The 51,582-nt window shown below is 38.0% G+C and overlaps 6 protein-coding genes and 4 non-coding genes across 13 annotated transcripts; 7 read left to right on the top strand and 3 right to left on the bottom strand.

Annotated features, from left to right (window-relative positions):
* Positions 1 to 3,641: 3,641 nt before the first annotated feature.
* LOC110605268 lies at positions 3,642 to 9,741 on the top strand. Of its 3 annotated transcripts, none has more exons than XM_021743706.2 (10): positions 3,642 to 3,853; positions 4,064 to 4,218; positions 4,324 to 4,458; positions 5,114 to 5,224; positions 5,743 to 5,961; positions 6,715 to 6,914; positions 7,373 to 7,670; positions 7,941 to 8,051; positions 8,989 to 9,180; positions 9,257 to 9,741. In XM_021743706.2, the coding sequence occupies exons 1-10, from the start codon at positions 3,685 to 3,687 to the stop codon at positions 9,602 to 9,604; spliced, it is 1,938 nt and encodes a 645-aa protein (XP_021599398.1). In that variant the 5' UTR covers positions 3,642 to 3,684; the 3' UTR covers positions 9,605 to 9,741. The 3 variants fall into 3 exon arrangements, with proteins under 3 accessions (XP_021599398.1, XP_021599396.1, XP_021599397.1); XM_021743704.2 differs by having other exon boundaries at positions 5,677 to 5,961; XM_021743705.2 differs by having other exon boundaries at positions 3,643 to 3,853; positions 4,082 to 4,218; positions 5,677 to 5,961.
* Positions 9,742 to 10,421: 680 nt separating this feature from the next.
* LOC110605680 (60S ribosomal protein L32-1) lies at positions 10,422 to 12,798 on the top strand. Its single transcript, XM_021744326.2, has 4 exons — positions 10,422 to 10,534; positions 10,633 to 10,735; positions 12,222 to 12,403; positions 12,499 to 12,798. The coding sequence occupies exons 2-4, from the start codon at positions 10,646 to 10,648 to the stop codon at positions 12,626 to 12,628; spliced, it is 402 nt and encodes a 133-aa protein (XP_021600018.1). The 5' UTR covers positions 10,422 to 10,534; positions 10,633 to 10,645; the 3' UTR covers positions 12,629 to 12,798.
* Positions 10,841 to 10,921, top strand: LOC122722338. The gene has a single exon (XR_006349306.1). It is a non-coding gene; the product is annotated as a small nucleolar RNA U31b (small nucleolar RNA).
* LOC122722339 lies at positions 11,231 to 11,315 on the top strand. Its single transcript, XR_006349307.1, has one exon. It is a non-coding gene; the product is annotated as a small nucleolar RNA U31b (small nucleolar RNA).
* On the top strand, positions 11,562 to 11,637 carry LOC122722325. The gene has a single exon (XR_006349293.1). It is a non-coding gene; the product is annotated as a small nucleolar RNA Z195/SNORD33/SNORD32 family (small nucleolar RNA).
* Positions 11,725 to 11,808, top strand: LOC122722326. The gene has a single exon (XR_006349294.1). It is a non-coding gene; the product is annotated as a small nucleolar RNA Z196/R39/R59 family (small nucleolar RNA).
* Positions 12,799 to 33,026: 20,228 nt separating the features above from the next.
* Positions 33,027 to 34,537, bottom strand: LOC110604683 (polcalcin Bet v 4). Of its 2 annotated transcripts, XM_043952303.1 has the most exons (2): positions 33,661 to 34,537; positions 33,027 to 33,355 (listed from the first exon to the last, which is right to left on the bottom strand). In XM_043952303.1, exons 1-2 carry the CDS (start codon positions 33,664 to 33,666, stop codon positions 33,119 to 33,121), a joined length of 243 nt encoding a protein of 80 aa, XP_043808238.1. In that variant the 5' UTR covers positions 33,667 to 34,537; the 3' UTR covers positions 33,027 to 33,118. The 2 variants fall into 2 exon arrangements, with proteins under 2 accessions (XP_043808238.1, XP_021598642.1); XM_021742950.2 differs by having other exon boundaries at positions 33,027 to 34,537.
* A 103-nt stretch (positions 34,538 to 34,640) lies between these two features.
* On the bottom strand, positions 34,641 to 37,596 carry LOC110604682 (pentatricopeptide repeat-containing protein At5g46460, mitochondrial). Its single transcript, XM_021742948.2, has one exon. It carries the CDS (start codon positions 37,432 to 37,434, stop codon positions 35,290 to 35,292), a length of 2,145 nt encoding a protein of 714 aa, XP_021598640.1. The 5' UTR covers positions 37,435 to 37,596; the 3' UTR covers positions 34,641 to 35,289.
* A 577-nt stretch (positions 37,597 to 38,173) lies between these two features.
* Positions 38,174 to 39,246, top strand: LOC110605591 (membrane protein PM19L). Its single transcript, XM_021744219.2, has 4 exons — positions 38,174 to 38,400; positions 38,501 to 38,720; positions 38,800 to 38,845; positions 38,941 to 39,246. Exons 1-4 carry the CDS (start codon positions 38,274 to 38,276, stop codon positions 39,028 to 39,030), a joined length of 483 nt encoding a protein of 160 aa, XP_021599911.1. The 5' UTR covers positions 38,174 to 38,273; the 3' UTR covers positions 39,031 to 39,246.
* A 711-nt stretch (positions 39,247 to 39,957) lies between these two features.
* On the bottom strand, positions 39,958 to 43,445 carry LOC110605401 (SNF2 domain-containing protein CLASSY 3). Its single transcript, XM_021743972.2, has 4 exons — positions 43,101 to 43,445; positions 41,143 to 42,122; positions 40,937 to 41,035; positions 39,958 to 40,296 (listed from the first exon to the last, which is right to left on the bottom strand). Exons 1-3 carry the CDS (start codon positions 43,204 to 43,206, stop codon positions 40,943 to 40,945), a joined length of 1,179 nt encoding a protein of 392 aa, XP_021599664.1. The 5' UTR covers positions 43,207 to 43,445; the 3' UTR covers positions 39,958 to 40,296; positions 40,937 to 40,942.
* Between the last annotated feature and the right edge of the window lie 8,137 nt (positions 43,446 to 51,582).

The following is a 51,582-nucleotide window of genomic DNA, read 5'->3' as shown; positions in this document are numbered from 1 at the left end:
CAAACTTAACCTGTGCATACACTATTCATATACATAATCATCAACCCCACACTGGAGTCCTCAACAATGCTCCAATGGGGTAACATAACATGTATTAAGTTTGGTTTACATAAACATTATTAAAAATCATGTACTCAAAAGGGATTAACAACATACTGGGGTCAAGCACAACTCTAATCCTCAATAACATCATTACATTACATAACTGTTTAATACTATTCATTACATTCATTATTCATCATGTCCACCACTAGCTATTACATAACCACGACTTTACTCTAGCTGACCTCCTGATCTATCCCGCACCTGCATACCTGGGGGATTAAGGAAATGGGGTGAGCTACTAGAGCCCAGTGAGCAGAATAATAAAACATTTTAAAACATTTGCTATAATGGAATGCATCACATCACAGACAAATCACATCAAGAATGGACTTGTCACCAGTAGTCCTCTACATAGTCCAACTGTGCCAGGGGCATAGAATGGGCCTCACTGGTCTTTCTCTTACATAACATAACATAACATAACATTCCAACTGTGCCAGGGGCGTAGAATGGGCCTCACTGGTCTTTCTCTTACATTGTGCCAGGGGCGTAGAATGGGCCTCACTGGTCTTCCATACCGTATCATCATCATATTACATCATACGAGGACTAAAGGATCATCCAACATCCATCCACATCAACATCAAATAATGCAATGCAACATATTCGTGAATTCTAATGCAAATAACCTAGAATATCACGTGGCATTCATGATGCGTGAATCATGCTAAAACTTTCATTATTTTACTTTAAACATAAGGAGTCATTCTACTCACCTCTGGCTAGCTCTGACCAGACACTGAAGCAGCTATCTCACTGCTGGGGTCCTCGGTTCCTCGGGTCCGAACCTACACAGGTGGACTCAAATGAGGGACCAAACATACAACATACATGAACATGACTCTAAAATACTCCCCAAAAACCCCCTAAAACACCTTAAAACAATCATAGAAAACATGTAAAGGAAGGCTGGACAGGGCACTTTCGGTGGCAGGTTCGGCGGCCGAAAGGCCCTCAAGAGCCGAAAGTCATGCACCTTCGGCGGCACTTTCGGCGGCCGAAGGTTCCCTCCAGAGACGAAACTCATGCATGTTTGGCGGCACCTTCTGCGGCCGAAAGTCCCTTCCAGAGCCGAAAGTCCTCTTTCGGGGGCAGGGTTCGGCAGCCGATTCATGCTACCACAGGCAGGTTCGGCGGCCGAAAGGGCCTTCGGCTGTCGAACCTGGGTCCTCCTGAAGTGGCAGAACCCAGCCCTTCACAAGCACAAATGCCTCCAACCCATTCAATCATGCATTTACCTATTCTACAACAAGCAAACTCAAGCCAACAAGCATATAGGGGTCCCAAACTATCCTAAACCCCAACTACAACACAACAAACATACAAAAACAACCCACATTGCTCAAAAACTCAACATTAACCCATAAACTCAAAAATAACCTAAACATGCATTTCTACCCCATAAACTTTCACAAAACTAGTTTAAAACATAAAGTGAGCTAAGGATCTACTCTTACCTCTTGGAAAACAAGGGGAGAGGCGATCTAACTCGGAGATGGGGGAGAACTCAACTCTTAGGTCTCCAAGCTCCAAAACTTGCTCTTTTTCTCAAATATCTTCAAATCAAGATAAAACTTGTTAAAACTTAAAAGATTGGAGGAAAAACATCAAAAATCAACCATGAGAGAGCATAGACTCACCGTGGTCGAAAATGGGGAGGAAACTCGCCCGTTTCGGCCATGGAGCCCTTATATAGGGGCTGCCAGACTACCTTTCGGCAGCCTAAAGTGCCTCCAAAACTCATGCAAGTTCAGCAGCCGAACCTTTGCCTCTTTCAGAAGCCTAACTTGCCTACTTAAAACCATAAAATACATTAAAATATTTTATAAAACATGATTTTACCCTTCTAGAGGTTCCCGATATCTGAGATTCCACCGGACGGTAGGAATTCCGATACCAGAGTCTAGCCGGGTATTACACTAACTGTCTCCTCTACCAGGTTTATTGGCTCTGACTTTATGTGAGATTCTGCCTTCTCTAGCATGTCGATGGGCATTGTTGCTTTCCTAAGACTTTTTGCTATGTGTCTGTAATATTCTTGGGCCTACTTTGAATTGTCTAGGACTATGACTATCCCCCTGGAGCTAGTAACTCAAAACACATAGCACTCATGTTAATAACAATATCGTGATAGTTTAGAATTAGGAGGCCGAGTATCACATTATATGCAAATGAGATATCTACCACCGCAAACTCTGCATACAATTCTTGTCTATATCTTTCATCACCCAGCATTAGGAGGAGGTTGATGGTGCCCATACTGCTATGACCTTATCTCCTAATCCTACTAACGGATAAGAAAATTTTACAAGGCTATTTTTATCCAAACCTAACTTGTTAAAAACATTTAAGATGAGAAGGTTAACGAAACTGCCCGTATCCACCAATACTCACCTTACTTCATACCTATTTATGAGGATTTTGACGACCAGTAGATCGTTTTGAAAGAATTCAATTGCCTTATCTACAGGACCGAACCTTACCTGTTCCATTGTCAGGATATCTTCTGCTATGCGCTTATTTTTTCCTTTGCCCTTATGAGGTCCTCCAGCGATGACATGTATGACTCTGGTCATTTCAAGAGATAGAGGATATAGATTTATTTTTAAGAGAAAAGGAGCAATAGATCAATTTTAATCTAAATGAACATGAATGATTCAATGGATTTCCTGGCAACAAAACCAAATGTGCGAACGAAAAACAAAGTTGTGTTGTGATTGGTTAGACCTGCAAGAAAGAGAATGTGAGGTGGTGGGTGTCCACGACAGTTACTCCGATGCTCAAATCAATAAGCTTGAAGAGAAGGGTGAGATAATGAAATTGCTTAGAACTTGAATAGTGTACGAGAATAGCATACCTTTATCTCTTTGACCGTTTTCTTTTTATACTATAAGAAAATAGAGATAAATATAGCATTTCTTGATAATCTAGCGATAATGTGACCGATTGTTTAATAAGAAATATCGCCAGCTAATAGGTTGGTGATCTCACATTTGCATGCATAATAGGGATTCACTAGACTCTGCCTGATAATGGTAACTTTATACTGAGACTCTTCTTATTCAGGAGAAGACGAGTTTTTATGATAAATCAGGTGTTGAGGTATCCGAGTATTTTTTTCCTTAGATGGACCGTGTTTCCCATTTATAAAATTTCTAATTTATTATTAATTTTTTATAATTCTATTTAATACCCTCGTTATAATTGTAATAAATCAATAACTTAAAAATGTTTGAGTTTGTTATTAAAATTTAAATTTTAAAATATAAATATTAATTAATTTAAACATTTAAATTTTTATATCTAATAGTTATTTTAATAATAATCTATGACATATATTAAAAAGGTTTGACAGAAATTAATTAAAATAATGGTTAAAAATAGATAAATATGAAATAATTGATTAAAATTTAAAATATAAATATAAAAATTTAAATTTTTTAATCTAATAGTTTTTTCTAATAAACTATATGTACTCAATTGTAATTTAGCAAAAAAATCTGAGCTGCAAGTACAAAACCCGCTACTATACCTTCGCGCGGTCATAGTAGTTCGTCTCTCTGACGCCGAGCCAAAAGGATGATGCAGAGCTCTACTTCGCTTCACTGTTATTCAACACTCTTACCTTCTCATCACTCTCTTTTCTTTCCTTTACGCCTTCGATTTTCTTCCACGGCCTCACCTTCACAATTGTCCTTCAAGCCTCTACGTAGTTACCTTCATGCCCTTCGTCCTCTTCGCAGCACCGGTACTCTTTCATTTTTCCCTCTTTTGATTGCTCGTGCGTGTTAATATTGTTCACTCTGTGTACATGTTTTCATGAGTGGTCTAGATTTGTAGTTTTTTGTACCTGTTCTGCTTCCGCCAGAGAAATTAATCCTGCTTAAATGAAGCACTTGTAACTTGTTTTAATCGTTCGTATACTGAGCTTGTCTTTGTGATTTGTTTGTGTAATTGGATCTACATACTGGTTTAGCTACCCAAGAGATTGTTGAAACTGCTAAGAGTGGAGCAGGATTCGTTGAAGTTGGGTATATATCCAATGTTCATGGGCTTCAAGGGGAAATTTGCGTTAAACCCAGTACTGAATTTCCCGAGTTACGATTTTCCAAGGTAGTATATGGCTGGAAAACTCTAACAAGTTCTTCAGCCTTTAGTTATGGGTCATTGTTCTCGTTTGTTCCAGTTCAATTCTGTAATTACTTTCTTATTTGTTAGCCTGGAAGAAGATGGTTAAGGCAGACGGTTTCTGGCAAAGATACGATTCAAGAAGTTGAGCTGGTTGAGGGAAGAGGGCACCCTGGACAGAAGAGGTGGATACTTAGATTTGGAGGAATAGACGCAGTGGAACAGGTGAGCCGAGGAAGATGAGTTTATGGGTTTATGGTTTATGTCTTGCCTCACGTTTCTGCTTTTCTTTGTGCTGAGATGATTGTATACCATACCATGGAACATAGGTACTTGTTCATTTATTCAGTGAACCGTTTGATGATGATATGTATCATGGCAGATTAATTTCTCCTTCTCTGAATGCCTGGGAACTTTAGAAATCTGTATAGTGCAAATCATAAGGTTATGGCTGGTAATCTAATCCGTTGAAATGTATTTCATGCTGGGGAAAAGTTTGGTAAAAGTACAAGCTGCCATATGGAGAAATGAGTCCTTATGATATTCCAGCGGGTTCTTTTTGTTTTTGCAAATTAAAATATTAGGGGTGTTTGGTTAAGGGTACAATACCATATACAGGTTTCAAGAAAGATGTTTTCTCTAAGTATCTACCAAAATCTGACCACTATGAAATATTGTTCTTGTATTGTGGGTGGTTCTGGAAAATCTTAGTACAATGACGATGCGTGTCTGTTTACATTAATTAGAAAACATAGCAAGATGAAGTTTGCCGAAGGTATTGACATTAACACAATTTCTCAACTAACCCAACTCAACTAATGAGTTTTACTGCATTATATAATTTCATGTACATATGTTTACAAGTTTATGGTTTGTTCAGGCCAGGCAACTTGTTGGGTCGACTCTACTTGTGAGAGAAGAAGACAGGCCAGAGTTGGAACAAGGAGAATTTTACACTCGTGATCTTGTTGGCATGAGAGTGATTCTTAAGGTTTGAACGTTTTAAGGCATCATATCTTGATTTCAGCTAAGCAAATTTCCTTTACTTTCGTGCTTTTAAATATTCGGAAGTCCTTAAATTTATGATTTATGCTTGCACTCTTTTTTGATTTAGAATTAGAAATCAAACAAGTTGTGCAAGACTGTGTAGCTTTTGAGGACTACTGTCTTTTGCTATTATTATTCTCTAGTTATTTAATAGTTTCTGTTGCCATTTGTCTGCGCAGCTATTAATATATTCTGTTTATCAGTAGTTTACATTTTTATGCACCAGCTATTAATTTATACTGTTTATCATTGGCTTACATTCTGCTTCTTATCTTTTCAATAAAGTGTGGCTATTGCTCAAATATTCTTTTCAGTTGTCATCTTTGTTGGTTCATATAGTTAACCCCATGATTTTCCCCTCATATTCCTGAATTCAATTAAACTTCTCCTTTTCAGGAAACTGGTGACCATGTGGGAACTGTGGTTAATGTTTTTAACAGTGGAGCAAGTGATCTTTTGCAGGTCATGCTCCACCCATCTGCTGATGTGCTTGAGGGAGCTGAAAGATTAATGCCAGAGGAAACAGATTTATCTGGTCCCCTTGTGTGGGTACCATTTGTTGAAGCAATTGTTCCAGATATTGATATGACAAGAAGAAAAATGTGGATTACACCTCCAAAAGGACTTCTTGAGTTAAACATACGCACTGATGAAAGGTCCAAGAAAGAAAGACGCAAGCTTGTGAGGCATACTCCTTTATAACTCAAGATTTCCATTTTCATGTTTTCCCCATTATTGAAGAAATGACAAGAACCTGTTAAAACCCATGTTATTTTGTGTTACTATCCATATTGTTGGTGCTTAATTTATTCGTCAATTTATTTTGTTCTTTATTGGTTTGACACAATTTGTGAAGCTCTCAAGTAATCAATGCTCTTGCACACAATTTGTGAAGCACTCAAGTAATCAATGCTCTTGCAACATGTATGAAGTTGGTTCTTGCTTCCCTGTTGCATCTTCATATATAGCTGGTTACTTCTTGGTAGATTTCAGAATTTGGGTTTTTCTTTTATTCCTCAAAGAAAAGGAACCCATCTTTCCTTTTTACTATATAATGGCATTGGTTAGATTATACATATAGTAGTGTGACTATCATGTTAATTTTTTATATGTATTTCGAGTTGTGAAATGATTTTGGCTCAAATTTTGACTTCTGAAATAAGAGGTGGAGAATGCATATGAAGGGGCAATAGTATAGATAAAAAAATTATTACATATCAGTTGGATATTCGTGTGCAGTGGTCTGTGAATGGCATTGTTTCAATGCATACACATTTTGGGTTGTTGGTTGTTGGCTTTGTACACTGTCTCTCCCTTCCTGAAGTGGAGTGTTGCCTGTTGAAACTGTGCATCTTAGTGGCGGACTCTCTTTCCTTTCTTTTTTCCTTTTAAAGCAAATGTTTAAGCATATGATGCACTTTTGACACATTGCAGGAGTGGAAAGAAAGGAAAAAATTTCAAAGACGCCTTATAGAAGCTAAAAAGAAATTGTGTGAAATGGAACAAAAACACGTGTTTGATGGATTAAGATATGGGGAAAAATCACAAAGAAGCTTGTTGGCAGATCAGATTGTTGGTGTAAATTCTAAATTGCTTCAGCAGGCATTGCAAAATATAGAGATGCCCTCCAAGAGGTATTTTTAGAAAAAAATTAATATATATGTCTTTCTTGACACTTTGATCCTAGAGCAATTGGAGAAAATGTGAATGCAGTTATTTGACCTTCTGATCCATAGCAGGTTTTGAGCCTATTGTGGTCAACTTGTTCTGTAAAGAACTGAACTTAACCTTTATTCGTGATGTTGATATGTAGAAAAATTAATGCGCTAGTTGCAATATGTGTTGCATATATGAATGCTTTTGAGAATTGGGCGCATAAAAGAAAAGGCATTTTCTTAAAGCAGCTGGTCACATCTTTCTATTTTTCTCCATGTTTGCACTTAATTTGTCAACCTTCTTTTGCATTTTCCTGAAAAAAAAAATCCTAGGTTGGTTTATTAATCAGAACTTTCAACGAAAACATCTTATAGCTTCTCTTCTACACTGGCTGGGCCAGATTTGTTGACCTATACTTTTGATCTGCTTGAATCAGATTGAGCATAAGTGAGTTAATCAGTGCTGCAAAGAACAAGCTAACAACAAGTTATCTGAAGCTATCAAAGGAATGCTTCACTCCTTGTGTTGGTGAAGAGAATTTGGCTGCAAATTTGCAAGAAAAAGGTGTCCATCTTTTGTCTAAAGACAAAGTGGCTATTGTGTTAGTGGTGAATGACATTGAGGAGGAGAGGGGAAGGGGTGATAGCCCTGATGTTGTTGGCTCTAAAAGAACCGAGGATGCAACCTTTTCCGTGCTTCAGAAATCACTCTCAGATGATAAGAAATTTCTGAAGGTGTTCATTATTCTTGACTTCACATTTCTAAGGCCCTTCTTACTTACTCTGACATGATGATTAGTGAATGTTTGTCATGTCAGACAGATCAATCTGTTCTTTTCTTGAAAAGTAAAAGTAAAAGGAGAATAAGTGAAGCACATTTTTCTTTTAAGGAAATCTTTCTGGCGTGATACTTTGCTAAATATAGCGACAATTACATATTATCATTTGCGTGCCTTAGAAATAAACACACTGGAACAGTCTAACTAAAACATTTATCTATTGCAGATGGAAGATCGTGCATCTGTGCCTTTGCTTTTGGTTTGCCCAGTGCAAGAAATCCAGTCAGTGAAAAGGCTGTTCTCAAATAATGATTACTTTGGGTTTGACACCGACAAGGTTTGTGCTAATGTTGAATTGTCTTTTGAGAGACTTGCTCTTTTGTGCTTAGCTTACTCATCCAGAAACACTTGAGACTCTTTAAATTTGATTACTATGTTAGTGTTGAATTCTACGTCGGTTTATCGATTTAGGATAGGGTAATATGCCTTTTTTGTAATGGCTTAGACACTCCTTTCGCTTGAGTTAGCTTTTGAGGTGAGTTAGCTCTGATCAAAATTTAATAGTGTGAGAGGATGCGTTGAATTTCACATTAATGTGCCCCTTAATTATGAAGGCCTTAGGTACTAATCAAGTTAGCTTTTGGAGTGAGTTAATCAGAGTCTCCCCATGATGTTGGGCCTTCCATAAAATATTTTGCTCTGTGTAGTCGTGGGCGTGGGGGTTGAGTTGATTGCCACATGTAATGTATCCATCATAAGGGTCTTAGGCTCTTCTCCTTTGAGTTAGCTTTTGGGGTGAGTTATACTTGATCCAAATTTAACGGCTAGCAATATTAATGCTCATTATATAGCTACTTTTTACTTTAAAAAATAGGGAATTTAGAAGATGCCATTATAGTATAGTACTGGTAGTATCATGGTGAGGGAATTGTATTGGTAGCCTTTGGGTCACAACTAGTGTTCCTTGTCTTGATAGAATGGACGGAATGCAATTTTGTTTTAAAATTCAACGTGGACTACTTGCTTTGCAGCCCAAGTCTTTACTCCTCGGTTCTTTTCAACCATAATGTTCATAGCTGAACTTACTGTCATTCAGTATCGACTCCGGAGGAGTTGAAATCCAAAGAAAAGTGGATTGCTGTCTTTGGAGCAAGTTAAACTTTGTTAGTGCAACTTCATGTCCTTTCTAAGCTTAATTGAAAGTAGAAAGAATTGCAACTTCCTTAAATTCGTTTTCCTTTGAACTTGTATTTTAAGGTTTTTGGTCCTTACAGGTGTGGTTTTTAGAAGAAGAGAAGCTTCCCATTGTGAGTATTCCTGTAGAAGAACAGAGCAAGCATAAAATATTGATGAAGTCACCATGGGAAATATTGCAATCACCAATCGGATCTGGAGGCGTTATTAGCTTGCTTTTATCTCACAAGTTTCGAGAGATTCTCAGTGAAATGGGTGTAGAGTACATTGAGGTTAGATCCCTGTGTTTATGCATTTAGATCCCTCTGTAGACAAAATTAGCATAACAGAATTTGAACTTGTTTCCAGGTATGTAGTGTGAGCCAAAATTATGGCCTTGGGGACGCACCACTTCTTGGTTTTGTTAATTCATGCGGAGCAGAAATTGGAATCCAAATCTTTGAAGCCATGGAAATTTCAGACGAAAGTTTTGACATGATATTCTCCATAACATTTATGAAGAAGTTGATGCAACACATGGATAAACTCCAATTCTCTCCAATCTTAAAGCAAAATTCCCATGTCAAGATGATCGATAAAGAGTGGATTGATGTTGTCCCATCATCTCCTAACTCGTACCAATTTCATTGTTCAATTTACAGCGCCTTGAGCACATGTCCACTTGATAATATTTGCCTAATGGAAGTAACTGAATAATTACATGATACTGGTTAGTTGTTCTTGCTTCTTGTCATTCAAAATGTATCAGTTTTAGTCATATTTGTACATTTGTAATAGGAGAATGTAATTTTTCACATATTTTAAGAAGCTAAGTAATCACCACAATTATACAACTCTATTAGTTGATCTCTTTTATAATTTTGGATAACATAATAACATAAGACTTTATATTTCATTCCAAGAAGGTTTAGAGTCGGGCAGTTTTTATTTTTCATTATCTTAAAATAGAGTGATTCGAATTTAATATTTCATATTTTTTTAATTTTTTTAAAAAAAATCAGACCGTAGGGATAATATGAGATTTTAATAAATATGAAGGATATTTATAACATATTATCATGGAATGAAATATACGGTTTCTACTTTCTGCAAACAAATTGAACTTAAATATATTAAAAATCTAATAAATTAAATATATTTAATAGATTAGAGAAATCGGTCAGTTTTTTCTGTTTAATTTGAATCAATTTTAGGAATTTATTTGAGTTTAATAATAATTAATTAAAAAATTAATTATTTCAAGGAATAAACTGAATAAATTGAAATTATTTGAATCAGCTTCAGTCACCTAGTGATCAAATTGTATGATCCAATGGGCTCGACTGCACTGGATCGAAGTTCCGCAGCTTACAGTATTATTACTAGCTTCTAGCTGGCCCAATCCTAATCAGCCTTATGGCGGAGAAAAGACCCGGTGTTTCGTATGGCCATCCTTCTGAATGGACCATCAATCCTCACTCACCGATAATCTGTCTTACCGGTCCGCGTTATTTATTTATTTATTTTTGCTTTATGACTGCGAGTAATTCTAGAAACCCTAATACACGCAGCCCCGTGGCTTATATAAAGCACGAGCTAGACCTCAAATTCGAAGCCTCGGCGGCGTACCAGACCTCTTGGCTTTTTGTAAGCCCGCCTCTCTCTAACTCTCTTTGAGCGTCTCAGCTTAGGGTTTTAAGATCTGTCTTATGTATAGCTAATGTTGGCTTGAATGTTCTTCGCAGGAGGTAAGTAAAAATGGCGGTGCCGTTGCTGTCGAAGAAGATCGTGAAGAAGAGGGTCAAGAAGTTCAAGAGGCCACAGAGTGACCGCAAGATCTCTGTTAAGGTATATATCTGTTTTTTTCGGGGAATAATTATTTGAGAGCTTGGCTTAATCAAACATCGGTGTTCAGTTCTGTTGGTATATAATTGCAAGTATGCTTTTTATTAGGGAAATGATGATATATTTTGTCGCCCCAGTCTTACTTGCATAGATTGATGCAAGTTGGTGATTGACATTTTTATCTGATACCTAAGTCTTAATTATCTTCCCTTATTTGTGTGTTAAGATGCCTCTGATGTTTTTTACATTTTGTTTTTCTTTTTTTTAATTTTGACTTGGTAAAACATCCCATTTGTTTTCCCAATTGGGTTTAGCCTTGATATGATGTTAATCAATTGACACCCAGTCTCACTTGCATCTTTGATGCAGTATGGTGAGCCATTGATCGACTATCTGATCCTCTTCAGGCTAAAAAGAAGTTTTAAATGAATATTTGTTCTACGGATATGTTCATGTGATGTTTTCTGTGTTACTCTTGATTTTACAATCCTTTTTGAGGGACATGATGATGCGATTTGACACCCAGTCTTACTTCCATATCTTTATTGAAGGTGGTGATAAAGATCGACCCTTTATGTGATCCCTACAAGTTGAAATCAGAATTATTTTTATTTTATTTTACTTTATTGTGCATTTCTTTATTTGTTACGGCTTATTTATTCTAATGTGGATATAAAGAATATATTTGACACCCAGTCTTATTTCCTTGTGGAAAGTGGTGAGATATCTTCGTTTATCTGATCTCATATAGCTAATGCTTACTTGCTCTTTTTTTTTTTCTTGGCTGGGTTGCGTGGGAAGTTTTTCACAATCTTTTGATATATGCAACTAGGTGTGATGATGCTTATCCATCATTTCTGCTATTGGATGATGAACTTTATACATGCACTACCATCTGATCTCTGTTGCATATATGCCTAAAAACTTTTGATTTGAGTATCTTATTTTAACTCCGTAAAACATATTTTCTGCTTGATATTTGATTTTTCCATTGCAATCCATGATGCAAATTATTTATTGGTTCTGATTTATCGTGATGATCATTAAAAAATCACCATCTTTCGGCTGAGATTGCAATTTTTGATTCATGATTAATTGGTGTTTTCGTTTAAGCTTTGCTATTTTGGCTTTTCTTTAGAACTGATTTGCCCATGGTATCTAATGTCCAAGCTTAGTTTATTCTCATGGCTGGGCATTTCGTTTAAAGGGCAGAAAAGAATTGTGAACAGATCTTTGCGACACAGTTAGCTGCTCTTCCATGAGCTCTCTGTTACTTTTTCCCTGCTCACATTCTCCTGTTGCTATATTTTGAGTCCTTGTTCATGTTTTGCCTTTCTCTAGACTGTTCTAGTATCATTTGTAAGATTATTGAATCATGGATCTTGTGGACAATTCCGTCTCCTAATGCAAATATTAGATTGTGATCCATAAACTTTTAATGGTGAAACTACTTGGGATTAATAACATTTGTCAAATACTTTTATGACAGACAAACTGGCGTAGACCAAAAGGCATAGATTCTAGAGTCCGAAGGAAGTTCAAGGGATGTACTTTGATGCCAAACATCGGCTATGGTTCAGACAAGAAAACTCGTCATTATCTTCCAAATGGCTTCAAGAAATTTGTGGTTCACAATGTCCAAGAACTTGAACTGTTGATGATGCATAACAGGTGAATGAATTTTAGACACAAGCTCAGGCTTTTGAAACAGAAATTTTATCCTCTGCATGCTTACAAGTGTATATGTTCTTCCTTGTACCATTCAGGATCTATTGTGCTGAAATTGCACATGATGTCTCAACAAGAAAGAGGAAAGAGATTGTGGAGCGAGCTGCCCAGTTAGATGTTGTTGTCACGAACAAGCTAGCTAGGTTGCGAAGCCAGGAGGATGAATGAACTGAACCCAGAAATTTTTGGTGTCTGTTAGGAGTGAGAATATCTAGTTTGCTTACTAGTGTTTGATATTTTACCTTGTATGGAATCGATTCAATTTGGGTAAATTAACATCTTACGATGAAACCTTGTTATTCATTAGGTGTTGTAGAATCTCTTGCTTCTTTTGGTTTGATCTGGATTTCACTAGTAATTTATATTGAAGCATAGTGTTTTATATCAAGTAAAAGCAGATCTTCAATTATTTATTCCAGAGTCAAGTGAATTAACCTACCCCAAACACCGTCGAGAGCTAGATTCTGGGCGAGTTCTTGTGGTCTACAGTATTCTAATTAATTTTAAACTCCATGTTATGAAAAAGAATTCATATTTTTTAATTATTTTATTTTAGATTAGGAAACATTGAATTTTTTTTCCTAAATTTATATTTTTTGGACCAACCTAAATCGTCTTTAATGAAGTAGTGAATCTTATTTTGTCAACACTTGGACTAATGTATGGTTGAAATTTAATTCAATAGTGAAACTTAAGTATAAACAGTGTTAAAAACAAATTAATTATGGAAGATTTACATGAAAAGAAAAGGACAATTACATACTACACAATCAAATTTTGACCAAATGATGAATTGTTTGGCTAGAATAACTTAATTTATGATGACTCTAATTGTCCCTTGAACATACTGAAGCTCTGGCAAAAAATAAAGCTGCCGAGGCGAAGAGTAGATGCTAGGAGTAGGTGCTAAATTGATTTGTTGTAGGGAAGATCAGCTTTAGAGTAACTTCTATTTGCTGTGCGACAATTTTTCCACTTGAAACTGTTGAATCACTAAGGCTAAATTTCGTCCTTACTCAACGAGTGGGTTTTGCTATAAGCTCACTTCCTCCTTTACACTGGAGCTTCAATTTTCGTTTGGCCCGTGAAATTTTTTCCATTTCTTCATTATCTTGTGGGAGGTTTATGCCCCATAAAACTCTCTTAATCCGTAGGTGCTCGAGTCAATGTTAGAATTTTAGCCTTTTCAGAGTCATGACGCTAAGTGTAGTGGATGTAGAAAAGAAGAGATTAGATTAGTGAATGAATCATAAATAATTGCAAAATAAAGGAATAAAATTGAAAATAGTTAGATGTTAGAGATTTAAAAGTAGTTTATTTTAAAATATCTTCAGAAATATGAACATAATGACTTAATTATGTAATAAAAGTAAATTATAGTACTAAATAGTTTAATTTTTAAAATATAAAAATACAAGTGTTTATAACTAAATTTTATGAATTAAATAGTAAATATCTCACTTTTTTTAAAAAAAAAAACACTTGCATTGATTTCCATATTACATTTTAACTGGACTTGTCATCCTTCATATTCTTCTACAAAATTATTAAGGTTTTGTTCTAAACTAGGTGGTAGAAATTAACTTCTTTTTCCTCCATCAAGGGAAAAAATGATTTTTCTTTACTACTTTTTACTATTACCTTATTAAGTGCACGGTGATCGATGCACATTTGGAAGGAGCCATCCTTATTCTTTTGGAAGATCATCGGTGCTCCATACGATGCCTTTGAAGGTTGTATGAAATCAGCCTCAAGCAATTCCTTCCCTTGCTTCCTCAATTCCTCCAACTGTGGAGGAGCAAGTCTATAATAGACTCCCTGATGGTGGCTTGGCTCCAGACTCCAACACTATCACGTGATCTACCTCCCTTCTTGGAGACAATTTCTTTGACAATTCAGGAAACATAACATCACCATATTCATCAAGCACTTGTAACACTTCCTCAGGTACATTAAGGAATTGATCTTTGCCTTCTTCTTTTAGAGCAACAAGATAAGTGTGCTCTCTGCGTCTAACTCCTTTGGCCAATTGCATTTCCAAGAGCACATTGGCATGGTTACCCTTACTCCTTGTCAATGGAATAGTACATACATTTCCTTACTCTATAATACACATAGAATCTGCAAATGGAATAGGAATAGCATACATACCATCTAGAAATTCCATGTCTAACATACAAGCATAATCGTCCATAGGCACAATAGAAAAGTCAAGGTTACCTTGTCACTCACCAATTTTGATGGGCACCTCACGAGCAGTGCCATGAATCATGTTAGGCTTTGAATTCTTAGCCGTCAACCATGCTAAGGTCCTCTCATACTTTATCCCAAACTTATTTGCCTCCTCGAGCCTTATGAAGTTATTGGAAGCCCCGTTATCCATCAATGCCCGTAACTCTTGATCACCAACCTTCACGTTCACAAAGAGTTTCCCTTTCTTTACCTTCCTGGGTTCTTGCTTGCACAAGGCAACTGCAAGTTGCAAGGATCCCATGCTAGCTTCTTCACCTTTCTTGCTACTCCCCTCTTTTTGCTCCATAAGAGCTGAAAGTTTGTTACGTTTTGGACACTTTCAGGCTCGATGTGGGCCTTCACACAAGAAGCACTTGATTGGAGGCCTATCACCATTTTTGCTTTCGGGCTTCTTGAACTTGAAGCCTCCTTCCTTTCTCTTCCTATTCTTAAAGTCTCCAGCCTTCCCTTCCGAAGCTGCCCCGCCTTCTTTGGACTTGTGAGGCTTGGCCTTCCCCTTGTTTGATCTTTTAAACTCCACAAGAGACTCTACTATTGAGATTATCATGGCTATAACTTGTGCACCCTTATGTTGCACCTCCAACTTGAACCAATTTTGGAGCCCATCCATGAAGCCAAAGAGGGCCTCACAATCGGGATACAACACTTTCGAGAATTCTTTTACATATTACAGACACTTCCGCTTTGTGTAAGCCTATTTAATTTAGCTCTAGCCTCGTGGGCAGCATTATTCGGATAAAACTGTTTCTTTAACTCCTTTTTAAATACTCCCCACTAGCAATAGTACAAGTACCCTTCTTAATAGCGACATGACATCTTCTCCACCAAACCAATGTCATGTCCGTAAGAAACAGAGTAGCATTATCTACTTTAAGAGCCTCATCAACTATACGAACAACCCTAAAGCATTATTCCATCCCCCAAATAAAATTATATATTTCCCTTGCATTCCTAGACCCCTTAAATATATTAGGCTTAGGAATTTCAATTTTAGAGGGAGCAACAAGCTTACCTTGTGCTACTGCCCGTTTAAGCACCATAACTTCATCCATGGCTTCCTTCATCTGCGTCAGCACCCTATCCAACTCCTCTCGCAAGTATCTATTCTCCTCTTTTACGATAGCCAACTCTTCCGCCATTGCGTGTCGCGTGCTCTCGCTTTCCTTGGCCAATTTATCAATGGCAGCATTGAGAGCCCCTTGTAACTTATCTTGGAAATCTTCAACATTCTTATCAAGCTCCTCTACGTGCGCCTTGAGCTCCTCCAGCTTCTCATTTCCATCTATGAGCTTTAGCTTAATTTTGGCCAGACGAGTATCAACATCGCCCAACTCGTCCCTTGCGCAAGATGGTTCGCGCGACTTCCCTCTGGCGCTCTTCTTGCGGCCTGTCGCAGCGTGAGAAACCACAACAGCTTGCTCCTTGCAACTTGGCATGATCGCTTGGCCTACCGCTCCATGAATAATGTAAAAGAGAATTACAGATAACTGACTCGGTCCTTTACTTACTACTAATTTATACTAATTTTCCCTAATACTGCTTTTAAAAAATTTCATTGTTGGAGAATTATTGTTTTGGTCCTTAAAAATACCATGATTGTGACACCTGGGGATGCACGCGGGCTAGGGAGCCCTAGGGGAGCGCAGGGAATGTTGGTAGGCCTATGAAAGATCGTTTGGTTGCCAGGTGCGTGCGCATGCCTCCCTGGTAGGCCTACCAGCGCAGCTGCTATGCGCGCATACCTCTATGATAGGCTTGCCATAGCAGCAGTTGTGCCCACCGAGGCAATGGTGGTCAAAATTAGACATTGGTGGTGGACTTAACAATTTTTGCAAGGGAAACAGTCCTATCAAAATTGGGCACTGATGGTAACAGGGGTGCTGGACTTGGCAATTTTTACGATGGAAGCAATTCTACAAAAATCAAGTACCGGTGGTAGCAGGGGTGGTAGACTTAGCAGATTTTTGCGATTGAAGTAATTCTGTTGAGATCGAGCACTGACGGTAGCATGGATGGTGGACTTGGCAATTTTCACGATGGAAGCAATTCTGCCGAAATCGGGCATCAGTAGTAGCAAAGGTCGTGGACTTAGCAATTTTTGTGTGGGAACCAATTCTGCCGAAATCGAGCATCGTTGGTAGCAGTGGTGGTGAACTTTGCAATTTTTGTGATGGAAGAGATTCTATCGACATCGGGCACCGATGGTAGCAACTACGACAGAAGGAGCTGGCTCGGGCAGGCAGGCACTGAGCGTGGTAGGCCTACGGAGAGACCCAAATGAACCTCGTTTGGCAGGTGCGAAACGGAGCACTTAGGGGCATGTGTGCACTATGGTAAGCAGGGGACGCTGGTAGGCCTATGAAAAATAGATTGGCTGCCTAGTGCACGCGCTGGCCTCTGTGGTAGCCCTACTAGTGTAGTAGCTATACTCCAGGTTAATTTTCAGAAAAAATAGATTTTTGACAAATTTTTAAGATTTTTGATAGATTTCCACGTAGAAAATTTTCATTAAACAAACTGTATTAATTTTGTGATATTTTTCATGGATTTTCTTGTAATTCTAATTATGTAAAAAGTATTAACCACATGTAAAGGAGATGATAGTGGCCTATTAATATCTATCACCTCAACATCATTTTCACTACAGCAAAAACATCAAAGTCCCTCTGTAGCCGAGAGCCCCACTCTCCAAAATTTCCTTACCAAATTAAAATTTTATAATTTGGTCCTTGTATTTTTATTAAGTGAATTAAATATTTTCTTTTTGCAACTCTCGTTCACTAAATTTCTTCCTTAGTCCCTTGTGATCGTTTTGCTTCCATTGTTACTACTCTTAGCTTACTTCAACTATTTTTTTGGATTCTTCTGGTGGTTTTAATACCGAATTAGCCCTTGAAAAATAGTGTTGCACCACGGGCCTGTTGGCTAAACAATGTGTTACCCTATGATTTTGAGCTCCTGCAAGTCCAAAAGAGGCAATTTTTGAATTAAACCTTGATCGGGCCAAAAACAGGAAGGTTAGGTCAATCATTGAAATCCATTAGCATTTGGAGTATTGGGTTGGCCAAAATTACATAGAATACATTTTTGCCGAAATTGGGCGTCGGTGGTAGCAGGGATGGTGGAATTGACAATTTTTGCGATGGAAGTAATTCTGACAAAATCAGGCACCGGTGGTGGACTTAGCAGATTTTTGCAATGGAAGCAGTTGTGCCGAAATCTAGCACTAGTGGTAGCACGGGCGGTGAACTTGGCAATTCTTGCGATGGAAGCAATTTTACCAAAATCAGACACCGGTGGTAGACTTGGCAAGTTTTGGTGAGGGAAGCAATTCTACCGAAATCAGGCACTGGTGGTAATATGGGTGGTGGACTTGGCAATTTTTGCGATGTAAACAATTCTGCTAAAATTGGACACCGATTTAGCAGGGATAGTGGACTTGGCAATAATACCCGGCTAGACCTCGACACCGGAATTCCCACTTTCCGGCGGAATCTCCGTTGGAATCCGAAATTTCTCGAATGTCGGAGCCTTCTAGAAGGGTAAAATAAAGGTTTTCTAAAATGTTTTTACATGTTTTATGATTTTAATAAAGAAATAAATTGAGTTTTGAAAAAGAAAAGAGCTTGGAGGCAAACCCAGGTTCGGCCGTCGAACATGGGGCGGATGCGGAGGCACTTTTGACCCCCGAAAGTGGTCTGGTCAGCCACCTATAAAGGGCCCCCTGTCCGAAAATGGGCGAGTTTTCTCTCTCCATTTCCGGGCAAGGTGAGTCTCCGTCACCCCTTGTTGATCTTGTGCTTTTCCTTTAAGTCTCCCACGATTTTTATGAGTTTTCACCTTTGTTTTGAAGTTTTGAGCTAAAGATCAAAGTTTTGAGGCTTGGAGACCCTGGAGCTCGTTTCTCCATATCTCCGAGTTTGGGATCGCATCTCCTCTCGATCTTCAAGAGGTAAGTGTCGATCCACGCCTTTTATGATGTTTTAAGTAAGTTTTGAGAAGGGATTAAGGGTTTGAATGCATGCTTTAGAGTAGATGTAAATATTAGAGTTTATGTTAGTTTTATGCTCAAATGTATGCTATGTTGATGTTTGTTGGGCTTTAGACTAGTTTTATGCCCCTATATGCTTGAAAGTATGTTTATGCATGCTTTTGTGTGTGTTGGTGTGAGTTGAGAGGTTTTGGGGTGGCTGGATATGCTTGTGAGGCTGGGGTTCTGCCCTTTTGAAGAGCCCAGGTTCGGTCGCCGAAGCCAGTTTCGGCCGCCGAACTTGCCCCCGAAAGTGCCTGAGTTTCGGCTCTGGAAGGACTTTCGGCCGCAGAACCCTGCCCCCGAAAGTGCATGACTTTCGGCTCTGGAGGGACCTTCGGCCGCCGAACCTGCCGCCGAAAGTCTCTTGTCCAGCCTTCCTTTGCCTGTTTTGCATGCATGTTTTATGATGTTTTAGGGGGGGTTTTTGGGGAGGTGTTTAGAGTTATGCTAGAGTATGTTTGGTCCCTCATTTGAGTCCACCTGTGTAGGATCGGACCTGAGGAACCGAGGTGATCAGCAGTGAGATAGCTGCTTCAGAGATAGTCCAGAGTCAGCCAGAGGTGAGTGAAACTAACTTAATCCTTTATTTCAAGAAAGCAAATGTTTTAAGCATGTTCATGCATCATGATATGTAATAGGTTGTTGGTATTAGAATTCACGAATATGACGCATTGCATTATTCATTGTGGGTGTGGATGGACAACAGGACGACCCATTAGCCCTCTAGATTTTATGATATGTAATAGAAGTCCTGAGGAGCCCCACCGAGGGCCGGGCACAGAGCTTATGTATGTAACAGAAGTCCTGAGGAGCTCCACCAAGGGCCGGGCACAGAGTAGAGGGATTTTTGGGTCAGTCAATTCGTGATGTGAATTATTTGTGCTTGACGCATTCATGAGAGCATATGTTTATTATAATGTTTTTTTATAGTTTTGCTCACTGGGCTTTTGTAGCTCACCCCTCTCCCCTAACTCCCAGGTTTGCAGGAGCACAAGTAGCTATGGAAAAGTCAGCAGGATTATGGTATAGTCTATGTAATAGTCTAGTAGTGGACATGAAGTGTAAGAATGATGTAATGTAATGTAAAGAAATGTATTGAGGATAGTATTGTGCTTGACCCTAGTGTTTATGGTTAATCCCTTTTTGTACATGATCTATATGAAATGTTTTAATGATAAGAAATGTTGAACCAAGCTTGATGTATGATATGTTGACCCACTAGAGCATTTGATGAGGGCTCTAGTATAGGATTTTATGTTTACAGTATGGTGCATGCACAGGTCAAGCTTGGTATATGTAAAAGTTTAAAGTTTTTATGAAAATGTATGATCATGTATGAGATTTTATCAGGTGTACAACATGTATAGTAGGCTTGCTACGGGTCCCGGCGACCTTAAGTCGATCTGGATCCTAGCACCGGTAGCGGTCCGATTTCCGGGTCGTTACAGATTGGTATCAGAGCCCTAGGTTCATATGATCGGACTTATAGAGTGTCGGGCTCATAGATGTTATAGAAGGGCAAGCACAATAGGAAAAATCATGTCCACTAGGATAGGATGTAGAGTCCTGTCTTGATGATAATGTGAAATGCCGTGACTATATGCATGTGCATTAATGATATGCTATGTATGTGATGCGGGTTCATGTGTTTCCACATGAACCATATGATGTTAATGTTTATGTGTATGTATTGTTTTTCAAAAATCAGAATGCAAGGCACTCATCGATCTGCACGATTGACTGGAGTCCCACCAGAGAATGAGGGCATGGATGCCCGTCCCCCTGCTTTGCCGAGGGCAATGTCTAGTAGATCTAGCAGGGAAGGGACATCGAGAGGCCCTAGAAGGTCTTTTGATGTGAGCAGAAGGAGGACAAATCCGGGTAGAATGTCGGCTGATGTGAGGGAGGTAGAGGAGGATGATCAGAGAAGAGATGGTAGTCTGGGCATGAGTATGTCTGATGAGGGTATGGAAGAGTCTCAAGGAGGCGCTCAGGCCTCGGGGTATTCTCCCCCACCTCAGTATCAACCCTTTCCACAGGGCCTAGGGTATCCGACGGGGGTACATCGGATTACTCCGATTATAATCCATATCCTACCTTCATGCCCTATCTGTAACGACCCGAAAATCGGACCGCTACCGGCGCTCGGATCCAGATCGGCTTAAGGCCGCCGGGACCCGTAGCAAGCCTCACATACAACCTGTATACCTGTTTAATCCTATACATGGTCAACATATACATAAAAATTTTGAACTTTCACATTCATTTACCAAACTCATCCTGTGCATGCACTAGTTATAAGTATAACCATCAACCCCACACTGGAGTCCTCATCAATGCTCCAATGGGGTAACATAACATATAATAAGTTTGGTTTACATAAACAATGATAAAACATTTTATAGACCATGTACAAAGGGATAAATCAACATGCTAGGGTCAAGCACAACTCTAAACTTCAATAAATATCATTACATTATATTATTGTACTATACTTTACATTACATCATGTTCATGTCCACATCTAGCTATTACATAAAACATGACTCTTCATTCTTGCTGACCTCCTGTTCTATCCCGTACCTGCAATCCTGGGGGATTAAGGGAGTGGGGTGAGCTACAAGAGCCCAGTGAGCAGAATAATAAAACATCATATTTAAAATTCATGCTTTCATGGAATGCATCACATCACAAACAAATCACATCAAGGATGAACTTGTCACCATTTAGCCCTCTACACAGTCTAATCATGCCAGGGGCGTAGTACAGGCACACCTGGACTTCCATATCATATCATACATATCCAATCGTGCCGGGGGCGTAGTGCAGGTACACCCAGACTTTCTCTTACATAGTGCCAGGGGCGTAATGCAGGCACGCCTGGACTTCCATATCATATTATCATTATATCATGTCATAACATATGAGAGCTAATGGATCATTCAACATTCATCCACATCAACAACATAATATGCAATGCAACATATTCGTGAATTCCAATGCAAGCACCCTAATATATCTCATGGCATTCATGATGTGTGAATCATGCTAAAACTTTCATTATTTTCTTTGAAACATAAAGAGTCATTCTACTCACCTTAGGCTAGCTCTGACAAGACTCTGAAGTAGCTGACTCACTGCTGGGGTCCTCGGTTCCTCGGGTCCGAATCTACACAGGTGGACTCAAATGATGGACCAAACATACATGAACATGACTCCAAAATACTCCCCAAAAACCCCCTAAGACACCTTAAAAAAATCATAGAAAACATGCAAAGGAAGGCTGAACATGGCACTTTTGGCGGCAAGTTCGGTGGCCGAAAGTCCCTTCAGAGCCGAAACTCAGTCACTTTCGTCGGCACCTTCGGCGGCCGAAAGCTCCTTCCAGAGACGAAACTCATGCATGTTCGGCGGCACCTTCGGCGGTCGAAACTCCCTTCCAGAGCCGAAAGTTCACTTTCGGGGGCAGGGTTCGGCAGCCAAAGGCTGGCTTCCACAGGCAGGTTCGGCAGCCGAAAGTCCCTTCGGCTGCCGAACCTGAGTTCTTCCAAAGGACATAACTCAGCCTCTACAATGCACATTTGCCTCCCAAACCATCCAACTTAAAACCAACACTTCCAAAACATGCATACATACTTCCATAAGCAAAAAGGGGTCTCAAACTAGCCTAAACCCCAACCAAAACACATCAAACATACACATACAACATACATTGACCATTTACTCAACATTAACTAAAAACTCAATATTAACCTAAACATGCATTTTTACCCCATAAACTTTCATAAAACTCGTTTAAAACATGAAATGAGCTAAGGATCTACTCTTACCTCTTGGAGAACGAGAGGAGAGGCGATCTAACTCGGAGATGGGGGAGATCTAGCTCCTTGGGTTTCCAAGCTCCAAAACTTGCTCACAAATCTTCAAAAACCAAGCAAACACTTATTAAAACTTGAAAGATTGGAGGAAAATCATAAAAAACGACCATGGGAGAGCATGGACTCACCGTTGGCCGAAAATGGGGAGAAAACTCGCCCGTTTCAGCCATGGAGCCCTTATATAGGGGCTGTCCAGACCACCTTCAGAAGCCTAAAGTTCCTCCAAAACTCATGCAAGTTCGGCGGCCGAACATGGGGTTCGGCGGCCGAACCTGAGCCACTTTTGGAAGCCTAACTTGCCCCCCTAAACTATCCCATGTTCGGCGGCCGAACCTGGAAATGTCTCCATGGTCTTTTTCATTCAAAACTCAGTTCCTTTCTTACTTAAAATCATAAAATACATTAAAAAATTTTATAAAAATATGATTCTACCCTTCTAGAGGTTTCCGACATCCGAGATTCCACCGGACGGTAGGAATTCCGATACCAGAGTCTAGCCGGGTATTACACTATCCTCCCTTTTACCCATCTTATCCACAGTACCCCATGTGTCCACCCTCACCCTTCTACCCAAGTCCAGCAAACCCTCCCAGGCAATGCTGCACCTCCTCCACCACCAGTAGCACCTGTAGCCCCTGAAATCCAAACACCTAGATCTAGCTCATCTGTGGGGAGCAAGGTAAAGATGACAGATTACCTAAAGCTGGATGCTCCCAAGTTTAAGACAGGTGATGATCCGTTTGAGTATCTCAAAACGGTAAAGATGATTATGGATGAGTTGGGGGCAGATGATAGTAGAGCCATTCAGATGGTGGGGTTCACTTTGAAGTGCAAGAAAGCACGAGAGTGGTTTAAAAACTATGTGGACCCGAGGTTGGGAAGCTTATCCTGGGAGCAGTTTGCTAATGAATTTGCAGGATGGGCTTTTCCTGATAGTTCCAGAGAGCTGAAAGTTGTGGAGTTTGAACAGCTAAGGCAAACAGAGGAGATGAGTGTAGATGAGTACATTGACAGGTTTCTGGGGTTGCTGCAATATATGGGCCAGGCATATGACACAGATCAAAAGAAAGCTAGGAGGTATACCATGAGACTCCACCCTAGGTATTCCTCCTTAATTCTGGCAGCAGAGAGAGAGGATTTCCACACCATAGTGGATGTAGCACGGAAGATGGAGGCTAGTGCCATTATTCAGGGGTCAGTTAAACAGCAAGTGGCACAGCCCTCGGGTTCCAAGACCCCAGGTTCAGAAAAGTTTGGCCTCTCTTCTTTGAGTGCAGCAGCTTCGGGTAGCGAGAAGTGGGTCAGAGGCTCTAAAAAGCCGAAGAAGAATAAGTTCTGGAACCGATTGAAGTTCAGTCTGGGTTTAGGTTGTGGCTCAAGCTCAGGATCAGATGGTTCAGAATGCTTGAGGTGCGGTAAACCGCACAAGAGAGTCTGTCAGTTTGGGACGTCAGCATGTTACAGATGTGGGCAAGAGGGACACATAGCACGGGAGTGTCCTAGAGCAGCTTTTATGGCACCGTGCCAGCAGACGACTTTTGGTAGTGTGGCTCAGCCAGTAGCTCCAGCTATGACTCAGGGCAGTGGCAAAGGCAGAGGGAGAGGGGCAGCCTCTTCTTCAGCAGGTTCCAGGGGTGAAGGTCTATCAGCTCCAGCTCGGATCTTCACTATGACACAGCAGGAGGCGAACACATCCAACACCATGGTGTCAGGTAATCTCATCATTGGTTATTCAGATGTGTATGCTTTAATGGACCTTGGTGCATCTCATTCTTTTGTTGCTCCGAGAGCCGTAGAGAGAGTGGGTTTGATAGTCTCTGGGTTAGAGTGTCCCCTTTGGGTCAGTGGACCCAAGTGTGATCCGTCAGTAGCAGAGTCAGTCTGCCGATATTGTCCAGTGTTTGTTGAGGGTAGATGCCTTCCAGCCGACCTTGTGGTTCTAGACTTGACGGATTTTGATGTCATTCTAGGGATGGATTGGCTATCTGCTCATGGTGCTACCTTGGACTGCAGAGACAAGGTAGTTAGGTTCAGAGATCAGGATGGGTCAGAGGTTGTCTTTAGAGGAGACAAGAGGGGTACACCTAGAGGTCTGATATCAGCCCTACAGGCTCGTAGGTTGCTCAGGAGAGGTTGTCAAGGGTTTCTAGCTCATGTGAGAGAGCTTGATAGTCAGGTTAGGGAGCCCGCCTCAGTGCCCGTGGTCAGAGAGTTTCCAGATGTCTTCCCAGACGAGCTTCCAAGACTACCACCTGCTAGGGAGATAGAGTTTGAAATAGAAGTGTTGCCTGGAACCAGACCAATCTCTATCCCTCCCTACAGGATGGCACCAGCAGAGTTGAAGGAGCTAAAGGAGCAGTTGCAAGAGTTGGTAGACAAGGGTTTCATCCGACCGAGTACCTCACCTTGGGGTGCTCCAGTGTTGTTTGTAAGGAAGAAGGATGGATCCTTAAGACTTTATATCGACTACAGGCAGTTGAACAAAGTTACTACCAAGAATAAGTACCCGTTACCTAGGATTGACGATCTATTTGACCAGCTAGCAGGAGCAGGTTGTTTCTCTAAAATAGATATGAGATCCGGGTATCATCAGCTGAGAATTAGAGAAGAAGATGTGCCGAAGACGGCGTTCAGGACCAGATATGGGCATTATGAGTTCCTAGTAATGCCATTCAGGCTAACCAATGCCCCTGCAACATTCATAGACCTCATGAACAGAGTTTTTAGCCAATATCTGGATCACTTTGTTATTGTCTTCATTGATGATATCTTAGTATATTCCAGAAATGCAGAGGAGCATGCCCATCATCTGAGGATAGTTTTGCAGACCCTGAGGGAGCACGACTTGTATGCCAAGTTCTCCAAGTGTGAGTTCTAGTTGAGGAGCATTTCCTTCTTAGGACATGTTGTGTCAGAAAAGGGAATTGAAGTGGATTCCAAGAAGGTAGAGGCTGTAGCCAACTGGCCTAAACCCACTACAGTGACAGAGATTAAGAGCTTTCTGGGTTTGGCAGGTTACTACAGGAGGTTCGTTCATGACTTCTCTAGAATTGCTGCTCCTATGACCAGGTTGACCCAGAAGAATCAGAGGTTTGTGTGGTCTGATCAGTGCGAGAAAAGCTTTGAAGAGCTAAAGAAAAGGTTGATGTCAGCATCGGTGTTAGCTCTGCCTACCAGTAATGAAGACTTCACAGTGTTTTGTGATGCGTCCCGTGTGGGACTAGGTTGTGTGTTGATGCAAAATGAGAGGGTAATTGCTTACGCTTCTAGGCAACTAAAGAAGCATGAGTTGAATTATCCTACACATGACCTAGAGATGGCAGCTGTGATCTTTGCACTCAAGATGTGGAGGCATTACCTTTATGGGGTTAAATGTGAGATTTTCACAGATCATAAGAGCTTGCAGTACATCTTGAGTCAGAGAGAGTTGAATCAAAGGCAGAGGAGATGGGTAGAACTGCTTAGTGACTATGATTGTAAGATTCAGTACCATCCGAGTAAGGCAAATATTGTGGCAGATGCCCTAAGCCGGAAATCACTTGACAGTCTATCCCACATTACAGCAGAGAGAAGACCGGTGGCGAGGGAATTCTATAAGCTCATTAATGAAGGGCTGCAGTTGGAGTTATCTGGTACAGGTGCTTTGATTGCCCAGATGAGAGTAGCACCCGTGTTTCTGGAGCAGGTGGCTCAGAAACAACATGAGGACCGAGAGTTAGTGAAAATTGCCAGAACTGTTCAGTCAGGCAAGAATGAAGAGTTCAGATTTGACAACAAGGGGATCCTCCGCTATAGGAACAGGTTATGTGTACCAGACGACGTGAGTCTGAAGGGAGACATTATGAGAGAAGCTCATAATACTAGATACAACGTTCACCCTGGAGCCACCAAAATGTATCAAGATCTAAAGAGAGTTTATTGGTGGCCAGCTATGAAGAGAGAAGTGGCACAGTTTGTGTCCGCCTGCGAGGTATGTCAGAGGGTGAAGCTGGAACATCAGAAGCCGGCTGGAATGCTTAACCCACTACCGATTCCAGAGTGGAAATGGGAGAATATAGCTATGGATTTTGTAGTGGGGTTACCGGTAACGTCCAACAGATTGGACTCCATATGGGTGATTGTGGACAGACTGACCAAATCTGCTCATTTCATCCCTGTTAGGAGTGGCTACTCTGTGGACAAGTTGGCACAGGTGTATGTGGAGGAAGTTGTCAGGCTGCATAGGGCTCCCATTTCAATAGTGTCAGATAGGGGACCCCAGTTCACCTCCAGGTTTTGGCAGAGTCTGCAGAATGCTATGGGCACAAGGTTGGACTTCAGCACTGCTTTCCACCCACAGACTGACGGACAGTCAGAGAGGACCATCCAGACAATAGAAGATATGCTCAGAATGTGTGTGCTAGATTTTGGCGGTTCTTGGAGGCAACATCTACCTTTGGTGGAGTTTGCCTACAATAACAGCTATCATGCTAGCATAGGGATGGCTCCATATGAAGTTTTGTATGGAAGGAAGTGCAGGTCACCTGTCTGCTGGGAAGAAGTTGGAGAAAGGGCCTTGGCAGGGCCTGAGCTAGTAGAGATCACCAGCAGGGTAGTGCCCATTATTAGAGAAAGGATCAAGACTGCTGTGAGTCGGCAGAAAAGCTATGCAGATGTCCGCAGGAAGCTTGTAGAGTTTTAGGAGGGAGATTTGGTGTTGCTAAAGGTGTCTCCTATGAAGGGGGTGATTCGTTTTGGGAAGAAAGGTAAGCTAGCTCCACGGTACATCGGACCCTTTGAAATCTTGCAGAAGATTGGGAATGTATCGTACAAGCTAGACCTACCTGCTTCAATGGAGAGAATCCATCTGGTTTTTCATGTTTCCATGTTACGGAAGTTCGTGTCAGATCCGGGCAAGGTTCTTAATGAGCCTGATGTGGAGATCCTAGGAGATCTCACCTATGTTGAGCAGCCAATGCGGATCTTAGACATGCAGATCAGAAAGTTGAGGAACAAGGAAATCTCGATGGTGAAAGTCCTTTGGAATCACCACAACATAGAAGAATGTACCTGGAAGACACGGGAGTCTATGCTCCAGCAATACCCTTATCTCTTTTAAGGTTAGTGTTTGTATGTGTTTATGTGTTTATGTTTATGCTATGCTTGTTTGTTGAACATTCGGGGACGAATGTTCTTAAGGAGGGAAGAATGTAATACCCGACTAGACCCCGACACCGGAATTCCCACCTTCCGGTGGAATCTCCATTAGAATCCAGAATTTCTCGGATGTCGGAGCCTTCTAGAAGAGTAAAATAAAGGTTTTCTAAAATGTTTTTACATGTTTTACGGTTTTAATAAAGAAAGAAATTGAGTTTTGAAAAAGAAAAGAGCTTGGAGGCAAACCCAGGTTCGGCCGCCGAACATGGGGCGGATGCGGAGGCACTTTTGGCCCCCGAAAGTAGTTTGGCCAGCCACCTATAAAGGGCCCCCTGTCCGAAAATGGGCGAGTTTTCTCTCTCCATTTCCGGGCAAGGTGAGTCTCCGCCACCCCTTGTTGATCTTGTGCTTTTCCTTCAAGTCTCTCACGATTTTTATGAGTTTTCACCTTTGTTTTGAAGTTTTGAGCTAAAGATCAAAGTTTTGAAGTTTGGAGACTCCGGAGCTCGTTTCTCCATATCTCCGAGTTTGGGATCGCATTTCCTCTTGATCTTCAAGAGGTAAGTGTCGATCCACGCCTTTTATGATGTTTTAAGTAAGTTTTGAGAAGGGATTAAGGGTTTGAATGCATGCTTTAGAGTAGATGTAAATGTTAGGGTTTATGTTAGTTTTATGCTCAAATGTATGCTATGTTGATGTTTGTTGGGGTTTAGGCTAGTTTTATGCCCCTATATGCTTGAAAGTATGTTTATGCATGCTTTTGTGTATGTTGGTGTGAGTTGAGAGGTTTTGAGGTGGCTGGATGTGCTTGTGAGGCTGGGGTTTTGCCCTTTTGAAGAGCCCAGGTTCGGCCACCGAAGCCAGTTTTGGCCGCCGAACCTGTATGGAGGCAGCTTTAGGCCGCCTAAACTCGCCCCCAAAAGTTTGGACTTTCGGCTCTGGAGGGGAGTTTCGGCCGCTGAACCTGCCCCCGAAAGTGCCTGAGTTTCGGCTCTGGAAGGATTTTCGGCCGCCGAACCCTACCCCCAAAAGTGCATGACTTTCGGCTCTGGATGGATCTTCGGCCGCCGAACCTGCCGCCGAAATCCCCTGTCCAGCCTTCCTTTGCCTGTTTTGCATGCATGTTTTATGATGTTTTAGGGGTTTTTTGGGGAGGTGTTTAGAGTTATGCTAGAGTATGTTTGGTTCCTCATTTGAGTCCACCTATGTAGGATCGGACCTGAGGAGCCGAGGTGATCAGCAGTGAGATAGCTGCTTCAGAGATAGTCCAGAGTCAGCCAGAGGTGAGTGAAACTAACTTAATCCTTTATTTCAAGAAAGCAAATGTTTTAAGCATGTTCATGCATCATGATATGTAATAGGTTGTTGGCATTAGAATTCACGAATATGACGCATTGCATTATTCATTGTGGGAGTGGATGGACAATAGGACGACCCATTAGCCCTCTAGATTTTATGCTATGTAATAGAAGTCCTGAGGAGCCCCACCGAGGGCCGGGCACAGAGCTTATATATGTAACAGAAGTCCTGAGGAGCTCCACCGAGGGCCGGGCACAGAGTAGAGGGATTTTTGGATCAGTCCATCCGTGATGTGAATTATTTGTGCTTGACACATTCATGAGAGCATATGTTTATTATAATATTTTTTTATAGTTCTGCTCACTGGGCTTTTGTAGCTCACCCCTCTCCCCTAACCCCCAGGTTTGCAAGAGCACAGGTAGCTATGGGAAAGTCAGCAGGATTATGGTATAGTCTATGTAATAGTCTAGTAGTGGACATGAAGTGTAAGAATGATGTAATGTAATGTAAAGAAATGTATTGAGGATAGTATTGTGCTTGGCCCTAATATTTATGGTTAATTTCTTTTTGTACATGATCTATATGAAATGTTTTAATGATAAGAAATGTTGAACCAAGCTTGATGTATGATATGTTGACCCACTAGAGCATTTGATGAGGGCTATAGTATGAAGTTTTATGTTTACAGTATGGTGCATGCATAGGTCAAACTTGGTATATGTAAAAGTTTAAAGTTTTTATGAAAATGTATGATCATATATGAGATTTTATCAGGTGTACAGCATGTATAGTAGGCTTGCTACGGGTCCCGACGACCTTAAGTCGATCTGGATCCTAGCGCCGGTAGCGGTCCGGTTTTCGGATCGTTACAGCAATTTTTTGATGGAAGTAATTTTGCCGAAATCGGGTACCAGTAGTAGTAGGGGTGATAGACTTGGCAATTATTACAAGGGAACAAGTTCTGCCTAAATCGGGCATTGGTGGTAGGAGGGCCGACTTTGCAATTTTTACGATGGAAGCAATTTTGCAAAAATCAAGTATCGGTGGTAGCAGTGGTACTGAACTTGACAATTTTTTGCAAGGAAAGCAATTTTGCCAAAATCGGGCTCCGATAGTAGTAAAGGCGGTGGACTTGTCATTTTTTGTAGGGGTAGTTGTTTTGCCAAAATCAGGCACCGACGATAGCAGGGGTGGTGGACATAGCAATTTTTTACGAGAGAAGCAATTTTGCTGAAATCAGGCACTGGTGGTAGCAAGAGTGGTGGAGTTTGCATCTTTTGTGACGGAAATAATTCTGCCAAAATCGGATACTGGTGGCAGCAGAGGTGCTGAACTTAGCAATTTTTGCAATGAAAGCAATTCTGTCAAAATCGGGCACCGGTCGTAGCAAGAGTGGTGGCCTTGACAATTTTTGCAAGAGAAATAATTTTGTCAAAAATCGGGCACCAACAATAGCATGGGTGGCAGACTTGACAATTTTTATGATATAAACAATTATGCTAAAATCAGGTACCGGTTGTAGCAAGGTAGTAGACCTGACAATTTTTGCGATGAAAGCAATTCTGCTGAAAATCGAGCACCGGTAGTATCATGAGTGGTGGACTTGGCAATTTTTTTCACTGAAGCAATTCTACTAAAATCGGGCATCGGTGATAGCAGGGGTGGTGGACTTGACAATTTTTGGGGAACCAGTTCTACCTAAATTGGGTATCGGTGGTAGGAGGGGTGGTGGACTTTGCAATTTTTGCAACTAAAGCAATTCTATCGGAATCAAGCACCGGTGGTAGCAGGGTGCTGGACTTGGTAATTTTTTTGCAAGGGAAGCAATTATGCTGAAATCAGGCTTCGGTGGTAGCAGGGGTGGTGGACTTGACAATTTTTGCGAGGGAAGTAGCTTTGCCAAAGTTGGGTACCGGTGGTAGCAGGGGTGGTGATGGGAGAAGTAATTCTGCCAAAATTAGATACCGGTGGTAGTAAGGGTGGTAGACTTTGCATTTTTTGAGATGAAAATAATTCAGCCGAAATCGAACACCGATTGAAGCAGAGGTACTGGAATCGATAATTTTTTACAAGGGAAGCAATTTTGTCAAAATCAGACACTGATGGTAGCAGCTGTAGTAGAAGGGGCTTGCTGGTGTGCACGCAAGTGCTACAATACGACAGGTCTACGGAGAGGCCTAGATGAACCTCGTTTGGTAGCTAGGCTGCAAGACGCGTATGGGGGAGCTCACGCAGGAGACGTGCACTCGAGTTGGGGATGCTAGTAGGCCTACGGAAAATAGATTGGCTGCCTGGGGTGCACACTAGCCTCTATGGTAGGCCTATCAATGTAGATGTTGTGCGCGTAGGCCTACCATTACAGCAGTTGTGCCCACATACAGGCCAATTTTTGAAAAACATTGATTTTTGACATATTTCAATGTGGAAATTTTTTATTAAAGTAACTGCATTAATTTTGGATTATTTTTTACGGATTTTCTTTTTATTCTAATTATGAAAAAATTATTGGCCACATATAAAGGAGGTGATAGTGGACTATTAATAGCCATCACCTCCCATCATTTTCACTACTTCAAAAATATCAAAGTCTCTCTGTAGCTGAGAGTCTCACTCCATAAAATTTTTTTAGCTTTATAAATTTATAATTTGATCCTTTTATTTTTATTGAGTGAATTAAGCTTTCCTTTTTGCAACTCTCGTGCACTAAATTTATTTCTTAGTCCCTTATGATCATTTTGCTTCTATTGTTGCCACTCTTAGCTTAGTTCAACTACTTTGTTGGACTTTTTTTATGGTTTTCAGGCTGACTTAGCCCTTGGAAGTAGCATTGTGCTATGGGCTTGTTGGCAGAGTAATGCATTACCCTTTGATTTTGAACTCCTACAAGTCCAAAAGAGGCCATTTTTGAATTTAACCTTGATCGGGCTAAAAATAGGAAGGTTAGGCCAATTGTTGAAAACAATTAGCATTTAGAGTGTTGGGTTGGCCAAAATTACAAAAGTAGTTCTGCTGAGATCAGACACTGGTGGTCTGTGGTGGTGGACTTTGCAATTTTTGTGAGGGAAGCAGTTTTGTCGAAATCAGGCACTGGTGGTAGCAAGGGTGGTAGGCAGTTTTGCCGAAATCAGACACCAATAGTAGCAAGGGTGGTGGACTTAGCAATTTTTGTGACAAAAACACTTCTGCTAAAATTGGGCACCAATGGTAGCAAGCATAGTGCACTTGACAATTTTTGCGATGTAAGCAATTCGGCTGAAATGATAGCAAGGGTGGTAGACTTAACAATTTTTGCGATGGAAGCAATTCTATCGAAATCGGGCAATGATGGTAGCACGAGTGGTGGACTTGATAATTTTTGCAATGAAATCAATTCAACCAAAATCGAGCATCGATGGTAGTAGAGGTGATGGACTTAGTAATTTTTGCGAGTGAAGCAATTTTGTCAAAATAGGGCACGGTGATAATATGGGCGATAGACTTGACAAAATTTTGCGTTGAAAGTAATTCTGTTGAAATCGGGTGAAATCGAGTATCAATAGTAATTTTGCGAGGGAAGCAATTTTGTGGTAGCTTGGATGGTGAACGTAAAAAGATTAAGCTGTAATTTATCTATATATAAGATTGAAAGGGACAATAATAGAATTTCTGCACGACCTTTAAATGGGCTAGATAGTTGCAAACTTACCTTTATTTTAATTGGCTAAAAACAATATAATAATTGCTATTATTTTATTAAAATCTTCAAGTTGATTGGCTAATTAGAGTGCTTTTACATTATCGTTGAAAATAGTTTTGATTTTACAATGCATTGTTTTCTTACACTATTTTAACAATAAACTCTGAGTTCCATGATTTTATATGGTTAGAAATCTTAACATTTTTTACTTAATTATTGAAAATTAATACATTATAATAATATTATATCATATATAAAAAATTTATAAAAATTATATTCAAAAAATTAAATTACAACATACGTTTAAGAAAGCTAGTAAATATAAAAACTGAAACATAGAAAAATTTAAACGACAAGTAGTTAAAATTGAACTACTGGTGACATCAAAAGATCTTCGCAACATCCTTCATTAGGCCACGATTGGCCATGGCAAAATCTGTGAACTCCTGGTGTGAAATGAACCCATCACCGTCAGTATCAATCTCCGCCATCATCCGCTTGATCTCATCGGGAGTGACGGAGCCGAGGGTCTTCAAGCAGTCGCCGAGCTCCGCCGCAGAAATTTTTCCATCGCCATTCAAATCGAAGCGCTTGAAGATGCGCTCATGCTCGGCCTTTTCCTGTTCTTCGTCAGACATGGTTTTGAGTTTTAAGTTTAGGCTTTGAATGATTGAGTTTTAAGCAAGACGTCCTTGGTTTTTAAAAGAAAGCAAGTTTGTGTGTGAGGACAGAATTTGAAATCGGAGCCATAGTGTAGGGGATAGGAGTGAATCGCCTGAAAATTCTCAACTGATTTTGCTCTCCAATGCTATTATTTAAATTTGACCAATTATTCAAAACAAATTTGCGATAAAATTTAGTAAAACCAAGTGGGAAATGATCAAAATGTCCAAAATTAGCAGCCTTTACCACACAAGTAGACTACCTCCATATGAAGATCGCCCAAGTTTTAGGATGTTACCAGCAAACAAATATCTACCACAAATTGAATATTTATAGTTTGAATTTCTCTTGTCTGGTGGAAGATTACCACAAATTGAATATAACACCTTTGAAGACTTCAATTAAAATAAAATTGAACAAGTACCACCACTGCAACAGCCTGAATTATGAAAATGAAGATGACAAGCCACATTGCCCTGCCGGTTTGGTTGATGATTTAAGTTGTGAACATGAATTTGGATTTGAGGCCACAATTAAGAATGTAGAAAGCAGATGGAAGTGAAGCCGTCATTGTTTACTCAAAGCCACCAAAAGGAATTATTGGGACTCATGCCATGCAAGTAATTGGATTTGAAAGGGTATTTGTTCCAGCAGGAGGGGAGAAGAAGGTCAAGTTTGCATTTAATGCTTGTAAAAGCTTAGCAATTGCGGATAAAACAGGCTACAAGATTTTGCCATCGGGTTTGCACACAATCATGGTAGGAGATACTGATGTATCATTTTTTGTTAGAGTGCAGTTCCCTCAATAGTGGGTTAGCATTTCCTAGTTTAGGGATAGGTATATGCTCATGCTAAGATTACCTCTCTGACATACCCTACCTTCTTAAATAGGATTAGGGTTTGACATTAATCTAAAGTAATCATAACTATAAATAATGTGGTAGGGTATAATAAAACTGGTGAGGCTTTTAACTTTATTGCCTGTTTGGATGCACCTTTCTGTTTCTAGATGCAAGTAAAGAAATATTGCAGGATTTTACCGTATCAGCTGCATAATGATCAGAAGAGTCTAGGATTGTTTCAACTTTCTGTCATATCTATTGTATAATGGTCAAAATGAATAGAATTTCAATGAAATATAGTGATCAAAATTTTTTAATTCCTTTTTTCAACAAAAATTTTTTTAATATCATATAGCACTCACGAAAAACAATAAACTGAACTACTCAGCACGATATGCTAGTCTGGAGAAAAAATGACTGGTTTATTTGCCTTAATACACAATCCCACATCACTTCACAAGGCTGCAAAAGGGCAGAGAAGTAATTAAAAAAACTTCCAAGCATTTTTGTTTCAGCTATGATCTTTCTTTCCTAGAATAAGTTGGATATGTACCCTCCACCATATTTATCAGGATTTAGATATGCAAGTCTGTCATCATTGTTAACAGTTGTCAAGTCGGAGAAAATATCCATCCCTTTCCTTTATCACCTTCTCCTTTGAACTCGGTCTTCAGCTCATAAAACTCATCTTAGAGATGAATGATTTGGGCCACTGCCTCTTTCACAGTGCAGCGCCATAGGACAGAACAATCCGATCCTTCACCATTCTGATTCAAATCCTCTTTCTTGAGGCCCCTCAGCAGTCAATACTCTGATACAAACTGGAAGCTTTACTATTGACCAAATGATCGTTAATATCTACTCACGGATTCCACAAGGTCACCCTGGTTCAACATCATTGGCAATGTACCCAACTTCTGCCAGCCCATATCTCACCTCGTGTGCAACTATAGTTAATTATGGACTGCTACACCCCAACTCAGATTTACACAGCAGCTTGGTTAATCAAAAACATCCAGATGATTCAATATGGCAAAACCCAAAATGTGCTACCAATAATCACCACATGAACAAGTGCCATTTCTGAAATGATGAAAACGACTAGAATCTCTGACAATAATTTCACGCCCTACAATTTTTGACGTAAGTTTGATGACATAGTGGCAATCTCCACATATTCGGAGACTCTTCATTACTGTTATTGTACTTCCCTCCACAGTACTAATCAAAGCAAATCCAATTGCCAGCCTTTCACTATGATAAGACAACATTTCTTCCTTTTGCTCGTCATCAACATCATGCAAAGCAAATCTTTGATCAGGAACATAACCATATTGCTTTAATTTTTCTCCCAACCAGTCCAGCTTTTCAAAAATTTTCTCACTGACAGGGTGGGACCTATCTCCAGAAAGAAATTCATGTTTCATTCCTTTTAAAATAATCCAACTTGACCCTGGTTGTTTGACAACTCCCACCAGTTTCATCTTCGCTCTCATTCTAGAAACATCGTTCCATCTACCAGCAGAGGCATACAAATTAGACAGTAAAACATAAGCAGCACTACAATGTGGTTCTAGATCAAAAATACTTGTTGCAGCTCTTTCAGCAACATCTAAATTAGAATGCATTCTACATGAACTAAGAAGGGCTAGCCATATCATAGAATTTGCTTTCATAGGCATAGTTTTAATTAACTCTTCAGCTTCTTCCAGCTTCCCACATCTGCCTAAGATATCCACCATACAAGCATAATGCTGAAGCTCCAATGCAGTGGGTTTATATTGCCTAATATACTCAAAAAAGCACCTTCCCTTCTGCAACATCCCAGAATGGCTACAAGCAGAAAGCAATCCAGTGAATGTGATCTCATCTGGGTCTACACATGCACGTATCATTTGGTTAAAGAAAATCAGGGCCCAAATGCCATGTCCATGCTGTGAGCTTCCAACAATGATCGAGTTCCATGAGACAGTATTCTTCTCATCAATTTTTTTAAATGCAGCCGCAGCATCATTTATGTTCCCACATTCATTATACATGACTACGAGAGAGTTACCAACAAAGACATCAGTTTCCAAACCGAGCTTAATGGCTACTGTATGGATCTCTTTACCCTTATCAAGGCCCTCTAATCCACGACATGAATTAAAAGCACTGGTGAATGTAGACTGATTTGGAAAAACACCCATCTTTATCATGTCACTTAAAACCATCAATGCATCTCCATGCTTGCAATTCAAATCATATCCTGTTAAAAGAGCTGTCCACACAACCACATTTTTAGACAATGTCTCACTAAATACCTGGTGAGCTTTCTTGACTTCTTTGCAGTTTGAATAAAATGTTATCAACGAAGCTGATATATATTCACCAAAACAATATCCTAATTTAACAACGTGACCATGAACTTGAACACCAATAATGAAGTTTATTGCATTTGCACAAGCCGTCAACACACAGGCAAACGTGCTTGAAGTGGGCTCAACACCCGAAGCCATCATTCTCCCAAAAAGAAACAAAGACTCTTCACTCTTCCCATTCTGGTCAAGTCCACCAATCATTGAAGTCCATGAAATCACATTCCTACAAGGCATTTTTTCAAACAACTTTAGACCCTCCTCAACTCTCCCATTCACACAATATCCATAAATCATAGCATTCCACGCTGCAACATCCCTTGCTGGCATATTCCAGAACAACCTTTCAGCAACCTCAACTATCCCAAACTTCAAATATCCATTTACCATTGTTGTCCAAGAAACAACATTCCTTTCAGGCATTTCATCGAACAATCTTCTAGCCAGAGCCAAATCTCCACAATCTAAACACCCTTTTATCATCGAATTCCAGGAAATTACATCTCTAACAGCCATTCTTTCAAACATCATCAATGCATCGGTTAGCCTATCATTTTTTGCATAACCAGAAATCATCATAGTATATAGATGCACATCAGGAGTTGGAATTCTATCAAAAATGATGCGGGCTTCATCTAATCTTTGGTTCTTTAGGTGATTAGAGAGTAAAGCTCTGTAAGAGTGAGTGATTGCTTCCGTGGAATACTTACCATTAACACCATTGAGGATACAGCCAGATACGTAAGAATGATGGGAAATCTTAAAGTACAAAACTGCAAATGGGAAAATTTTGGGTGGGGATTTGATATTTCGAGATATGGCGCGAAATTGTAACATAGTCTTTTCATTGGACTAACGAGTAACGGCCCTGAAGCGAAGGCAACTGCAATGTGAGGAAGAAGTCGTAGCCAGTCTGGCGCGGGCGATAGAATAAAACGCACCGTTTTGATGACCTGTTTGATCGGAATCGAACTCACCGTTTTGAGAAAATTTCTTGATTTCTTGTTTAGTACACTTAGAAATTATTCTTTTTTATTCTAAAACTATTAGATAAATAGAGTTTTGAGTTTACGTTTACTCAGTTTTCTTAATTTATAAAAATTAATTAACAATTGTAAAATAACTTTAAATTATTTATCATTATTTTTTATATAAAAATTATATTTTCTAATTATTTCTAAAATAAAAAAAAATATCTATATAAATCTTTTAGATTTATTCAGATGCGCCTATTATTATCGGACTAAGCATGTGATTGCTATATTTATATTATTACAAATAAATGAATAACACATAAATATGATGGATGGAATATAAGAATTATTGGCAAAGAATATCACTTTTCCCTTCCAGGAACAACTAAAATGAAACAAAGCCTGTCCAAGGAATGTACCTATTACAGAAAATGAGATAACAATATGAATCAAGTAAGAATCTGGTTTTCTGAGACTTGCCTTGAGCATGAAGTATTGATCAATCCACCTTTACAGCCTCGTAGTAACCTTTGAACCAACAGCCTTAACAAGCAAAGAACCTGAACCCCCTTCATGCAATCCCATATATAACTCCCATCCCCTGACACATATTCCTGCATTGCCCTTTAGGAGACTCCTCCAAAAATTAACTTCTGATTCAGCTTTTTCATTGCAGCCCATATCATCTAGTGCTAAAGTTCAATGGCCAACAGCCAGCTGAAGCCTGTTGCATCTCTGCTTCTGGTATTGAACTTCTGCATGTATGTCATAATCCTAGCCATTGGTGGCTGGGCTGTGAATAAAGCTATTGATCATGGTTTCATCATAGGTAAAAAATCACTCTCATTTCATTTCAAGTTACGTGAAAGATGGTGAACATCTTGGATGTTTTTTTAATTCATTGAAGTGATGCTGTGAACAACTTGCAGGGCCTGCATTTGACCTTCCGGCGCATTTCTCACCTATTTATTTTCCAATGGGAAATGCTGCCACCGGATTCTTTGTCACATTTGCTTTGATCGCCGGAGTTGTTGGTGCTGCTTCAGCATTAGCTGGTATCAACCATATCCGTGCTTGGAATGCTGATAGCTTGCCAGCCGCAGCTTCAGTTGCCACCATTGCTTGGACTCTCACTCTTCTCGCCATGGGGTAAGCAATTTCTGAAGATGGAAACATCAAATTGTCTTGAGATGATCTTTTACGTTAACTTGTAGAATTAATTATGCAGGTTTGGCTGCAAAGAGATTGAACTTCACATCAGGAACGCCCGTCTGGTAAGAATGAGAGACAAATTTAATTTCAATATTCAACAGCACTTCCTAAAGCAAATTCATGAAACTTCTGACAAGTTACTGATCTCTTTCTGCAGAGAACCATGGAAGCATTTCTGATCATCCTATCAGCTACACAGCTTCTGTACATAGCAGCTATTCATAGTGCCTCAACAATCAGAACTTAAAAGTTCGAGCAGTCACCAGTTGTACATGCAACTTGTCTCCAAAATTTTTTATGTTTTCCTCGTTTTTGCTTACTACACTTTGTGAGAATTGAGTACAAGATTAGCCAATGGAATTTGTATGCTAAAAAGTAATTGGTGTGATTTGATTGGATTTGTATTATCATCAAATAATAACAAAATGATGTGCAAAGGCATAAGTGCACTCTTCTTGCTTTTAGTTCATATGTGTTGCTCTCTGCACGTTTTAAAACTTTATTTAGTTTATATGTGTTACTCATATACTAAGTTGAGATAAGTATATTATTCACAAAAATCCTTGACTTTTTGAGAAGTCAACAAAAAATATCAATTAAAAAAAAAAAATTTTACACTTCCTACAAATTCCAAGTTTCCTGACCGAGTTATTTCCAACCAAATAAAACTTTAAAATATAGAAAAGCCGGCTAGACTTTAAATATCCTAAAATACTTTTTTTTTTTTATATTGTCAAATAAATTTGGCATGATTCATTTTGTTAAAAGAAAATTAAATGAATTACTACAAAAACATAATAAAAAAATTTTTAATTTCACCAATTGAATTGAATTCTTACTGCATTTATTCAAAATTCATTGACAACCAACTCCAATTCTTGGGTTGGTAAAAGAATTACTAAACATCGTACCAAAAATCTTGTTCACATGACAACTAACCACAATTTTGCATACAACCAGCATCATTTCAAGCTTCCTTCTGTCCATTAGATTACAATTAAATGAAAACAGCCTCTTGTTTAGGCTACTAAGATATCCATTCATTAGCCTATTATACTGTTCAATTCTTAAAGAAAAAGGAAGCAAGCATAAAATATTCGTAACCCATCTCTTAAAACAGGACAACATAGAAAACCAGTCCTCAAATTCAACCGATGCCACTGAAATCATGTAATAATCAAGAAAACATCGATCTCATACTAAAACTATTAGTTTTTAAGGTCATGGGTAGCCTGAAACGCAAGCAACGAATAGATACAACAGAGTCTATTAACACACCAAAAAATCAACAGTAAATAAAGCATGGTAAACTGAGCTGTCTACCAATAATATCAGTAATACTATTTTTGCTGTGTATTATAATCGTTTGCCTATATAGGTTTCTTGCCCATTATTCTATGGGAAAACTTTTTGACAAGGACACTAATTTGAGCTATTACAAACTTCTATAAGCCAAAACCCCACTTCAAGTTCCTTTCGCTGCTTCAGTATGCCGAAGCAACACGCTCTGTTTCTGCACAAAAAGAAATTTTGTAGAGGATGTTAATTACATGATTCGATCCAAATAATTTCTTTTTAGCCACAGAAAAATAAAGATAGCCACAAATCTCGTCATGAAAAGGTTGGAGCAAATTAATTCATAGACCATGATAAATTGAAAAAGAACACGTGATCTGGAAAAAACACATTATGAGAAAAGAATACGAAGATCTCAAAGCCGAAGCATAGTTTTTCTTTGTTCATCTATGCCCTATGCAGCTAACAAAATTCCAAAACATTAACCTTTTAGAGCTTAGATGATTTTGAAGCATATTTATGACATAATAAATAGAAACTAAGAGAAAGAATATACAAGTGGACCAATCTATTTCAGAACAAATCAACAATCTGCAAGACCCAAGCAATGCAACTTCATTTTGGCAGTTCATTGCAACCATAACCAATCACAGGGAAGAAAAAAAAAGATGTACAAATAAAGTTGCCTTTGGCAAATGGCCCACCTGAACTTGATAGTGAGAGGACAACAACTCAGGTAAGGAATATGGATACCGAAATCAACCAATTCAAGAAATTGATTGTCACATAAACAAATCAGGCAAGCAAAAGAGAAAAGTTGGTATTTAATGCATATAAATAGATGGAATATTCCTAACCTGAAATCATCTATTGGAGCCTGTAAAAAGATCAAATAAACCACAGCAACTCATCCAGGAGGTTCTCTGTGATACTTGTGGAGCTTGAGGTACGAGAGGCTGAATAACAATATCGAGAAGCTAAATAGTTATCAACGCAACGATTAAAAAGATATTATGAAAAATTAAATACATAACCAGTAGCTAAGTAAAGTCAAAGGCAATACCTGGGTTTCAGCATACTCAGATGTCTCAATAGCTTTGGCTTTATCTGCATCGTTACTAGTTCCAAAGGTATGAGCAACTGATGATGTCAATGTCTTAGGCTCATTTACGACTACGTTACCATTCACAGTCTCAGATTCTTTGATGTTTTCAGCATAAGTGATAGTTTCAGAAAAATGAGCACCTGATACTGCCAAAGCCTTATCCTCATTACCGTTCTTAGCAGAACTAACCATATTTGTTGATGCCCCAACGTTCTCATGCAACACATGGAAAAGATTATCCTTATTTTTCTCTGGTACCAAACTAGATGTAACACCACTGGATTCCTGCAGCAATTTTTCTTCATTTTCCTTTGACCCAGGTTCAACAACATCCAGAACATCCAACTTCCCAAATGCAGCACCATCAATCACATGATTTGCCTCCTTGGGCACCACTTGCGTAATCAAATCAACAGTAGGGACAGTTTCTGCAATTGAATTACCATTTGCTTCCTTCAGTGGTTTTTCAATTCCCAAAACCTTGGTCACCTCTTCAGTCAATACCTTTTCCACATTATCTAAAGCTGAATCAAGGACTTCCTCCTTCCTTTTCTTGTCTAAAGTTTGAGGCTCATCATCTGAAGAACTACTACTACTACTACTACTACTACTACTACTACCACTACTAGAGTTTTTCTCATACCCATCATACAACTCCTTCCCAGACTCACCATGCTCCACACTAATGTCTTTGCTCTCCATACAATGCTCAGGGTTCAGTTCTCTCTCAATTCTAACAACAGTGTCATCCCCTACTCCAACTTCTTGGATTCTCTCTGCATCATCAATGGGCTTGCAGTCAGAGGCTAATGACTTCTCAGATTCTTCATTCTCCTCATTAAATGGATGTTGTTCGTTATGGTGGTCCTGAGATACAGGGGAACCAACCTCACCACCATCGCTCTCCCTCTCATCCTGGCTTTTTGGATCTTCATTTCCTAATACCATTTGATTAAGAACAACAAAAGAATTTGTGATGGAAAAGACTTTCAACAAAATTCTAATAACAGGAACTAAGAAATTCCAGTTATATGTCTGAGATATTTACATATTTATGTAAGAAGTGTTTTCAGAATAAGAGATTTCATATTTTATGACATTTGAGGACACTTAAAAAAATTGATCAACAGAATATTTTCCTTGCCAAGTGAACAATTAAGGTACTTTTAAGCAAAATGACTTCCTATGATAAAAAAAAAAAAAAAACAAAATTTATTATTACCGTTATATATAAATTTATTAATATTTTTTTAATTAAAACTAGGCAGTGAAAAATTAGTTATTTTATTGGTAAATATTTTTCAAAAAACATTTTTAATATTTTACATATTCAAGTAATTTTCTATAAACTAGAATTACGACGAAGAGTAAGAGTGACATTAACGAATACCAATGCTCCCAAACCAATCACTTGAAACGCAATTGAGTAAATATAGTCAAGGGGACTAAACACTATCCATAAGAGTCCACTCGAGGAAGAAAGAAAAAAAGTAGGGATAATTAATCGTTTCGCAAGCGCCTAAATACCAGGAGAGGAAAAAAAAAAACAAGCGAAACAAGGGACTGGAATAATATGTTTTGCAATCCAGATTTCCAAAAATCAAAAAACACCATTTAATCCAACAGATTAAAACAGCAAAACCAACATAAGATTACAAATTGAATCACCAAATCAAGAGACATCAGCAAATACCCATTGGTAAAAATCAGCAAAACCAAACAAATCCAACTAAAAGGAACCCAAGAAAAGCAGCTCTCACTAACAAATACCCACTACCTCAAATTCAAAGAACAGAATAAGACAAAACGTTTTAAGTAAAAAAAAGTTGTGTGAAATTAAATGACCGATTGGCAATTAGTAGACTGCAGCGATGGGGTTCTTTATACCCAAAAAGTGAAGGCGTTTAAAATGCTACCTCGAGGGCTACTGTTATCTAATGAAGAAGAATTGTTGTTGTTATTGTTGGCCTGCTGTTCCTTCTTTTTCTTTGCTGCTTTTCTCTTCTTTGCACCTGATGGCATGATTGATTTGATCGTCCCCTTTCTCGCTACTCGTGGGGCAACAGACGGAAAAAAAAAACTGCCCAGATCGTGGGGTGTCCGCTAGGCCCTAGCTAACACTCTCTCCCTCTTTTTGTATCTTTTGTAAGAGCTCAAAAAGAGTACAAATAACAGGTAGGGCTTACGAGTGGAGATGAGCAGCCTCCAGTCTTGTGGCGTTTAGAATCTGTTTTCCCGTCTGCGTCTCGCTGGATTCTAATTTAGCTTGATTTTGTTTTATTATTATTTTATTACACAAATGAGAATGCGCATTGACGAGAAATGTTAGCAAAACCTTTTTTTTTAATTATTATTTAACTCTAAATGAAAAATATATTTTATTAATCATTACTTTCGATCTCATAATTTTTATTTAATTTTTTAAAATATTTATTAATATTTAAATTAATTAAAAAATTATTTTTTAATATATATAAAAAAAATAAAATTATGAAACAATATTAATTATTATATTTTATAATAATAAAACAAAGGAGATGAGAGGGTAAACCATCGTTTTCAAACTATCATAGCATTTTTAAAGGACTTTATGTTATATTTATTTTAAGTATTATTTTTAACTAATTTTACAAAAATAATACGAGACATAATTCTTCTATTTGAAATTTAAAAAATAATAATTTAATTAATTTGTCTTTTAATAAATTTGTAGTATGCAAAATTTTATTTTTATAATTTAAAATTATTTAAAAATTAAATATAATTATGTAATAATTAATTTAAATTATTTTATTGCTCTTAGTGTGTGCATGAACATTTTCATTTAGTGTTGTTTTTGCATTGAAAAGGCTTTGGCATTTATGAAGGGGATAGGGTGAGTCATATGTTCACTTATCATATGCAAATTTGTTCGCTTTTAATTCACAAAGGAAGCTCAGTGGGTGGTCTAGAATTAAAATTAAAATTAAATAATAAAAAATAAATTATTTTATTTAAATATATATTTTATAAAAAATATTTTATGCAAAATTATGAAAAATATTTTTTAATAAAGTTATTTTCAGTAAATAAATAGAAGTTTAATAAAGTTATTAAAAATGTAAAAAATAATTATCTTTTATGAAGCCCTGGTGTCAGATTTGGATGAATATTTGCTCTAGATTGATTGAGAAGAAATTATAAAAATAATTTAATTAAAATACTTATGTGCTGGTGGGATCACTTTTTTTTTGTTTTTTGTCTCCCTTCTGAAATTCAAAATCAGTGGGGGCAGAAAGTAAACGTGGCTTGAGTTTGCGATCTGAATTTGAATTTGATTAGATTCACTAAAAAATAATTTCCTTTCCAAAACGACAATCATAACGGCACTTGAAGCCGCTTGTTTGATTTAAATAATGAAACGGAGTCGTTAAGATTGCTTTTTGGACCTTTCGGTTCAATTATGAAAAAGGACAGAATTTGGTGTAATTGATTTTTCTTTTCCTATCTATTTTTTTTAATAAAAATAAATTTCATTAAATTTTAAAAACAATAGATTCACAAATATAATTAAAAGTAAATTTTATTAAATTTTAACAACAATCGACTCAAAAATATAATTAGAAGGTAGAGAAAAAATTTCAACCAAATCCAACATAGCACGGATAATTCGAGCAGGCGTATGAGCTATACCGTTAGCAGATCTATAAACAAAATTAATAGAAATAGAATTTATCTCAGAGATTAGAGATATACATTAAAAAAATAAGTCTACCAAATGATGATAAATCCTGATAATTGAGATAAATTATAGTTCGAACCAAAAGTTGAGCGTCTGATAATTGAGGACCAACTACCATCATTGAGCCAGCTTAAAACTTTCCTAAAAGTCATGGTCTCAGCCGTAGAAGTATCAAAATTACCAAGAATCCGTTATTGTCATGTTGCAATAAACTCACCATTCTCTCTCTTTAAAACACAACCCACTCCCATAACCTGATGTAAAAATAATGCAGCATCAACGTTTAGCTTAAAACTTTCAATAGGTGGCTTTTCCCATAGAACACGAGCTGGAACATTAACAATTAAATCCCTGCAACTTTTAGCCGCCTCCCAATCTTGAAGAAAAGTTTTTGCATGCCTAACCACCACATGAGGCGAACACCTCTTCTACTTCCATACCACAGAGTTTCAATTCTCCCATAAAAGCCCAAACTACCACAACCACCACCCATAAAGTAGAAGCAGAAACTGAGTCGCATACCCAAACAAACCATTCACTAAATGACTGCATATGGAAAAAAAGCTAACCAAATTCAGTCATCATCCAACAATCACGGGTAAAAATGCAAGTAACCAGAACATGTATTACCGTTTCACTTTGACTAGAGAACACAGGATAAGACTCACTTACTTAGATATTCCTATGAATTAAATTAACCAAGCATGTGATAGCATTAAGATAAGCACATCATACCAAGTTCAAAACCTTCAGTGGAGCTCTAATATACCAAAGTTTCTTCCATATTAATCTAACATCAACTAAGCAACTCAAATGAATAGTCTATGTCAAGAATCTATAAGCACTTCAAACCGAATAGAATCCACGTTTGTCAAATTTTCATACCCAATTATCCGCTTGTCCAATGATACTTAAAGGAATAGACAATATATTATGAGCATCAACCTGATTAAATATAGATAAAATTAAATCTCTCTTCCAGCATCCATGTTGAATGAGATCAGAAATCAAAAACACATCACAATCTGTATGTCGAGGAGAAGAAATCTTACCATTCAAATTTAATGGCACCCATGGATCATCCCAAACCAAAATGCTTCTAATATGTCCAACTCATTTAAAAGCACCTGACACAATGAACTTCTTACTATCCCACAAACTTCTCCACAAATAGCTTGGATTACTCTCAATCTCTGAATCTAAGAATGAGCCAAATGGAAAATACTTAGCCTTAAGGGTTCTTGCCACCAACGAATTATCTTTAGTGAAAATTTCCCACGCGTGCTTCCTTAACATAGATAAATTGAACTCATGCAATTTCTTAAAATCCAACCCACCATCAAACTTCGATTTTGCCATCCATTCCCAACTTACCCAATGCACACCTCGTCCATAAGAACTCCCTCGCCCCAACCAAAATCGAGCCATAAGCTGCTGCAATTCATGATAAATTGTTTGCGGCACCAAAAATAAATTCATAGCATACGTTGAAATTGACTGAAGAACAGCTTTTAACATCACTTTTTTTCCCGCCCTAGATAAATATCTTCGCTTCCAATAATTAAGCTTTTGCCACATTCTATCCTTCATAAACTGAAACACCTCACGCTTATTAATACCGATTCGCGTCAGTAAACCCAAATACCCCCAAATTTTTATGCTCCACCATACCCAATATAAAACATACTTTCTGTCATATATCAAAAGGTGTATTTCGTGAGAAATACAAAGAATACTTGAAATAATTGATTAATTATCCCAACGCCTCAACATACACATCCATAACCTCTTTCACCACACATGCTTTTCTTACACTTGCTTGAAAGTAACTAAACTGTCATTTGCAACAAAAAAAAAATTTATAAGAGCTCTTCTCGTAATAAAACAATCGTTACATAAAAAAAAAAATTTTATTTCTCATTTGTTTAAAATTATAAACTATTTTCTTTTTAATATAATAATTCATTTGTTACATTTTTAAACTCTTATGTATTATAGATTGATAAAGTAAAATTTAATTATTTTAAAAATAATTTAGTAGTAAAATAATGTGAATGAAAATATATTAATAAAATATTAATTTAATTACATTAATTTTTTTTTAATTCACTTTAAACTAAATATAAGCCGATTTTTATGGAATGAATACAACAATTTTTGTATTATATATTGATAAAGTAAATTTAATTATTTTAAAAATAATTTAGTAATAAAATAATGTGAATGAAAATATATTAATAAAATATTATTTTAATTATTTTTTAATTCACTTAAAACAAGTGGATTTTTATGGAATGCATACAACAATTTATTTATAAAATTGTTAATGCACTTTTATTTAATATTCATTAAAAATTAAAAGATTTTTATTTTAGATGTAATTTTAGTAGTATATATTATATATTTTCAAACAATATAAGTGTATCATATATTAAAAAAAATAAATTTATATATTATTTTATCTATATTTATATTTAATTTAATAATTACTAAATTTATTCTTATGTGATTTTATACTCTTTATAATCACATCTAAAATTTAATGTTAGAGAGAAGAAGTAAAATGTGAGAAAATGAGAGAAAAGAAGAAAAAGGGAGGAAGAATCATTGTAGGATTTTCTTTTTTTAGTTTTCTTATCATCTTTAATCTTTCTCTGCTGGTATTTTAGGGTTTTCTTTTGTCTATTGATGGGTGAGTCTCGTTGTACCTTTTCTTCCTAGATTGCATGTCTTCTTTTCTAGGTTTTATGTTATATGTATGTCTTTCGCTTTTCTTTTGCTTTTGTGTTAATTAGTGAGGTGTTAGGTTGTTTTTGCTTTGGGTTTGTTCTGGTTTCTATTGCACCTGTGATAATGATTGGTATTCCGGCGTTGTGCGGCAGTGTGGCAAAGCGGTGGTGTGTAGTGGTGCTTTGTTTCTACCTGGGTGTGTTTAGTCTGATTCATTTTGTGGTTGGTTTGGTTGGCCAATTTTTTTTAGTTTGATCTTTTGTTTTGTCTTTCTTAGATGAACTAGATTTTGGTGGTCTCTACAATCTTCTTTGTATCTATATTCAGTTAAGCTTTGGAAATGCAATTATACTTTGCATGCTCAAAAAAGAAAATCTAAAATTTAATGTTTAAAATTAATTTTTATTTATTATTTATAAGATTATTGATTTCAATCATTCAGTGATTTCAATCATTTAATGGAGGAGAGCAACCATAATTAACATGTTCTTTCCTATTTCAAGGATGCAATGGTTCGAAAATCAGGCCGCTACAGATGCTAAGGTTCAGATCAACATAAGGTGGCCGGAACCCATAGCAAGTATTATACATTTTATTACACCTGATATAATCCCATACATGATTTTAAAAAGCATACAAAAACATTTTTATCACATAAACTAAAACTCTATATGTGCATATAAACAAAGTTAAAAATATAAACCCATATTAGAGCTATCATCAAATGCTCCAGTATGGTTATTATTACATGCCTCGGTTTGATTTAAATATAACTTAAACTTTAAAACTTTTATATAATAAGATTATGAGAAAATGGATTATAAAAGAAAATTCGGACAAAACACAATTCTAATTCACAATACATATTATATGTCCATAACTATAACTATTACGTCATAACTATATTATAAAATACTGCTAACTTTCCGAGCTTACTCTGGTCCTACAAACCTAGACTTAGGGTAAAGGGATAAACTACTAGAGCATAGTGAGCACAAACATAATCATAAAACAGTTAAATAAGATATATGATCGTACGAATGCGTCACAACACAAACGATTCATATCAAGATGGATTTGTCACCAGTAACCCTCCATAATTTCAATAGTGTTCAACCCACAATGGGTGCTCCTCAAGACTTTCTCTTAAATATAACATAACATATTCATAATGTCAGGGGTGTAGAATGAGCACTCTAGTCTTTCTCTTGAATAATTCCAGGGCGTAAAATGGGCCTCGACTTGGACTTATATATCCATCATAACATATCATAACATGCTCGAGGGCTAGTGGGTCATCCAATATCCATCCACAGTTACAATTAATTATACAATACATCATATTCATAAATTTTAATACAAAATAACCTAATCATATATACATGGCATTCGTGATGCATAAACATGTTTAAAATATTTGATTTATTTAAAATAATAGTTTAGTTTAGTTCTACTCATCTTTGGCTGATGAAAGTTTAACTCCGAAGCAGTTATCTCACTGCTGGCTTTTACGGTCTCCCAAGTCCGATTCTATACAGATGGGTTAAAATGAAGGACCAAACATAATTTTACAACTCTTAAAACTACCCCAAGAAATCCCTAAAAGCATATAAGAAAGTATGTAGAAAATGAGCTAAAAATGGCTGGACAAGAGACTTTTAGCGGCAAGTTCGGTGGCCTAAAGTTCTCTTACAGATTCGAAAGTCAAACTTTTAGAGGCACTTTTGACGACCAAACATGACTACCGATTGAACATGCCTTCTTCTGCAATATAGAATCCGATTCTACCTCAACCAACAGCCTTCAAAATGCAATTAAATACATATGCAACAACTTAGAACCCTAAAGAAACATCTAACATTTAATTAGAAGGTTCAAAGCAACTCTAGAAATATCAAATCACCGACATGCAATCAACTAAGCACATAGACACTCTATATTCAACATAAAAAGAGAAAAAGACATTAACCTTGCATGCATTTTAATTTCAGCAACTCAAGCTACACACAAATCGCATTAAGCCCAAAAGCAACGAGTTTTGAGAAAGCCAAACTTGCATCTTGAAGGAAACACAACCACAACGATAAGGAAAATTTGGAAAAGAAGAATAGATGAACTCTGAAAATCTCAAAAGCTAACTCGAATATTCAACTTGATTCTTCAAAACAAAGGTAAATCTCATGAATTTCTAAAGAATTTATAGAAAATCAAAGCAAAAATCATCAAGGGTGTCTTAGGCTCACCTTTGCCTGAAAGAAGAGAGAAAACTTCTCTCAATAGTGGGTTAAAGACCTTTTATAGCTGGGTTTGTCAGCTTGTGTTTGGCGGTTAAGCCTTGATGTTTTGAGAAATCTTTTCTTTTAAACATGTTTTGAAATACTTGAAATTCATTTTCCTAAAAAAATCATTTTACTCTTCTAATGTTTTCGGTTTTAAGATTTTAGATTCCAATGGAGATTCTACCAAAAAATTGAAATTCTGACATCAGAATTTAGTCGGGTATTATATTCTTCTCCCCTTAAGAACATTTTTCCTCAAATGTTTAACCACACATGCAAACACATAGCATACACATTAAGAAAACACATAAAATAATCAAACAACTTAATTCAAAAGAGATGAGGGTGCTACCTAAGTATTGACTCTCTGGTCTCCCAGGGTACTCTCTTCCATATTGTGGTGGTTCCATAAAACTTTTACCATTGTGATTTCCTTATTTCTCAGCTTTCTGGTTTACGTGTCTACGATCCGTATTGACTGCTCAACATAGGTGAGATCTCCTAGGATCTCTATATCAGACTCACTAAGAACCTTGTCTAGATTTGACACGAATTTTCGTAACAAAGAAACATGAAAAACCAGATGGATTCTCTCCATAGAAGCAGGTAAATTTAACTTGTAAAATACATTTTCAATCTTTTATAAGATTTCAAAGGGTTTGATGTACCTTAGAGCTAGTTTACCTTTCTTTTCAAAACGAACCACCCTTTTCATAAGAGACACCTTAAGCAATACTATATCTCCCTCCTAAAAGACAACTTGCTTTCTATAGATGTCGACGTAGCTCTTTTGCCTACTCATAGCTGTTTTGATTCTTTCTCTGATAATGGGTTGCTCTATTGGTAATCTCTATTAATTCTGGCCCTACTAAGGCCCTTTCTCCAACTTTTTCCCAACAAATAGATGATCTGCACTTCCTCTCATATAAAACTTCATAGGAAACCATCCCAATGCTAGCATAGTAATTGTTATTATAAGCAAACTCCACAAATGGTAGAAGTTACCTCCAAGAACCACCAAAGTCTAGCACACACATCCTTAACATGTCTTCTACAGTTTGGATGGTCCTTTCTGACTATCCGTCAGTCTGTGAATGGAAAGCAGTGCTAAAATCTAACCTTGTGCCCATAGCATTCTGCAAACTCCGCCAAAACTAGAAGGTAAACTGGGGTCCCCTATCTGACACTATAGAAACTAGAGCCCTATACAACCTGATAATTTTTTCCATGTTGATATGTGCTAATTTGTCCATAGATTAACCACTTCTGAAAGAGAAAAAGTGAACAGATTTGGTCAATTTATCCATTATTACCCATATAAAGGTAATAATTCAACTTGGTTTTTCAAAACAAAGGTAAACCTTATAAATTTCTAAATGATTTATAGAAAATCAAAGTGAAAATAATCAAGAGTATCTTAGGCTCACCTCCACGCGAAAAAAAAGAAAACCTCATCTCAAAATCAAATTGAAGGCCTTTTACAGCTGAATCTGTCAGCTTGTGTTCGGCAGCCAAACCTGGGAGGTTTGGTGGCTGAAACTTGATGTTTTGAGAAATCTTTCTTTTTACATATTTTAAAATACTTTAAGTTTATTTTTATAAAAAATCCATCTTATCCCTCTAAATTTTCTGATTCTAAAATTTTGAATTCCAATAAAAAATTTTTCA

This window comes from Manihot esculenta, chromosome 17 (genome assembly GCF_001659605.2).
Source record: "Manihot esculenta cultivar AM560-2 chromosome 17, M.esculenta_v8, whole genome shotgun sequence".
Classification (NCBI taxonomy): Eukaryota; Viridiplantae; Streptophyta; class Magnoliopsida; order Malpighiales; family Euphorbiaceae; genus Manihot; species Manihot esculenta.
This window is presented reverse-complemented; position numbering and strand designations above follow the sequence as displayed.

Bases quoted from the DNA above. Each gene is read 5' to 3' on its own strand.
- LOC110605401 (XM_021743972.2), bottom strand. From the start codon at position 43,206: ATGCCATCAGGTGCAAAGAAGAGAAAAGCAGCAAAGAAAAAGAAGGAA. The intron at 42,123-43,100 runs GTAGCATTTTAA...AAATGGTATTAG, and splicing joins AGATAACAGTAGCCCTCGAG to GAAATGAAGATCCAAAAAGC. The intron at 41,036-41,142 runs GTATTGCCTTTG...ATTGTTATTCAG, and splicing joins CTGAGTATGCTGAAACCCAG to CCTCTCGTACCTCAAGCTCC.
- LOC110605591 (XM_021744219.2), top strand. From the start codon at position 38,274: ATGGCCAACAGCCAGCTGAAGCCTGTTGCATCTCTGCTTCTGGTATTG. The intron at 38,721-38,799 runs GTAAGCAATTTC...TTAATTATGCAG, and splicing joins CTCACTCTTCTCGCCATGGG to GTTTGGCTGCAAAGAGATTG. The intron at 38,846-38,940 runs GTAAGAATGAGA...CTCTTTCTGCAG, and splicing joins ACATCAGGAACGCCCGTCTG to AGAACCATGGAAGCATTTCT.
- LOC110605268 (XM_021743704.2), top strand. From the start codon at position 3,685: ATGATGCAGAGCTCTACTTCGCTTCACTGTTATTCAACACTCTTACCT. The intron at 4,459-5,113 runs GTGAGCCGAGGA...TGGTTTGTTCAG, and splicing joins GAATAGACGCAGTGGAACAG to GCCAGGCAACTTGTTGGGTC. The intron at 5,962-6,714 runs GTGAGGCATACT...GACACATTGCAG, and splicing joins AGAAAGAAAGACGCAAGCTT to GAGTGGAAAGAAAGGAAAAA.
- LOC110604682 (XM_021742948.2), bottom strand. From the start codon at position 37,434: ATGTTACAATTTCGCGCCATATCTCGAAATATCAAATCCCCACCCAAA.
- LOC110605680 (XM_021744326.2), top strand. From the start codon at position 10,646: ATGGCGGTGCCGTTGCTGTCGAAGAAGATCGTGAAGAAGAGGGTCAAG. The intron at 10,736-12,221 runs GTATATATCTGT...CTTTTATGACAG, and splicing joins ACCGCAAGATCTCTGTTAAG to ACAAACTGGCGTAGACCAAA. The intron at 12,404-12,498 runs GTGAATGAATTT...TGTACCATTCAG, and splicing joins CTGTTGATGATGCATAACAG to GATCTATTGTGCTGAAATTG.
- LOC110604683 (XM_021742950.2), bottom strand. From the start codon at position 33,373: ATGTCTGACGAAGAACAGGAAAAGGCCGAGCATGAGCGCATCTTCAAG.